Source organism: Peromyscus leucopus, chromosome 6, assembly GCF_004664715.2.
Source record: "Peromyscus leucopus breed LL Stock chromosome 6, UCI_PerLeu_2.1, whole genome shotgun sequence".
Lineage (NCBI taxonomy): Eukaryota > Metazoa > Chordata > Mammalia > Rodentia > Cricetidae > Peromyscus > Peromyscus leucopus.
The window spans coordinates 61,342,337-61,409,440 of record NC_051068.1 but is presented as its reverse complement, the minus strand read 5'-3'; the positions used below and the strand labels follow the sequence as shown (position 1 = coordinate 61,409,440).

The 67,104-nt window shown below is 49.3% G+C and overlaps 1 protein-coding gene across 1 annotated transcript; it reads left to right on the top strand.

Annotated features, from left to right (window-relative positions):
- The first annotated feature begins 12,562 nt into the window (after window positions 1-12,562).
- Window positions 12,563-51,047, top strand: Fhdc1 (FH2 domain containing 1). Its single transcript, XM_028894280.2, is given in 15 exon segments — window positions 12,563-12,607; window positions 18,072-18,703; window positions 27,934-27,970; window positions 27,973-27,994; window positions 28,843-28,945; window positions 36,238-36,323; window positions 36,422-36,522; window positions 38,612-38,682; window positions 38,775-38,882; window positions 40,154-40,224; window positions 42,571-42,688; window positions 46,032-46,196; window positions 48,551-49,025; window positions 49,028-49,894; window positions 49,897-51,047. Coding segments are annotated over 14 exon segments (3,441 nt in total). The 5' UTR covers window positions 12,563-12,607; window positions 18,072-18,208; the 3' UTR covers window positions 50,619-51,047.
- Window positions 51,048-67,104: the final 16,057 nt, after the last annotated feature.

Genomic DNA, 67,104 nt, shown 5'->3' with positions numbered 1-67,104 from the left:
GGCTGGGAATTTGGGCAACAGTTGTGAAACTGGCCACGAAAACTGAAAGCGCTTGAAACTTCTGGTTGGTCCCAAACATGCTTTTCAGGAAACAAGTCTTCTGTTAAAGACTTGAGCTTAGGTCTGTTCAAACTACCTTTGTGCAACTATGAATTGTTGAATCTCAAGAAAGGTATAAAAGGAGTAAGATACCCTTTAGGGGACTGTGAAGATGCTCAGTCAGAAAGTGCTCTGTGCAAGCATGAGGTCCCGGGTTTGGATCCCCAGCTCCCAAGTAAAAGCTAAGCCTGGAACCATGTGTCTGTAACACCAGTGTTGGGGGGGGGGCGTGTTACAGACACATGGAGACAGGAAGGTCACTGGAGCTTGCTGGCCAGCCAGTCTAGGTGACTCAGTGAGCTCCAGGTTCAGTGAAAGAACCTCTCAAAGGCTTAGCTGGGTACTAGTGAGGAAATTTTCAGACATCCATCTCTGCCACACACACAGTTAAAAACTAACATGTAACAGAGATGGAATGGGAGAGCAATGAAAGAGATACCATGATAAAGGGAGACATCATGGGGATAGGGAGAATTCGGGTGCTAGGGAAGTTCCCAGGAATCCACAAGGATGACCCCAGCTTAGACTACTAGCAATAGTGGAGAGGGTGCCTGAACTGACTTACCCCAGTAATCACATCTGTGAATACCCTAACTGTTAATCATAGAGCCTTTCTCCAGTAACTGATGGAAACAGATGCAGAGATCCCCAGCCAAACACCAGGCCAAAATTGAGGAGTCCAGTTAAAGAGAGAGAAGAGGGATTCTATGAGCGAGGGCATCAAGATCATGATGGAGAAACCTACAGAGACAACCAGACCAAACTAGTGGGAACTCTTAAAATTTAGATCAACAACTGTGGAGCCTGCATGGGACTGGACTAGGCCCTCTGCATAGGGAAACAATTGTGTAGCTTGATTTGCTCAAGGGCCCCCCTGGCAGTAGGATCAGAATCCATCCTTGGTGCATGAGCAGGCCTTTTGGAACCCACTTCTATGATGAGACATCTTGCACAGCCTTGAGGCACGGGGAGGGCTTGGGCCTGCCTCTATTAAATGTACCTCCCCATGGGAGGCCTTACCTTCTTGTAGGAGGGAATGGGGGGGGTTGGAAGGGGGAGGCTGGAGGGCATCTTTGGTATGTAAAATGAATAAATTTTTCTTAATAAATAACTTGCTGGTTTTAAAGTTGACTTTCCTGTAACAGATGTATTGCTCTGCTTCTGGCTTGGTGTGCACATGTTTGTATAAATCACATCAGAGTGAAATGTGGGCCTAGCCAATGTAGACAGAAACAGAAAAGTAAGCCCTGTCATCTTCATGCTGTCTTGGAGCTCTGGTGTCTGCAGTGACCACCAAAGGAACTACAGACTCACTGTGGGGGCAAAAAAAGAAAAGAAAAGAAAAAAGGAAAGGAAAGAGAGAGAGAGAGAGAGAGAGAGAGAGAGAAGGAAGGAAGGAAGGAAGAAAGGAAGGAAGGAAGGAAGAAAAAGAAAGAAAAGAAAAAGAAAGCCGCTTTGCTGTTTTCATACAGGGGTCAGCATGCAGTGAGATGGGGAAAGGAAGCAAATGGTCCAGTTGAGCTTCCTAAAAAAGATGTGAAAGAGTCAAGTTTTGGGAACCAGGAGTAAAGTAAGAGAAATTGTATATACTACCTCACCTTTTTTTATTGTCTTATTTTTGTGTGTGGACACATGAGTGCCACAGCATGTGTGGAGGGCAGCAGACAACTTACAGGGGTCAGTTCTCTCCTTCCATCAGGTAGGTTCCAGTTCAAGTCATCAGGCTTGGCAGCAAATGCTTTTACCTGCTGAGCTATCTAGACAGCCCACTACTCTACGTTTATTCTCTCTCTAAATGACTTCTGACTCTACATTAGAAAGCTTTTTATGAAAAAAAGTACCTAGAGTTTGGGACGGGTAATTATAACTTTCCTTGAGAAATATGTACTTACTATGGCTAGACACTGAACTCCCGAGAAAGGCACGCATGTTTTGTTTGCCTTGTATTTGTAGTCCACAGTGTGAAGACACAGCTGTATGAAACATTGGGAGGTCAGCTGATACATTGAATGTGTTTGGTGCTGTGAGAGGTTTTGCATTGAACATTTAGCTCCGCCACTGTAGGGGATAACATTTTCAGGAGGTGTGTGCCCATGCAGTGTGCTTTTGAAGGAAACTGGAGCACACTGGTGCACAGCTGTATGTGGGAGAAAGGAAGGAAAAGGTTCTTTTACTTTTTCCTTAGCGTTTTGAGACAGACCTCACTATGTATTCCTGGCTGGCCTGGAACTCAAGAGATCACCTGTGTCTGCCTCCTGAGTGCTGCATTTAATGCCATGCACACCCATGCATGGCAGAAAAGGGTTTTTTAAATATGCCAAAATGCAACTGGTAAGACAGATGGCTATGTATGTGGTTCAATAATACTAATCAACTTTAAGATTCCCACAATAACAATTTTTAAGTGGTGATTTGGTTCAGAAAGGCAATAAGATTGTGCCAAGTGTTCCTTCTCCACTACAGTGGCAATGAGCTTTTTTTTTTTTTTTTAAATATAGTCAGTGACACTCCTTGCTCCAAACATAAAGATTCTAGAATCCACACCACCCAGCCCAGCATGTATAAAGATTGGAGATGGCAGACAACAGCATCAGGCGAACGCGCAGGGTGCGTCCAGGATGAGACTGAGGAACGGAAAGACGCAGTCCCTAAGTTAGGTATTTCTCCTTGGCTCCTCTCTAACCAGCTATTGGAAAGTTCAAGGGAGTTAGGCCCCAAACCAAACTAACTTTAGCTCAGTTAGGATGATGCCTCCTGTCTCGTTTTGCGCTCTCTGCTCACGAACAAGCATGCAGTATGGAGCTTTTCTACACTAACATGCTAGTTGCTTGAAATTCAACTATGCTAATTTGACTGCTTAAAACCGATTTTCCATCTAAAAGCGTGTTTTTTGAGGTAGCCAGATTTTTACCCCATTCACACTAAAACTAATAAAGCAGCCTCACTCTATAAAGGTAAACCCTGGAAGTGTGCTTTCTCATGGGTCTCCTCTTCTGTCAGTCCTCTCCCGGCTAAGACTGGGAACATGCTCCGGATCCAAATGTCTCCTAGCTGGCTCATAGTCCCGAGTGGAGCCGCGGAAGCCCAGGCAGTGTTTGAGCACAGAGATCTAACCATGGCAATGGTTACTATAGAACCACTGCCTGTCTCGGGAGCGCTAAGTGTGAGCTTAAACAGTCATGAGTATTTGCTGAATGACCACTGGTATGACCTCCATCACCTGACCCCACTAACACCCTGAAGAGGACTACATGATTCCTGAGTCGGATGCCAGCCAGCTCTTCTTGGAGGACAGGCTCTCATTCATTGTTTAGCCTTCCTGTGTATGGGTCTTAGAAAAAAGAAAAAAAAAAAACAAGGGTCTGGTAGTATGATTTGGTGGCATTGCCTGTCTGGGTTTGACCCCAGAACAGAATCACCACCAGCATCATCTAAATGCCCCCCCCAAAAAAAAGACCGGATTTTTCTCATGACTTTTAGCATTTTCCTCCTGTTAAGCCAGCTGTAAGATGATAAGAGAAAGGAGTTAGAAATTGTAAATGAACACCTACTAATGTGACGGAAGAGAAAACAACCCTGGTGTGCTGAGACAGACAGGGCCTACACTCACAAGGAGAGGGAAGAGCAGCATTAACGCTGCTCCGCGCGGCAGGCTCCCGTCCTAACTTGCCTCTTTGTCCTTTTAAAACAAAACCGCAGTGACATAACAGGAGGCTATTGTGCTGCGTTGGGGTTTCAGGACTCCAGAGTCACTGTGTGCCCATGAGCAGAGCGATGAAAACAAGCCTTCTTTCCCCTTCAGCGCAAGTCACTGTAATCCAGGCCGCTTCGGACTTCCTTGCCGGTGACCTCCATAATGACCTTGGTTTATTCCAGGAAGAACTCTGCCCGTTTAGTTCTCTGTGTTCATTTCTTACTGTGAACTCCTGCTCAATGGTAGTGAATTGGGTTCACCCAACTGCAGAAGCATTCACGATTATTAATTTGCTGACATTTCATTATTACATTTTCCTCCTAGGTTGTCCTCTTTGCAGTCTTACACAGGGCTTGTGGAAGAAGCAGTTTAGCTCCAGACTGTGGAGAGCCAGACTCCTGTCTTCCAGGGCATATTTCACCTCCCTTCAGTTCAAGTCAGGAGTCCTGTGTAACTTTAAAACAGTAGATATTCCACATGGAATATCTTTGGTCCTCTTTGCCTATGGTTTTCTTGAGTTCCACCTAAAAAAACAAACAAACAAACAAAACTGTCTCCATCACTCTCCTTCCCAAGTTCTGTGAGAGAGCTCCAGAGTTGTTTTTCAGTCCACCTGTGGGCTGCCTGCTCAGGATCGAGCACCAGCATGTCTTCTGAAATGTTAACCGGCCTGTGCAAGCCTACGTGTCTTCACCATAAAATGTTATAATGCCTGGCTGTTGCCTTCATGTTTTTATATCCTGCTTCAAAGAGCTCGCATCTCTCAGACGGTTCCCTCCGCACTGTCGAGGCCCGTGGAAGACGAGAACTGATGTGAACATTTGTAGCTTTCTCTGTGGCTTCCGTGTCAAAACAGGGTTCTGCGGAGGAAGGATCCCATTCCTGGGCCTCTGGCCTTGAGTGACTGAAGTGCCATTGGGTGGCCACGGGGAAAAGGGAGAGAAAGACTGATACGGAGAACATATTGTTTGTGACTGAATATGGAAGCGGCTAGCTAACCCGGTAGGAAGTCTTGGTTCCGTACTTGAGGATGTTGAGGGGAGGGGTGGATTTTGCTCTTAACAGCATGATCTGTGAGCACAATCCCATCCATGCCGCTCAACTAAACCTTACATCAGTCAGTCTTGGAGCACAATCTTCTCTTTGTAGGCTTTCAGGCTTAGCACCCACCCCCCACACCCTAGTCAACCCCATATAGAATGCTTGCAGGCTTGACTCCTTTTTATTCAGTGGTACTGTCACAAGCAGATGATGGCTGGGGAACTCTCGGGAACAAAGCAGACTATATCCAGGTTCTTATCATAGAAGGAGTGCGGAAGTGAGACCAGGCAAAAATATGGGTAAATTTACTACAGAGTGTAAGTATACAGAAAAGAGAGCGTGGGCTTCTCGGGAGAGTCGCCCTCGTCCCTGGGAATTTGGGTAGCTCACTTCGGGGGCAAACTGTAAGAGAGGGGAGGGTTCTGGATGTTTTGTGGTGAGGTATCCAGGAATAGATGGGGATTTTCCTGGAATAGGGTTTACTCCCCTTTCTGACCGTTAACAGGAGTTCCATGTGGCACAGTGTCAGATGCATGATGACAGCAGGCAACAGGAATATGGAAACGTCATTAGAATGGTGTGTAGACCAGTTAGCGGTTGTCTCGGGCCATGTTGGCCCACTGGTTTGGGGTGGTCTTGTGTCTGCTGTGTGAGTGGACATATAACCCTGTTGTAGCAGCTCTCTGGAGTAGCAGCCTCCAGCCATGATGCAGACTGCCTCTTTTCTGCCTTTACCTGCCGGGCTCCCCTCAGCACTAGGGTATGTATAGTTGGTAGGTGAAGTGGCAGAACCATCTGAGCCTTGAAGGTTCAGAGGGAGATGGTACTAGAAGATTGAGCTTTCATCTAGAGGCTAGCCTGGGTGCTGCCATCTTGTAGAAGGAAAAGACCCATAGCCACCCAGTTGTTGAAGTATGAATTACAAATACAGGTACAAATTACAAATACATCCCCGGGTCCCTGTTTCCCATGGAGCTCCTTTAGGTTAGACCTAGTTATGCCCAGTAAAAAAAATATAGACTGGGTTGATGAGTGTTTTGAGATCACCCAGGAAGACCTTGCCCTCTACAAACGGCTTTCTAAAACCTGAAAGTTCTGAAAGAGAAGTCCTTTATTGCAGCACAATGCAGAAGAAACCAGCTTTTCATGACAGAAGACATATCCAAAAACACCTAGTGTTTTTAATTGAAGTCCTTATTGATCTCCTCAACAACTTTAGCAAAAAGTGTGTGTCTTTTATTAAAAGTCTAAAGTCTAGACTCTAGATGCTAGTAAAAACAGTGAGGTGAATCAGAATCTCCTCAGCTCCATTCTCCCTGGAAGCCCAAAAATCTGCTCGGGCTGTCCATTTGTTCAGATGCATCCACCCCACCGCTACATACAACAAAGGTCCCTGAGCCATCAGGCCATTCTGTAGACCCTGGACTACGAGCATGGAGATCCCCAGGTCCCTGTTTCCCATGGAGCTCCTTTAGGTTAGACCTAGTTATGCCCAGTAAAACAAACAGCCACCTCAGAAACTGATGTCCTTACAGGCCGAAGCCGTGGTGCTTCAAAAACAAAGAAGGGTTAAGTTTGAAACTGCAAATCTTTGTGGTGGGGAACGTGGGGCAGGGATGGAGGTGTGTGGACACCTACCATTGTCCTCTGCTGTCTTTACACTCTTCAAAGTGTAAATGTTTGTGATCCCAAATTTTGGCTAAATAGAATTCACAGTAGCTTGCAATTTTCCTGGAGAGAGAGAGAGAGAGAGAGAGAGAGAGAGAGAGAGAGAGAGAGAGAGAGAGAGAGATGAGACTCTTTCCAGCATAAATATAAAACTAATTCCATGTCATAGTGTTGAATGTGTCATGTAGGTATGTTTGCCCTGAGTCCGCTGCCCTCTCTCTCTTGGAAAGGTGTCCATCAGTCACCCTACAGAAAGCCTGGCCATTCATCTACCTGTGCCTCCTACAGAGGGCTGCAGTGTGTTGGGGGTCTAGGGATCTAAGTATAGAAACTTTAACATTTTAAGAAAATAAAATAATAAATGTGGCATTTTGCACTCTTCTCTGTAGCCTAGGCCCAAGAAATCACCAGCAGAGTCCATTGTACAAATGCCTTTTACTCTATTATCTAATATACAGTTTAATGGCAAGCGCATAGAAATCAGTTGTATGCACAAACTCTACACAGTAAAGAGATTTGGGAGTGTAAGGAAATGTTTTCCATCCATTCTAAGATACCAGTTGTCAAGTATTTAGGACCCCCTTTCTTCAGAAGGAAGCCAGCAGGTTAGAAAGGATGAAAGGTAACGCTGGGTTTAACTCCAACAAATCCAGCTCCCTTTCCAACCTCAGCTTGACCTGGCCTGCAGAACTATGTAAACATGAGCTAATTACAATGCCGAGCATTTCATATGATTTCTCTCTCTCTCTCTCTCTCTCTCTCTCTCTCTCTCTCTCTCTCTCTCTCTCTCTCTCTCTCTTGACCCAATGTCAGGCTAAACTTGACCAGCAGTATCAGCAACAGAACACCTTCCTTGCTTGCTTAAGAAAATGGTTACAGGTATTTCTCTAAGTCCATTTGAGAAGCATTAGGATTCTGGTTAGTGCCTAGGCTGCGTGGAGCCTTGGGGTCCATTCCGAACTCTGCCAAAAACAAGCTAAAACAAAACATGGATTATTATGAGCTGGCCTTATTATTTGCTGTCGTAGCCTAAGTATGATTATTAAACATGCTTATTAAAAACAGAGACTTGCTGCAAGAGCATTTGTCTCCAAGCTGTTTCACCAAACGAAGTGCACACTTGATTCCCGGGGCACAAAGGGGCTAAGTCAACAGCTGGTCCTTTCTCGTACGTTCGTATCTCCTACAAAGTCTCCACATAGCATTCCCACAGGGACACACACACACACACACACACACACACACACACACACACACACACACAGACCCGTTCTATTGCTGACTCCTTGGTTTGTTTGGGAACTGCTTATCCTGAGAGTTGTGGCTTCAAATTCTCTATTTGTTCTTCTAGCTTCTTGGAAGGGTAAACAGTTTGAAAAGTTAAAGCCAGTAGCAAAATAAACCAGCAGCTAACCACTCGAACTTCACTCTTAGCCAGGCCTGCTCGACTGTTGGGAGAGGGTGGGTAAGAAAAGAAGTGCTGTGAGGTGTGGTACCGTGCGGCCGTGCGGGTGCAGTAGGACACGTTTTGACTCCACGTTTTCTGCTCCAGGTTGGAACGTTGTCGCAGCCGGCATGTTGTAAACGCTGAACCGGGGGTACACTAACAGTAGGTGTGGGTGAAGGCTTCCTGGGGAAACTCAGTGTGTAATACCGTCACTTTTTCTGTGGTCTCTTCCTCTGTCCTCACCTTCCCGAACTCTCGCACACACCCGAGGGGAGAAAAGGGACAGTTTGCTCTACAAGCAGGCAGGGACAAGGGTCCTCACATATCTTCTTACCTCATTCCTCTGTTGGGTAAGAGTTGTTGTCGATCTCTTGACCCTTATCTCACACAAACCGCCGCTGTTCTTGACAGGGAGATGTCGTTGGTGCTGCCATGGATATCAACACAGGAGAAAGCACTCTCCGTGTTAACACATTAGTAAATCGTTACTTAGCATCTGACACGAAAGTTCTACCCACTTAAGGATCGCCACCCAGTCAATGTTTGCTAAATTTAGAAGCAACTTGCTATTTAAATTCTGTAGCCTGGGGAAATAAAATGGCATTTTGCCAGTTCAAAAAAAAATTGTTAGAGTGAGTGGAGCATGGCCCAGTGGCCAAAGACACTTGTGACTCAGTGTTCTAGCCCTAGAACCCATGTAGTGGAAGGAGAAGACCGACTCCTCTGACCATCACAGACACACCGTGGCACGTGCACACCCACACACACATGCAAAATAAATAAGCAGAACAAAGATGGGGGAACCTCACAAAAGTTGTTTGCAAGATTACAGGGATGTGACATTTGCATGTTGTCGATCAGGTGTTGAAGGCAAGCTTGCACTCTGGCTGACAGTCACAATCTGCAGGTGTCCTTGTGAGACTCCCACCCTCCCGAGGAAACCGTGTGCCAGCCTTTCTTAGCAGTGGCCGCTGCTAGGTAGGTTTGTGAGCCTTTCATCTAGCTGTCGGTCTGTTTAACGACAGGATTGGCCATTTCTTTCTTTCAGCAATTTTCGGCTCCTAAGAGGCAGAGCTACGACCCGTAATCTAAACAAGCGACCCTGTCAGGTGTATCTTGTCAGAAGAATAAAGACAAAAAGCTTGAGCTAAGCAAACCTCAGTCTGTAGCATAAAAAAATGGGAGAAGCCATGTGGGAGGGAAAGGAAAAGAGATGAAATCAGTGTGTTGCTTCCGACGTGTGCCTGAGGGGACTGACTTCAGAGGATCCAAGGACCTACAGAGTCAGCACATGGGCTAAAGCTACTCCTTTAGCAAATAATTGTGCTTTATGATGATGGATATGCTTTAGAATGGATGCCGAAATTGAGTCATGCCGATGGGAAGTTTTTGTCAGTCAGTGGTTCCCAATGACAGATTAAACACGCTCTATTTCTTATTGGGGGGTGGGGGGACTGAGAGCATCTCAGAAGTCAAAGCCAGAAGAAAGAAAACGCATTCAGTGACAGGAATGGAACTTTAGAACTTTCTGGAAAGGCCTTTGTGGAAGAGAGCAGAGCAAGCTCCACAGAGAACAAGGAAAGCAGGTATGTCCCAGAGACATTCTGCTAGCTCTGGGGGATGTAACTAACGCACTCTGAGTGTCTTGCTCAGGAAGAGACGGCCACACTACCCTCCATTCAATGTCAAGGGGCAGTAGCAACAGCCACCTCCCAGCCGTGAACCTGGTGGCTTCAGGCACCCTGCTGTCAGGAGCCTTCCGCGCTTTCCCCACAGGCTGGTTGGTACATCTTCCTAATATATAGATGGAGTTCTCTGCTGGTCACAGCAAGCCTAGGCTGTGCATGTATGGGTGTGGTGGGCAGCACAGGAACATGTTGCCTCCTACACTGGAGAGCTGTGCGCTCCTTCCTTCCAGCTCTGTCAGACCGTCTACTGCGCAAAAGGAAAACAAGTCGACATAAGCAAGACCCATCTAGGCAGGGGTCCCACACCAAGCTGCTGGCAGGAAAGGGAAGCCCAAATGGCAGGAGATGATGCAGGATGCCACCCCCTTCTCAGACTGAAGGCCACATCTGCATACACGTGACTCTACTACAGAAGGTTAGAGACAGATGTGGAAAGTTGTGAGATTGACCTGTAAATACAGTAACCCGGCAGCAGTTTCTGGGTGAGTGAGTGGATGTGGTGAGGAGGAGAATTCTAAGCTTCAGGACATAGATGTCCAGTTACACTTCTCTACGGTGAAAAACCAAATGGAAGGTTGGTGGGTGATAGGGACTTAGGGTGTCCCACACATGGTGGACAGCCGATGAACAGCCAGATCATCTTACTCTAGTTGGAGTTTGTATGGTGGTAGTGAGCCTAAAGCAAACCACCAAAGCCAGGGCTTCAACTTCCACAGCCCGCTGTACAGCGGGAAAGGACCGAGGGGAAAAGTGCTGGTTTAAGGGGAAGGTGAGTTGACTTCCAGGCATTGAATCTGGACTGGTGTCACCACCAGGCGGATGTGGATTTGAGTCCCTGGCATAACTGAAGACAATCGGCTCTCATTTTCCTGGGCCCTTTCCAAGGATGGGAACCTAAGGCCATGTTTATTCATTTTTATTGCTTTTCTTTCAAAAAAGGCATCCAGATTAAAGTCAGAAACGATTCCCATGGGATTATAATGGACAATAGGAGATCAAGGGTTCTAAGAGCCTTGTGACTGTACTTAGAGGAAAAGAAGGGTCACTAGGGAGGCTACAGAGGCAGAGGGAAGGCCCCTGGGCCAGAACCAAGCTACAGATCAAAGGCAGAAGGGAGGAGGATGGGCCACCGGGCTTGACTCCTCTCAAGCGGCTCTTTTCTTGTGTTCGGAGAGCCCACCATGTTGCACAGGCTGGTTTCAAATTCGTAGGCTCAAGCCATGCCCTTGCCTCAGCTTCTGGAGTAGCGGGACCACAGGCAGGAGCGGAAAGGGGCTGGTCTTAGAACACATGCTCCCTACAGTGTGAGGTCACACAGGCCCGCAGGGCTTGGAGCAACAGGGAAGAGAGCAGCCTGGCCTCGGAGGGGAAAGGGGGCTGGCCTGGTGAGCCCTGCAGAATCTCTGTGAGTTGGAGGGCAGCCTGGTCTACAGAGCGAGTTCAAGGTCAGCCAGGGCTACATATAGAGACTCTGTTTCAAAAAAAAAAAGTCAAATAAAAAGGGAAAAGGACATCATCTCGCAGCTCACACTTAACACTTGTTACTCTTTTACCTGGGTAGCAATCAATATTCATTTTGACTGACATGGGTTCCTAGCCCGAGACCAGCCTGGATATTCTCAGTGTTTGTGAATCATGAAATATATATATAAAATCAATGGCCAAAGAACCATCAAGAAATGGGCAGGCACTGTTTTGGAGTCTAGATAGTTGGCTGATTGGAACTAGCACTTTCTCTTCTCCTAGGCAAGGCTCGCGTTAGGAGGTGAGGAATTATGTTGCGGAGTTCAGGAGCTGAGGACCAGGCGGAGTAGCTCCGACCCTAGAGCTTGGGAAAGTTCTGTTCGGTTATCTGGGCGCACCCAGAAAGGGTAGGATGACTTCATTCCCGCAGAGGGCGCTTCCCGCCCGGGCAGCTGAGGTGCCAGCAGCCGGTTTGTCCAGGATAAGTTTTCTTTGACTACTCCTTCTCTGCCTGGCGTCGTCGCAAGTCACTTTGAAAAAAAAAAAAAAAAATGCGATTAGACTGACTTCCCTGTTTCCTTCAATGAGTGGGCGGGCTCTTCCCAGTTCCCAGACAGAGCTCCTTCATTCAGTCAGATCTGTCATTCTTTTTTTTTCTTTTTTTCTTTTTCCTTTAATAAAGCTGAAAAGTTTGTTACCATCATTGAGAAAAAGGAACATAAAGGAGAGGGAATGGAAAGGAGGGGGGAGGGAACGGAGGGGAGGGGAAGGAAGAGAAGAGTTGGGGAAGGGAGGGGTAAGAAGGGGGGGGGAGGGAGAAGAAACAATTTGGCCTGCGGCACAGAGGACCTGATCTCCAGATTGCTCTGGACCGCCAGGGAACTCGACTATCGCTGCCCAAAGCTCGGGGAAGAAGCTATGGTGGAGCGGAGCGTGCTCCGCGCGGAGGTGTGTGAATGTGTGCGAAGGTGCGTGCGTGCCTACGAATGTGTGTGGGGTGTCCATGCGTGTGCGCAGGGGAGGGTGTCCAGCAGACGGCTGCAGAGGTTCCTTTGTGGAAGGCGGTGACCTGCTCGGTAGCGAACGTGGCGCCTCCCCCTCCGCTCCCTCGTTCCACTAGGACACCAGGACTCATCTTCGCCCTGCGGCAATTTCCATCTCCCTCTGAGGTTGCCCGCCCAGCCCCGCGCCGGGCTTCAGGTGCCAGGAGCAGCGTGCTGGGCGGCGGCTTTCGAGTCTCGGGAGCCCGGAGCTGGCTAGGGCGAGCACGGTGGCGGTGCCGTTCGGGTGGAAGGGGGAGCGAGGGAGGCAGCCGAGCAGGAAAGGGCGTGCTGCCCTTTGCGGCCGGCTCGAGGAGCAGCCGGGTAGGCAGCATTGTTACCTGCAGCGGCCCCGCCCCTCCGCACCGCCCTGCCCCCTCGCCGTCCCTGGCCTGCAGTCCTGCGGAGAGACGGCGGCGCCGGGACAGCGGGCGGAGGCTGCGCGGGCGCCGGGAGCGCGGGCGCGGTGAGTGCGGGACTGGAGAGGGAGCCGGGGCTGCGAGGCTGGCTTAGGGGATGCCGGAGCGAGCGGCGGCGCGGGGAGGATGCGGGGAAGCGCGAGCTCCGCACCCCACTCCGGGGACCTGGTCTGTGAGCTCGGGCCCTGTGCCCCGAGGCGCACACGCGCCGGGCTGGCCCCGCATTGGACCCCGGAGCTCGGTTGCGGCGCTACCGGTGGGTGGGACTTCGGGGGTTCGGTTAGCTTTCTTGGCACCGACGCGGGTCGCGCAGGTCGCAGGAGCCCCTCTTAGCGAGGACTCGCCCCGGCCACAGTGGTGTGGGGCTTCCCACGCCTGCACAACCTCCCTGGAAGTTGACGTCCGAAGTGGCGCCCGCGCTTGTGGAAGAGTAGGGACGCAGCAGCAGCCCGGGCTGGCGGTCATCCCCGGTCCCTGCGTGTGCCGGATCTCCACCTCCAGCCCGAGACTCCTTTTTGCGTTTCTGTCGCGGGCTGATCCCCTCTCCCATGGTGTAGAGCCGCAGTGCGGCCGTGAGCCCTTCTCCTCGGAGCCCGCGGCTGGGGACCACACGGGGTCGCCGCAGCGGTAGTCCAAGCGGCTGGCGACCACCGATCCTAGAAACACGGGCTCCGCAGTGAACCGGGCGCCCGAAGTCGGCTGGGACACTGGGACAGGGCGAACCACTCCGGGTCGGGTCGGCACTGGGGGAACCCCTAGGGGTAGAGCAGCTGGCGCGGACACTCCGATGGCCTCTGAGCTGATCGGGGACTGGGATGTCCCGGGCCTCCTGGCAGCGTAGGGTCGAACCCTTCTCAAGAAGGCTGTTCTTACTGTCCCAGCCGGGGAGCCTGCGCGGCGCGTGTGGGCGTCTCTCCGCCGCGACGCGCGCCTTCCCGGCCCAGATAAGGCGGCCTGTGGGCGAGCGCGGCCCAGGGACCGCCCACTCGGAGCCCGCCTGCTGTCCTGGGATCCTAGGCTGCGCGGCTGCTGGACACTGGTGGCCTTCGGGGACTCGGGCTCAGCGCAGCCGGAGCCGGCGGAGCCGGGGGCCCCTTTGGTGAGTGGATCCGTCCGAGCGCTGTACTAGAGACCAAAGGAGGTGGTGAGCAAAGACTTGGGAGGTAACTGTTCATCTTGCCTGGAAAGATATCGTGTCCTGGCTGCTCCCTCCCTGCCCTGGTCGGGGCGGCTTTCATAAAGACCTGGAGCTAGTGTGTAAAGAAATTCTGCCTTGAGTTGGGCCCTCCGAGGACACTCTATCTGGTTCCCAGTTGCCTTTCTGGAGCGTCTGTCCCTCCAGGAGCATCCTTTGGCACTCCCGGGCCTATTCTTCCCTGGCTTGGGGCCTGGGAGAGAAGGAACTGAAAATGTGCGTTCAGAAGCAGGCGTTCTCTCGCAGCTGTGAATGTTTGTTTATGTGATGTGACAGATTAAACCTGCCGTCATGGATTCTCGCTGCCGGCTGAAGTGCCAAGTCGCAAACTGGTTGTCTATTTCTTAATCTAGAAAGGGTTTGAAAAGGCAGGTCGAGGTGGAGGAATGTTCCTTAAGGAGTGAGTAGAAAGAAGGGAATAATATTTTAGAAAGGCGGAACTTGCCCCGGCCCCGGCCCTCTTTTCCCAACTAAGAATACTGTGTAGCGCAGTCTTTTCCTCAGTTCATCAGGTGTACCGTCCGGCCTGCACTTCCAACCCAGGCCTCATCTGTGACACATGTCGAGATGGAAGAGGAAAGTCATCTGGCTCTGGGTCACTTTTTATTATTGTTGAGCAGAGCGGTCTAGAGGAAGACCCTGGTTAGCAGTTAGGCAGAAGCCAGACCGCTCTTCTAGGAACTCTTAGGAACATTCTTATTCTAACCCTGTGTGCTGGCTGATCCTACGCTTAGGTGAAATCCGAAATACTGAAATCCGAGTTAAAAGGTGCTCAACTGAGCAGCATCCCCTCCAGAGAGAGGGGCAGCACCCCCACCTCTGATGGACCATGGTTATCACTCCGAGGGCTTGGAGATGGGTTCTGCCTTCAGAGAGCCTATTCGTGACAGTCCTGCATTTAACAGCTTCCTCCCTGCTGCTGAGGTCCCCCGTTGGGGAGATGTTAAATACAAGCCTGCCTCTGTTTGTCTTGGGGAGATTGATGGGATCCTTGATGATTCCCAGACAGAACCAGGGCCGACCCCATTGTCCCTGCCACCGACTGTGAGAAACAGGCAAGGGGTATCATCTGTCAGGGTGTTTGCATCACCCTCGTTTCTCCTAGCGTCCTTGAGAGTGGGCAGTGTCATCTCTGCTGTGGACAGTATGATGGACTGTTTGTTGTGCATCCTCTATTTTAATACCACATGATACCACATGTGACTGGAAGGAGTCGGAACGCTATCTGTGCCCTCTTGTTCCTGTCACCTCTGTAGCATTGGAGACCCTGCCCAGGGTCGGTAGTAGGGACGCACAATGAAGTAATGGTATAAAAGCATGAGCATGTAGCTAATCATCACCAGTGAACTGACTCAGTTGATGCTGTTGGGAGCTAAGATCTTTGAGTGTTGTGTGTGTGTGTGTGGGGGGGGGGTTGCCAGATAAAGGGACCAGGGACTGTATGGTACATTTCCCTTTGTCCCTCTAACGTCTTAAAATGACGTTCTTCTCTCAGGGTGGGAAGTAGTTATAGAGTTGTATCAACACACAGTTTATGTGTGGCACTTTTTAACTATTGCAAGTGTTTATCCGGTACTTGGGCTGTGTGCAGCACAGTCCTCAAAAAGTCTTCGTCCTTTGGGCTGTAGATGTCAGAAGACAGTGACTGATGATGTCACACTGCCTTTGAGTATTCAACCTTGTCACTTCAGAGTTTCTACCTATGCACTGAGGGGGTTAATACTACACCTTTAAGTATACTTAACTGATACAGAATGAATTATCACTTCCTAGATCAGTGTTTTAACTTACCCCCTCCCCTAGCCCCTCAGTGCTGGGGATCCAATTCAGGGCCTTGGGGGTAGAGGACGTGCCTGCGTGCATGAAGCTTCTGTGTTCAGTCCCCAGCACTGGGTGGAGGTGGGGTGAGATGATATATAAGTATATCAGTGTATGTGGGCCTGGAAGTGAGTTGGAGAATTAGCAGCTTTTTAAGGGTTATTTTATGCATAGAAAGTATATAAAATATGTAAGAATAAACTGCCAGGATGACCTGTACAGTCTTGAAAAAAAAGAGGAGTTCAAATGTAACTATAAACTGTAATTGACAATGAGTCATGATCGCTTTAGGGGTGCCAAGTATGAAGACAGCCTAGTTATGCCCCTAATGGTAATTATGAAAACTCCTTCTAAAAGCCAGTTCCATCTCTAGTGAACCAGAAATCAGCTTAGATACATAGGTCTGGATAACTTTACTTAGGTGCTACCCAGTGGTTACCGCTGAATACACCGATACCATTGAAATCATGGAAGTGATTTTTTATCAAATTGTTAATTGGGAATGTCGTTTTCTATTCAATACTTAAATTGTCCGGGACTGAACTTAGTGGTAGAACCCCAGCTTAGTGGTAGAACACATCCTTAGCAGGTGGGTTGAATGCCCAGCTCCAAAGTGAGAAAGAAAGGGCTATCAGCTCAGCAGCTAAGGGAGGGCTGCCTGGTTGGCATGCAAAAAGGCTGGGCTCAATCCCCAGCTCACAAATAATAAACAAATAAACAAACCTCAGACAGTTAAATCTTTCATAAATGCATTTGTCCCATAACAGAGACAACAGCTTAGCATGTGGCCACTGAGTATTAAAAGAGAGGGGGGCAAAAATCTCACTATTTTCGAACTCTGGTAGCAAAGTGAAGATATTACACATATTTCTAAGCAGCCAGGACTTTTGGCATCTCACCTCTAGACCCAAGACATGTTTTCTCAGATTTATTATTATTATTTTTAACTGTGTGTATGTACATATTAGTGCACATATGTGCATGAGTATGTGTACTTGAGTGCAGGTAGCCTTTGGAGGCCCAAGTGTCAGATCCCCTGGAGCTGGAGTTACAGGTGGTTGGGAGCCACCTGACATGGATGCTGAGTACTTGCAAGTCATTTTAAGCAAATGAATTATCTGTGAGGATAAATGAAAACAGTGCACACGAACAATTATTATTAGAAATAGTTAACTACATTCCTGAATTAGCGCATTTTTCTTACACTAGCCAGTGGGAAAGGTATTCTCCGATTTCATAGATGAAAAATGCTGAAATGTAGGTGAGGTCATCCACCTCTGCTCAGATTGCGGCTCGAGGAAGTTGCAGAGCTGGGCTCTGAAGGGACAGTGTTTCTAGACTACACTCTCGCTCCCCAGGAAGTCCCGCCTATTATATGTGGTTGTATGTACAAGGTTTCATACTGTCTGAATTAGTGACATCCTTTGACGGTTTATCCTGTGTAACCCAGTGTTGTGTGAACCACTTGTGTCTGCAAGTCGAGGCTCTTCTCACGGTGATGACATAAGCTGATAATTATAGCCAGAAAAGTCATGTAAAAAGCTCCCTCTTCACCTCTTCACCCCTCTCTCACCTGCCTCCTTGTGAGAAATGTAGTTATTTTGACCCTCTTTCTAATTCAGTATAAAGCCAAAACCAAACATCTGTAGGTCCATAAAAATACAGATAAGTGAGTTGTATTGATAAGGGCCAGACATGTGGCGAAGCTGATAGGGCAGTGTGCCCTTGTGCATCTCCTCTTTGTCATAGTGTCACAGCAGCAGAAAAGGCAGGCGACAAGTTTAGGGTCTCTGAAGAGTGGTTTTTCCAGAATCTAAGATCACAGCATTCGAAGGGGTGATAGGAGTTATTTAATGTACTGTAACTTTAGAGAGGAGAAAATGGAAGTCTAGTGAGATGATGTAATATGCCTGGCACACTTTTCTCCAGTTGGGGGATCCACATCACCCCGTGGAACAGGAACATGGTGACCCTGGCTCCAGAGAAACGAGCTGGGCCATTATTGTCTCGAGTGCCCCACCTGCTCCCTTCAACATGGAAAATGCCTTTTGACCCAGTGACTGGAGAGAACATGTCCAGACTGGAAAAAGGCAGGGTCACTAAGTAAGCACCAAGCGCCTAACACTTGAGCAATTTGGGCAGTTTCCCCAAGGGCTGGGATACATCGTCCAGGAGAGGAAGGAACCTCTTGGTACACAAGGAGTTTATTCATAAAGGAAAGGCTCCCGGTCTTAGAGCAGGCGCTGGTTACGTACGTGCTTCATTGATTAATGGGAGGTTTCCAAATTGGTTTTATTGCTGATTCTTTGGCAGTTTTTCCCAGTAGCAAAGTGTGGTTTGGATTTAGAAAACTATGTGTTCATTCCAGGGTGCCTTGAGATATCCTCTTGACCTCAATATCTACCCATTGTGGGCCAGCCTACCCTGGCCTCCGAAAGGGACAAGCTAGAGGGAAACCCTTTTCCAGCACTGACTTTCAATTTGCTCCGTCTTCACAGGTCAGAAAGCTGACATGAGGCACAATTGCCTTCTCTTCTGGCAGCAGACTCGTGGGCCAAGAAGTACGACTAGAGTTTGATGTTTGTGTCTGCTTCTCCAAGGTCAAGGAATTAGCTCCTTAGAAGGCAACAGTACTATGCATGTTATGAATTGTGTCTCCCTGGCCAGCGATAAAGAAAATGGGACTCTTGCCACGGCAGCTGCATTCATGGCTGGGCAGACGTCACCCTCTGCATCTCCTCCTCCTCCTCCACCGCCTCCACCTCCACCTTGTCCACATTCAGGAGAGGGCTTCCTCCCCTCCCCACCTCCTCCTCTGCCACCCCCACTTCCTGGGGGACCTCCTATCCCCCCTCCTCCCCCCGGACTCCCCCCAGTTTCTCACGTGAATGGCTACAGCTCCCTGGGTAAAAAGAAACGGCTGCGAAGCTTTTTCTGGAAAACCATTCCAGAGGAGCAAGTTCGTGGCAAGACCAACATCTGGACCTTAGCAGCCAAGCAGCAGCACCACTACCAGATCGACAAGAAGACCATTGAGGAGCTTTTTGGGCAGCAAGAAGACACCTCCAAGGCTTCTCTTCCCAGGAGAGGAGGAGCTTTGAACTCATCCTTCAGGGATGCCCGGGAAGAGGTGAGAAGGGAACCTGAGGGTGGGGAGGGGGCAGAGGCCGGTGGTCGTCGCTCTGTATTGGAGTTGCGTGTTTCAGATGATTTGGGAGATTTCACTGAGAAGTGAGAGCATGCAAGCTAGATGTGCTGTGAAAACCACAGGAAGGGCTCTCACACGCCGAGCTGGAGCTGAGCAACAGAAGTGTAGGGAGCGCGTGCGTGCGTGCGTGCGCAGGATCCTCCCAGGCATCCCCACGGATTATGACCTCATACAGAGAACACATGAGTTGGGGCTGCTGGGCTCTGGCCTCTCAGCACCACCCTGTTGCTCGCAAACGTGCTGTCGTTTTCTCAGGGAGAGAAGTTCAGCTGGAAGCTAGAGTTTGTAGCCCGGCCTGGGATGGAAGGCTGGGCTCTGGAGTTCAGCTGTCTGGGATGAGCTGGGGCCATCTGGGATCAAATGCCTTGTGTTAAGTGGCGTAACTACTACTAGACTGCCTTGGGCTTCCTTCCCCTCATCGTGCCCTCAGCATGTGTTTTGAGATGGCCTCCATCCCGCCCATCTCTGAATTAAGTTACGGCCTTTGTGGAGACGGATTACTAAAGAGCCAAAGTATCAGGCTATTTTGAGACAGTTTTTATAAGAAGCGTGTTTCCAGTTAGCACCAATGTGTTTCTTTGAAGGAGGAAGCAGCAGTTAAATTACCAAACACAAAATACAACTCAATATAAATCCTTTGCTTTAAATCTGTTGTAAAGGATCGGAGAAAATAGGTCATCGATGGGGCTGCCTAGATAAGAAAGTGGGCGGGGCCCTGGGGTGAAGCATTCGCTCCATGCATTATTGAATTCTTGAGCCAACAGTGTTGACCTCTTTTCTCTTCATGGCTTAGGAACACGTTAACTCCTTCCGCCAGGCCCCGAGGTCCTTTAAGATGGTTGTATGACCCCCCTGAAATCGCTGAGAGGATTCTTATAAAATACAGGGAGGGAGCAGGGTTGTTGTGTCTAATAAACTGCAGTGAGTTGGGAAAGTCGGTCATCAGAGGCTGTGGTGTCGTCAGCACTGATCACAGGCTTTTCTGTCTGCCCTTCATTTGGTCACCTGCCCTTTCAGTATTGGAAGGGACTCAGGGTTCATTTCCTTAGTGCCCTGGTCTTGGCCCAGCTCCCAACAGAAGGGCCTGATTGCACAGCTGGTCACGTCTCACCCTTGTCTCCTGGTTCTCCCTGCTGAGGTGACTGGACAGGTGTGTGTGGACCTGGGGCACCTGTCCCACAGAAGCCCCTGGAACAGAAGGGGTTCGGCTTAGTGTGCCCCTGGGGAGGCAGTCCTCAGTTAAGAGAAGACGCTTCCGCTAGGAACTTGGGAAATGTCAAGGTGTTAAGGGCGACTTACTGCTTTCCACTCGAGAGGCAAAGAGCAGGGTAGAGCCCCTGAGAGAGGAAGCACGAAGCAGTGTTGTGAGCCGTTCTCAGTCACGACAGGAACAGAAGAGTCCATTTCCAAGCCAGATCCAAAGCTCAGGAGCAAATGTCTTTCTGTCCACCTTCTTCTGTCCCTGCGGCCTACATCATAGACATTTATGCTTTTTTTCTTTAACTTCCTTTTTCAAAGAGTTATTTTTAAATTGTGTGTGTGTGTGCCTGTTCATTTGAATTGAAGGGCGCTCTCATGCCCTAGTGCGTGGGTGGAGATCAGACTTCTCTGTTGGTCCTTACCTTTCATCTCCTCTGGTTGTTCGCCACAACTCAATACCAGGACAGCTGGCCCCAGAAGCTTCCAGAGATTTTCCTGCCTCTGCATCCCGCCTTCGCGCAGGAGTGCTGGGATTGGGAACTTGTGCTACGGCGGTCCGGTTTTTGGGTGGGTTCTGAGGAACCGATCCAAATAATGGATATCGGGAGGTCATCAGGCTTATTTGGCAAACACTTTACCCACTTGAAAGAATTATGTTTAATTTTGTAGGAGATTTATTCATTTGATTTTCATGTGTATGAGGGTTTTGCTTACATATGTGTCTGTGTACATACATGTGTATGTAGTGCCCTTGGAAGAAGCCATTGGAATAAACTGGAGTTAACAGATGGTTGTGAGCCGCTGTGTGCTCCCCAAACCCAGGTCCTCTATATAAACGCTTAACCACTGAGCTCTCTCTCCAGCCCCTGAATTTGTTGTTAGTGTTTAAATGCTGTGAATGGGATCCAGAGCGTTGCGTTTGTGAGGCAATTATTCTAATACTGAGCTGAACCCTGAGCCCTAAAAGTATATATTTCATTGTAAATTACATATAAAATTTATTGCCTTAACTGTTAGTTGAATGGTATCGCGTGCATCCATAGTGTGGTGCTGACACCATGGTTCATCTCCAGAGCCCTCCCCCATTACAAACCTGAGCTGCATACCCATTAAACAAGGACTTCTTATCCCCCGCCCCTGTCTCTTAACCTGGTGTCCTCCAGGTCCATCTAAGCTAGAGCATGAGTGTGTCAGAATCAAGTCCATGGAGTATTTATTCCATTGTATACTTATACCGCACCTTGTTATAAATCCCTCCATCCCTGGATAACTGTGTTACTTCTACTGCTGGCGAATGATGAACATGGGGTGCAGAGACAGTGCTCTTGAGTCTCATGGGTCTGACTCTTAAGAGACAGCATGTTAAAGTTAACATGGGTCCATGCCAAGAGATGATCCGACCCCCTCAGCTCCTCACTATGCAGGAATGGGGAGTTTAGATTGGTCCTTCTAAGTTCATGCTCGTTGACGTCGTCACCTGAGAGATCACTGGGGATCATTTTCAGCTTCTCGCATTACCTTCAACATGACTGGAGATAAGCCGGTGTGTGCCATTTTCTTTCCTGACTGGTTGAGCAGGGCCACTCTCTGACAAAGATCAGCTATAAATCTCCCAGCTCACCCTGCAGTGCGTGGAGTCCAGGGTCAAAGCAATAGTCCTCACCCTCCGTCCGGGTGCCCTGGAGAAAAAGCTGAGCAGTGTGGTCCTCGGAGGGCCTGCTCCCGAGCCCAGACACGGGACACTAGCACGTCACAACAGGCCATAATTCTGGAGGTTCGGACGTGCGGAGGAGGAGCAGGTTGGGTCCCTTGTCATATAATAACCTCACATGGAAATAGCCTGATATTACATGATTGGCTTTCATTTTAAAGGGCTTATAGAGCATTACTAGAAAGTTCCATTGTGCTCCAGAGGAGGAATTTGCTGGAGGGTAGGGAAGATGTTGGTTTGGGAATGGCAGGCATAGAAAGAGCAGCACTTAAAATAGTAAATTGGGGGGAGGAGGTTATGAAACGCTACCATCCTTGTATGCTTGTTACTAAAAATTAACTTGGGAGATCACAGATGTGATGGTGTCATAGTAATTAAGCTGTAATAAAGCAATTGGAGATACACTGATATATACTGGGCTCCTAATAAAAGGTTCGGCTCAGATTTCACTTCACGGTTCACTGATGCCGTCCCTGAGGAGCTGCCGAGTTCCTGTCCATCCATTACAGATGTGCTGAGTTCTCAACACTGCTGTCAGCTGAGTCTCTGTCTCCCAATGCTGGTGGGAGTTGGCTTTTTGTCTCCCTTTATAATTTGAGCCATTCTTTAAAAAACAAAAAACAACTTTATTTTTAATGTTTAATTTATTGGTATGTGTTTGCTTGTCTGGATGTGCACCACATATGTGCAGGAGCACTCAGAGGCCAGAAGAGGGATTCAGATCTCTAGAACTGGAGTTACAGGTGGTTGTGAGCTACCATGTGGGTGCTGGGAATGGAACCTGGAGCCTCGGTTAGAGCAGTATGTTCTCTTAACCACTGAGCCAGCTCTTTAGCCCCCTTGAGTGACTTTTGGGGGGGGGGTAGGGGGAGGTTTCGAGGCAGGGTTTCTCTGTGTAGTTTTGGTGCCTGTCCTGGAACTCGCTCTGTAGACCAGGTTGGCCTCGAGAGATCCGCCTGGCTCTGCCTCCCGAGGGCTGGGATTAAAGGCGTGCGCCACCACTGCCTGGCCTTGAGTGACTCTTAGGGATGAGAACATGGTTTACCAAGTTGGTGAACTCCAAAGAAAACAAATGGAGAACTAAAACAGAATGGCCCAGTGCAGAGGGTCCATGGTCTCAGGCAAGGACAGATCAGAACTGGGGCTCACCAACTATCGTTCACCGTGGTGTGACGGTAAGTGAATGTTGGCACGGTGTAGACAGTGAGCTGGGAGAAGAGGAAGGGAGTGAGAGAAGAGGGAAGAGGAGGAGTCAGGAGCAGGGAGGGAGGCCACAAGAATGATGGCTCTTTCTAGATGCGTGAGCTGTGCTGCTTCAGCCTCCCACGCCCTCATTTGAGAACCAGTCCTTCCCCTCTAGTCATGATTGCATTCCCAGTACGTTCTGAGATCCTGGGAACTGCTCACACTCAACAGCTGTAGACTGAGATAGAGTTTATAGATGAAAACAGTATGTATAGTTCAGGTTTCTCGCTTTCTTTTTTTTTTCCCCCTCTCATACAATAAGAGGTTCCAATAGATAGCCAACCAAAACTGAAACGGTGAAAAGCTGTCAGAGACCAGAGTGAAGTGAGCCTGTCCTGGAAGGAGGAAGATTTAAAATAGTTTTGCTTTTCGGTTTTGAGTGGGGTGGAAACCGTCACCGTGTCAGGTGACCGGCACATGTAAGGATGTCCCAAGTGAAAGGGGTTTGAAGGGCTGAGACTTGGCTCCATGCTAGAGAGCGTTGCTTAGCAACGCTAAGGCCAAGCTGCACCACTGGCACCAGGAAACCGAGAGCCCAAACCGCAAAACCTGAAACACACCACCAAGGAAAACACACCAAGTGACTGAAAGTTTTTTTTTCCTTCCATCTTGAAAACATGCTAAATGAAATAAGCCCACCACACAGGGGAATTCCAATTCTGCCTAGATAGAGGTACCCAAAGGGCTAGAGAGAGGTCAGTCAGCAAAGTGCTTGCCTCAAAAGCATGAGGGCCTGAGTTCGATCCCTGGGACTCCCAGGAAAATGCTGAGAGTGGCGGTGCACGCTTGTAACCCTAACACGTGGGCGGCGGCGGCGGCGGCGGCGGCGGCGGCGGCGGAGACAGTTGGATCCCCGGGGCTCACTGGCCTGCCCATCTAGCCTAACTGGTGAGCACTAGGCCAGCGACAGGCCCTGTCTCAAAGGAGAGATGCACAGTGTTCCTAAGGATGATTCAGGCAGTTGTCTTCTGGCCTACACATACATGTGTGTAAACCAATGTACATAAACACACACACACACACACACACACACACACACACACACACACAAAAAAAAAAACAGAAAATGAGGATGGAAAAACTCATGGCAATAGAAAGTGCCAGCCAGGGTCATTGGCTAGGGCAAGGTATGGTAACAGGCAGCTACTTTTTAATGGGTTCGGGGCTTTGGTCTTGCAAGATGTGAACACTTTGGAGCTGGATGGCATCATAGGTACCATGTGGGTCCACATAGTGCTATTGAGCTGTACACCTAGAAAGGGTCACGATGCTAAACATTATACACGGTTTCCTACAACTTAAACAAGTTTCTTCTTCCTGGAAAGGATGTGGAAGGTGGGGCTTTATAAAAGACTGATGCTAAGGAGAGGCGTAAGAATTGTGGGCTGGGGCTTTAGCGTCGTGGTAGGGCCCTTGTCATGCATGACACGCTGGACTTTGGGTTCTAGGCCTATCTGAGAGAAGGGGGCTGAGGGGGGGGACCTGACGTATCGCATGCAGGGGGGACGGAGCTGGAGGGAGAGGTGGCAGGGCCTCCATGGCTGGATTGGCACATCCCTAGCTTCTAGTAGCTTGTCTCCTCTGACTTAGCTTTTACAGCCCACTGGGATCTCTTTCGAGTGCCTCTGTGTGTGTGTGTGTGTGTGTGTGTGTGTGTGTCTGTCTGTCTGTCTGTCTGTCTGCAGCACACCACCGGCCAGTCCTAAAGGGCTCTGCAGCTGAAACACTAGCTCTGTGGAAGCCCGAGTTTGGGAAGTGAGATAAGCTCCTTACATGGGCGGTGATAACCCTCTTTGAAGGGCTTTAACAAACACCTTTATAACTGTTCTAAGGATCCCGTTTGATAAGGCAGCAGAATCGGGCACTGGGTAAGCCCAGGGTGCCCGAGAGCAGGCGCTGTCCTCAAGTGTTATCTTTTGTCCCTTGTTCCTTGTTTGGGTGAAGGGCTGGCCTTTGTTTTCTTGGTAAGCTGATCAGTCATGACCAGCCCAGGCTTTTCCTTAGAGACCGGCTGACTGTGACCAATTCCAGAAACTGCTTGGGCTGTGGGCACATCTCCTCCAGGCTAGAGCTGCCCTTGAATGGAGCATGTTGGCTGCCTCTCTGGGGTGGCTTAGGCTCCTGGAGGCTGGACTGCCTGGTGAGAACATGATGTCACCAGGCATCCCACACTAACAACTCCAGGGGTGCCCCTAGACTTGGCCAGACACTGTGATTGGCTGCTTTTCACAGACCTGTCCACATTTCTGGAGGAGCCTCCCCACCTTGGTGTATGGGGGAGGGGGCCTACATTTATTGATTCCATGGGAGACCCACCAGTACTAAGCTCACAGGAACCCGAGGGGAGAGGAATCAGAGAGAACCAGGCTGACATTCTGTTCCAGCACTGCTTTGGGAAAGCCACAAAATGACATCTCTGAGGTGCAGTTTCCTTATCTGTCAAATAGGGATAATAAGAGTAATTTCTCCCCTTGCTTTTCCAGCAGTGGTGGCTATGGACCTGTGCCAAGTATTCAGAGCCCCAGAGGGTGGAGGGGTGAACAGGATGAGGGTGGGGTTGGAAGTGTAGAGGGAGGAAGGATGCTGCAGCCCAGGCTGAAACACGGCAAGAGGTGGCAATTTCGTGAGAGAATTATCCAACAGGTTTGTTTCCATTCTAGGTAGACACGGACACCACTGCATCAGGGTACGTGTTCGTACTTGTGGCCTTTTAATTTACAAGTTTTAATGAGCAGTTTTCTGCCTTAATAAATTGAGATTCCTCATTCCAGTAGGAGCTTTCCTCCTTAGAGTGATAGGGTTCACAGGCTTAATTCCCACTTTCTTTCCCTTCCTTCCCACTGAACTTGAACCGCAGCCCCTGGGTAGGATTCCAGTTAAGGAGGGTGCCCGCTCTCTCAGCTTGGAAGCTTATTTTATGGCTGGCAGGTGATTGTGTTAACATCAAATAAACCCATGGGTTAGTAAATAATGAGATTGTTTGAGATTAGCCTTCAAAAGGAGGCAACCATACCTTGTAAAAATTTAACCTTATAGCCAGGAAGTGACATTAACGGTCTTGCTTGTTGCTTACAAACTTGAAGCGACCCTGAGATGCAGAATTTGGTCTGAGACCTGAGTCTCTTTTGTTCTCAGTGAATCCCTGTCTCTATTTCACCCAGCCTCCCTTTACCAAAAGACAAATGGGAAAGGTGACAGTGATTTTAGCTTACCTTCTATCCTCCACCGTGGATATTTACTTCCAGAGGTAAAGATCACTTCTCAGCAAGGCCCCAGAAGTTGTAATTTATAGTTTAATAAGATCTCAAATTATTGCTTTTGAACATTTAAAACTTGTTACAGTTCAATCTGGGTTTGGATGGCACAATAGAATAGTTCTGTCAGCGTTTGCTAAGCCAAAAGGTGCTATACCATGCCAGGCATGGTGGTGCACATACTTAATCCCAGCAGGCAGATCTCTGGGATTTTGTGAGTAGCCTGGTCTACACAGTAAAACTGTATTATTACGTGGACCTTTTAACTCAGAGTCAGAAAAGTGAGGAAATAAATGTATGGATCTGAGACTTCCTGGTGAAAGACAATTTTTAAACTTCTGAGCGAACAAAATGTAGAATCTTTTTCTTTTTCTTTTTTTTTTTTTTTTTTTTTTGAGACAGTCTTTGACTGGCCTTGAACTTCTGATAATCCTCCTGCCTCAACCTTTTGAGTGTTAGGATCACAGATGTCCGCCACCCGCGGCTGTGGTACTTCCTTCCTTTCTCCTAAATGGATGATTTATGTCTACGACTGATAACTGGGACCCAACCTTGGCAGAGCCATGGTTTTGTTTGGCCATTTTAACTCTCCTAGGATGCCTGCGATGCTGGTGTATTCACTTAGGCCTCTAAGTATGGGCTATATGGAAAAGAAAATTTTCTTTAAAAACATTATCTATTTGAATGTCTATACTGGTATGATAAACCTATGTCTTGTGTGTTGTTCTGGGACTAGAACCCAGGGCCTTGTGCATGCTGGATAAATGCTCTACTACTGAACTACCAAGTCTAAACATGAATTCTCTTAAAATTTTTATTATTTACTTATTTTTGGTCCTGTGGGAGGAGGATTGAGACAGACTGTCTTGTAACCTAGGCTTGTCTCCAAGTCAACGATGTAGCTTAGGCTAGCCTTGAACCCTCCTCTTACCTCCGTCCTCTAAGTGCTAGGATTAGGGGTGTGTGCCACCACACCCAGTGACATGTGTCATTCTTTCTGCTCAGGAAATAAATACAGTAAGATATTCATAAAACTATACTAAGGACATGTGTTAATTACCAGATTTACATATTGGAAATCGTTCCCATTGTACATTGGTATTGTACTTTAACAGGTCTGTAACGAGTCTTTCTCTGTCCTGCCAGCCAGCTCCCAAATAATGACATGGAGATGTCTTATTAATTATGAAAGCTCGGCCTATAGCTTCGGCTTGTTCCTAACTAACTCTTAAAACTTAAATTAATGCATGTTTTTGTTAATCTATGTTCTACCACGTAGCTTTTACCTCTGTCCCGTTCTGTGTGTTCCACTCCTTCTGCGTCTGGCTGGCTTCTCCTCTGTGCTTCGATTATTTCCTCCAACTTCCTCTCTCTGGCCAGAAGTCCCACCTACACCTCCTGCCTAGCCATTGGGTGTTCAGCTCTTTATTAAACCAATCACAGCACTGTATCTTCGCACAGTGTACAAATATCCCACACAGCACAGGTTTTTAACTCTCTTGTTTCTTCCAACTGTTTTTATTTTATTTTATGTAGTTATTTTGGTGTTTTGATACAGGGTCTCTCTCTACAGAGCATTGGCTGTCCTGGAACTCACTCTATAAACCAGGCTGGCTTGGAACTCACAGAGATCCCCCTGCCTCTGCCTCCAGGTGCTGGGATTAAAGGCATGTGCCACCACGCTTCAGCTCAGCTGTTTTTATTTATATTTAAAAACGTCTTATGCATCTGTTTCTTTCCAGGTTACCGTCCTGGATGCAAAACGAAGTATGAACATTGGATATTTCTTAAGCAGTTTAAAAAGTAAGATTTTTTTTTTTTTTTTTTTTTTTTTGCGCTTGTCTGGAATTTTAGGCATATCCGTGCTGTGAGGGTGTGACTGAGCTGAAGTTCAGACTGTAATCTGAGCTAGGGGCACTCCATACTCCTCCAAGTCCATCCTAGACGGGTGGCTCCATGGGTCTACACGTGTCTGTCTTTGCTGTGAGCTTACAATCTTGAAGTGAGGGAGAAATACCCTGCAGTGTCCACGGAGGGACTGTATGTCAAGAAAGTGTGTGTGTGTGTGTGTGTGTGTGTGTGTGTGTGTATGTTTTAAATTCTTTGACAATTTCATATACACATGTACAGAATTTAGGGCATTTCTTCCCCGTTACCCTCTCTCGTCACCTCCTCCATCCCCAAAACTACTCTCCTCAGCAAGTCCTGTTTGACTTTGATGTCTTTTTTTTTTTTTTAGCCTACTGAATTTAATTATGGTTGTTTACATGAGTGCGGGGTTATTTACAGGAACAGGGGTGGCTTATCAGTAGCTCTGCCACTGAGGAAAATGCCCCCCACCCCAGTACCCATTAATTGTCCATAGTGCCTCAGTGAGGGTGGGACCTCATGAATCCCTGATGAGGCAAAGGTTTCATTCCTCGTCCCCGAAAGATCTTGTGGTGGGTGCTGCTGTCAACCATCCTGGGATTCCTGGGGGTGTTTCCTGGAAAAGGGAGCCTTAGAGGAGTGCTTTCCTGTAGGGGAGCTGGTGGGGCCCTGGACCAGGAAGAAGCGTGTGGAAGAGAGGGCAGAGAGATGAGCTTGCTTTAACTGCCATAGGCCGTGTCCCTGTTGGCACAGCAGCAAATGCAGTTCCTTATCTTCTCAAGGTCTCCTCAGTCCATCGTAGAAGATATCCACCAAGGAAAGAGTGAGCATTACGGAGCAGAGACGCTTCGAGAGATCCTTAAGCTTTTGCCAGAGTCAGAAGAGGTAAGGAGCTTGCCGCGTTGACTTACGGGTGTTTGGAGTGGTGAGAGAATCTACAGGTTCTTCTGAGTGTGAGAGGCCTCCACACGCAGAACACTTCCTTCCAGGGTCAGGGGAGTCACACCTAACAGCCAAAGGTGACCAGTCCAATAGCACGAGCCAGGAGTCCCGTAACTGAGACGCTCGGGCACGGTTCTGGATGCCCGTGAACTTTAGATTCCTCACCTGTAAAATGAGGACAATGACCCTTACCTCATCGGTTCCCAAGATGAGTAAGCCCTGATTATGCAGCCAGCATGGTAGTTGGCATACGGGAGCTCAATAAATTTTAGTTTTCTTTTCCATCATCTTAACATTTGACCTTTGCTTAGAGTGAACCCGGGTTATAATACCTACACCTTGTCTTTTTTTGAAAAAGGAAAAGAAAAGCTGTTTTGGATAAAGATACTGTAAATGTAGGTGAGTATTAACATAGGGGGCATGTGTAATGGACTAACAGGAGGAAGTTGCTGTGGTCACAGAAAGTACCGGGACAGCAAGGTATTAATTTTGTTTGGACAAGATGAGTTAGTTATTGGGTAGTTAGGAGCTTCGTAAGAGAAAGAGAATCATCATTTAAGACTTTAAAAAGCGTACTTCTTGCTGCTGTGTCTGTTGGGGGGTGAGTGAGTGGCCGGGTACTCCAGGGGAGGTCACGGGACAGCTCTGAGGAGGTGGTTTTTCCCCTTTCCCCTTCCTATGGGTCCCAAGGATCAGGGTCAGCTCTACACACCAGACTAAAGAGCCCTTACTCACCGAGCCAAGTCCCTGGCCCTAGACCCTAGGAGAGCGACTTTATAAAGCCATCCAGCAATGTGATGATACCAGCCTTTATTGACTGTTTCAATAAAGGAATAAGAAAGTTTCAATGAGAAATTACACACATTCACGTGCTTATGAACACTGAACTAAAACAGCAAAGAATTTTATAAAAGACTTTACTTCTGTAAATAAAAGTAAATGGGGACATTTTATAAGTAACAAGGAAGGATGGAATGAAGTGTGGCTCAAATGTACGAGGCACTAGCCTGATTCTTATCACTGTAAGAAAATAAGTAAGTCAAGAGGATAAGTTGTTTTTTTTTTTTAATAAATCATCTCTTCCAAAAGTACTGTTGACTCCTCCTACGACCTGCCCCCATACATCATTTATGAAAGGTGATTTTAATGCCATTAATAACAGGAGAGAGAGTTGTGGTTTTCCTTTTATGTTGACGGGTTCTAAATTCATAGTGGATATCAGCGGGTAGCTGGAGGCTCTAGTTATATTCACGTGTATCTGATAAGGGGATGCACTCTCTCTGCCTCCGATTTTGTTTACAAATGTCACTTACTTAAGCCCAGATGAATTAATGACCTTTATTAATGTAATCTAAGGGTCTTAAAGTCTCTTAAAGACCGACGGGTGGTCCTTCATTTTTTTTTCCTATGTAAGGAATGGGGTTTGAGAATCTTTGCTAGCATGAGTAGGGCCGATTTCATTTGAGTTTTAAAAGGATAATTTGCTTTCAGCTAGGGCTGCAGCTCAGAATGCCTCCCGAGCATGCGTGTAGCCCTGGGTTTGAGCTCCAGCGCGGAGGGGGACGGGGGAAAGACTGATGTGCTTTTGAAATTGTACCCCTGCGTGGCTTCTTTCCTCGCCCTCCTTAGGATTTCTCTTGAGTGCTCACTGACTGACCTCATCGGTTTTGTTTTGTTTTTTTTTAAGGGAATATCAAATTTGACAGTGCATGTGGAAGTTCTCAGAAGGCTCCTCATGGTCAAAGGGAGTCAGGCGTGAGCCTGAGGGAGGCTGCCAGCTCCGTGCCGTGACGAGCTGGGAGAACTGAGAACTCTTTTCTTAATATCTGCATTTTTCATGTTCAGTTCAAAAATGATTAGAAAACGCAGAGGAGTTTTTCGAAAGAGTAAAGAGCTGTCAAAGGGCCTCTAGTTTAAAGATCTTTTTATGTTGTTTGAGTTTTGTGGGGTGTCACCGGAACAGGATTGTGCAGGGCCAAGTGACGGAGAGGCACCTGAGAGCCATCCAGGTCACCCAGGTGCTCTGGCCCCAGGTAGTGAGCTAATCGCAAAGAAGCCTGGAGTAGGCCCCCTGAGACGTCTTTGAACTCCCTGACACAGGCCAGAGCACACAGTCTCCAGTACAGGGTCATCCTCAGTGTAAACGTGGTGTGACAGCCCGGTCACACTTCTTGTTTACATTACCGTCTCTGGGCTGCCACTCACCATACCTCCACCCTCCACTTCAGCAGACACACCCTGCTGGGTCATCCCTCCTGGAACTGCCAGGGGTCTGTGCGGTCCAAAGGGTCTGTAGGAGAAGCAGAGATGCCTTAAGGATGTTTTGTGGCCTGGGGTACTACCTAGACTGGTGAAGACCCTGGAAGATCTTGGTCTCTGATGGAGGTGAATGATGAGAGTGAGGTCAGGGAGGAAGCTGGGCCAAGGGAGAGGGATTTGGAACCGTGGCAGAAATACACTAGTAAGTGTTTGTGTGTGCACAACGACCCCTAGCCTGGGGTGTAGCACAGTACCTGTTGTTAGCACAGGAAAAAACATCACGTCTACTGAAGCTCTCTTTGGCCAAGCACTAGATGGGACAGACGGAAATTCGGTGGTGCTGTATTTACAGAGCTTCGTCCAGTGATGGACCCAGAGATGATTATTCTGTAGCTTTTCCTCACTTGCTCATCGCAGGAACAGTATAAGATACCCCCGATTTGCAAATTGCCTCGGCTCTCACAGGTTACAAGGTGTCTCAGGATTGCTAGGTGATACAAGAGGGGTGGACTTGAACCCTAATTTCTCTGACCCCGAGCAGTTTTTCCTGTTGCCCTCTGCTACCTTTCTTGGAGGAAGGGCAAAGGTTGTCAAAACCGTGTGCCTCGCTCGCACCACGTGGTCTCTCAGGCTTTTCATCAGGCTGCTATCACCGCTGGTGTGAGCAAGTGTCATCCGAATCCTCCTGTAACCTTATCAGCGGGCTGAAAACCATGAGCGGAAACAGCCGTTTTCTCTCCCGTCCCGCCTTCCCAGCTGACAGGCCAGCCAAAGCCAAGGTTAATTCGTCATCAGGAATTTCTCTGCCCTTCACCACTTATCTTTTATCTGGCATGTTTGCTCATCTTTCTTCCAGTATGTGGTTTGCCCTTGCAGAGGAAGAGGCGGGGCCCAAATAAAAGTTCTGGGTGTGCTCTTGTCTGCCGGTGGTTCCCATACCAGGGATGAGGGTGAGGAGGGGCCAGGGCCACCGCCCAGCCTGGCCAGCCCTGCTCCTGCTGTGGGCTGCTGCTGCTGCTCCACTGACCATCTCAGTGTCCTGGGATCAGAGCTAGAAGGTGCTGGTGGAGCCGCCTGCTCTGGGGGTCGCTCCCGCCACTCCACCCGGGGCTTTCTGAATGCTGGAGCAGCTTTTTTGTCTCCCCAGCTGCTTCCCTCCTGGGCCAGTGACCATTCTGTAGGCGGCAGGTTTGTGGGCAGTCCTGCCTCTCTGAGGCTGTCTGTGCGAGTGGATTGGGGCAGGATGAGGAGAGCACCCTTTCTTTGGCCTTTCGAATCTCAGGAGCAGGTTCTGGCTCTTACGACAGAAACTGGGCACAGCAGGGGTCATAATGAGAGGCCCTTGGCTCAGCCAGCCAAATTATGCCTAACTGTTTACGGCGTGATCTTTGATAATGACGATGAGAATGCATAATAATTACAGTTTGCTCACCTCGCCTCTTGCTTTCCCTGCCACTGGGAAGGCACGGTAATCCCTCCTAATGAATACAAGGCTGGCTGGGAACCAGAATGAAGAACTGTGTACATGGCGCTTCAATTTCTGTCTTCCCTCTCCGTTCCCTTAAGATCGATAAACATTGTTGGCCCTCTGCGTAAGTGAAGGAGATTAATCCTTGCGCAGTCACCCTTGAGCATATGTTTAACAGAAGCACTGAAAGTTTAGCTGGAATGACCCGTTCTTGTGCTTCAGCCTGAAATCCGTGCTGCTCTTTTCCCAGGCTTTGCACATAGAGAGCAAGCATGGGGTCTCTTAAAAGGCCCCGCCTCACTCTGCCCCTGCCCATATATAGTGAACTGTTAAACTCTGCTCCAGGAGCAATCAGAATGCAGCCTAGGGCTGTCTCAGTTCACAAGGGAGGCACTAACTGGAGCTGAGCTAAACCGGAAGTGTCCTGAGTCCTTAGGTGTGTGTCGCAAGGCTAAAAATGGTAAATTCCCTCTATGGCTCTCTGCAAGTGGGTCAAATGTAGCTTTACAAATGTCTGTTTTCCGCCCCAACCGACAACCAACCAACCAACCAGCCAGCCAACCAACCAACCAACCAACCAGCCAGCCAACCAACAACCCCCACTCCCAAAAAAAAGGCCAGTCTGGGTGTTGTTCAGTAGCAAAGCATTTGCTTTATCAAGCGTGAGACCCCGGGTTCCATCCTAACACCACAAAATGAAAATGAAGTGGAGAGAGCAGCTTTGAGAGAGATCTAACTCTAGAGAGTGAATTTGTACTGTTAGATTTTATATTTTCACGTAATTGATATAAATATGTCAATTAGTAGTTTTTTTAAAAAATAAAGCTCGGAGCAGAGCAGGTGGATCTCTGTGAGTTCAAGCAGCCTGGGCTACCAGTGAGCTCCAGGAAAGGCGCAAAGCTACACAGAGAAACGTTCGAAAAAAAAAAAAAAAAAAAAAAAAAAATAAAGCCTTCATGTTTTTTAATTATAATTTTCTGTTTTTATTTCTCCATTATTTATCTTTTTGTTTTTTGTTTGATTTTTCTAGGCAGGGTCTTGCTATGCAGCCTAAGCTGGCCTTGAACTCATCCTCAGCCTGCTGGGTTCCTGGGTACCACCAGGACAGGCTGCAGTTTCCATGGCTTCAAAGGGCTTGAACTCAATCAGGATGGGGAGGGTGGAAGAGAGCGAACTTGTAGAGAGCAAGCTTTGTGACAAACGATGTGGTCCAGAGTGTGGCGCCTGGGAGATCTTTTATTTAGCATTTCAAGACCCTGGGTTGAATATCCAGGAAAGGATATTCCTTTCCATGCAGGAAAATGTAAAATTGGTCTATACTCTTTGTCAACAGTTAGCTGCAGGTATGGGTTGTGCCTGACAGTAATGGGACTAAGGTACCACTTACATAGAGACTCTTAAGAGTATCTTTAGAAGTGATGTGCTCTTACCTTGGTCCAGTTTTCTGTGTGGAGAGGGCAGGATTTTTCTGTCTGACGCAGTTTGAGAGTTTTGTCTCTGCCTCTACCTCTGCCTGCCAATTGTTTGGCTGTATACCTACGTCAGAACTCCTTACTACAGGAGGGGAACACGTGTGTGTTTCAAAACCTTCATTTAGCTTGATTTTTTTTTTATAGCAGCAGTCTGTTCATTGTAGATAAGTAAAAGTAGCTAGAATTGAAGAACAAGTAAAAAGAACAGTGACTGGAAGCACTGTGGGGGGGTAGACATCTTTTCTTCTTGATTTATGGAAATGTGATCGACTGCATAGACTATTTATTTACCTGCTTTTCATAAGAAAAATAATTTTTAGGTATTTTGCTTTTGATTAAGTGCATTACTTGTATGTACTGATGGAGTTCCGTATTTTACTTTTGATTAAGTGCATTACTTGTATGTACTGATGGGGTTCCATATCATGTGCACAACAGCGTGTGCTGATCAAATCCAGCGCTCCTTTGCCCATGCTCTCCCTTCCCCTGGACAACCTTACTAATCACTATTCTACAGTCAAGCCATTTCTTAGCTTCGACATAGGTCAGAGAATTCTCAGTTCTTGTCTTTCAGCAGCTGTCTTATTTCACTTACCATGATGCCATGTGGTGCCATCCATTTTGTTACAAAAGACAGACTCTCACTCTTTTCAATAGCTGAGTGATACTCCATTGACTGTGATTCCATATTTTCTTTATCTGTGTACCTGTGATTGGCATCTAGGCCAGTTCTATACCTTAGATATATCATAGGCAGATATCTCAACAGTCATCGTTCATTTGAAGCCTTTTTCCTTCTTATTGCCTACTGAAGAGCCAACCTGGTCTCACTCCAATAGGCTAGGCTAGGGTAGCCCAGTGGTACAGCATGTGCTTCTCACGCCCAGGCTCCAGCCTCTATCCCAACACTGGGGGGCGGGGAAGCAGTAGCCAGGTGAGATAACACACATCTGCAATCCTAGCGTTCGGAAGGCTGAGGCAAGAGGATCAAAACTCTGAGATTAGTTTAAATAGCAAAACACTAAACAAAAAGAACAAACAATGGTTATTGTCACTAAGATCTACAACCTGCTGCCTCAATTCTGAAATAAGTTAGTAAAGAAAAGAATGAGTTAGTTTAGTTCAGCCACCAAGAGAGAAAGTGTAGGTGGACTTTTCTGTGTCCTGACAGCCAGCTCCCAAATAACCACACTGAGACTTATTATTAATTATAAATGCTTGGCCAATAGCTCAGGCTTGTTACTAGCTAACTCTTACATTTTAAATAAACTCATATTTCTTATCTATGCTCTGCCACATGGATTGGTACCTTTTCTCAGGACATCAAGTTCCTCTTCTTCTCTCTGTGTCTCCTCACAATTCTTTTACTCCACCCTTTTTCTTCCTAGCATTCTCTCTGCCCTGAAAATCCTGACTAGCTATTGTCTAGTCAATTGTTTATTAACGATGAGAGCAATACGTATTTACAGTGTACAAAAAGATTATTCCACAGCAAGAAAGACCCTAGTTTTTCTCCCCACTGGTGCCCAAGGCTCTCTTAGACTTTATAGAAAGCCAGGAGGCAAAGGGCAGAAAACATGTGGGGTTAGCTGGGAATTTTACCTGCCCTTTCCTCGGGACCCAGGTCACCTTGTTGTTCTCTCAGACTGTGTCCATTCTCTTGGTGGAGAGGTCACTAGTGTGCCTTTAGAATTTAGGAAATCTCCTCCATCTCTCCATCGGGTTCTCTATCAGCATGAGTCCTGGCCATAGCATCTACCCATCCAGCAGTAGACCTGGGACTCAGTGGTGGAATGTTAGGCTAGGATGCTCAGGGTCCTGGGCTCATCCCCAGATATGAAGACGGATAAGCAAGCAAGCAAACAAAAAATAACACAGTAGTAGGTGTGGATTCCTTTTTCTTAGAGCTACATTGTAATTTGAATTTAGCACCGAAACATTATTTTCTTCGAATGATCCTAAAATGAAATTTATTCTTAAATTTTAATCAGTTTTTATTTATTTTTTGTCTTCTCCCCTTCTCTTTTGTCTTTTAGGTAAAGAAGTTAAAGACATTTAACGGCGATGTGTCCAAGCTCTCTCTGGCAGATTCCTTTCTGCATTACCTGATTCAGGTGCCAAAGTAAGGCTGCCGTCCCTGGCCGCTGTCCTCTGTGGAGCGGGGTTGTTGCTGATGCCTGGTCCGGCTTTACTTAGTTTTATTTTCTTACTGTTTTTTAGCTATTCACTTCGGATTGAAGCCATGGTGCTAAAAAAGGAATTCTTGCCATCCTGCTCTTCTCTGTACAACGACATAACAGTTCTAAGAACTGCTACAAAAGGTAATTGAATATGTCTTTCCACATAGTTTGTTTTCATCAGTTTTGGTAGCTGTTTATCTTTTTTTAAAAAAAATTCAGATGAAATTGGAAATGGAAAAAAAATCTCATTTTTGCATCACCTAAAAAGGGAAAAGTGTGTAAGGAGGGATGCAGTTCAAGTAATGAACATCCATTTGCATATTATCTTTCCATGGAAGAAAGATTCTTTCATCTCAGGCTTCAGAGTCAACCTTGCAAGTAGCAGCCTGTCTTGCTTCTCAATGTGGCTAGCTTTCCATGTTCTCTCTCTGTGTGTGTGTGTGTGTGTGTGTGTGTGTGTGTGTAATGTCTGTGGTAGTGTGTGTCGTGTATATGATACAAAATGTGTTTGCATTATGTTTATGTGTGATGCTGTGGCATTTGTGGTATTTAGTGTGTATTGTGCGTACTATATATTGTGTTTGTGTGTGGAGTTTGATATCTAGTGTGAGGGGTGTGATGCTGGTGAGTATGGTACTGTATATAGTGTGTACGTTTTGGGGGTACATGCAAGCACAATGCCTGTGTCCTGGACCGTCTACATCTTCCTTTCTCGGTTGACCGGGGCTACTCTTCCAAAAGCAGGCAGGCCTCCCTTCCAGGCTGCAGCGTGTGCCTTTTCCTGCCAGGGCTCCTGAGGTTTCTGTTCTGTGGCTTCTCCCACCTCCCACCCCTCTAGACTCCAGCATGGGAAGGTCTGTTAAGTCTGAGATGGATCAGCTGATCCTTTCTTCACATCTTAAAGCAGCTAGCTAAGTTTTTCCTGCCCAGTCTCCTCTCGGGGTCTGCCTGCTCGGGCTGGGGCCTTTGTCTCTGGCTTTTTGTGTATCTTGAGAGTGTAGGCTGGCAGCCCTACAGCTCCCTGGCACTCACCGCCCTGGCACAAGGCAGGTCCACCCACCTTCCCATCTTCAGCCCTCCAGCCTGGTTTTCTCCCAGCCACTTCGATGGTTGTTTTTCTGGAACTGTCTATTCCTGTTTGGTCTTCCTGTGCCGTTGCTCTTGCCTGTGGTGAGAGGGGATGCTCCCCCTTCAAGCCTGCCGCGTTTTCTTCATGCTGGAGCAGCACTGAGCGTGAAAAGGAATTTTTCTTCTTCCAATATGGAGACCTCTTCCAGTTCTTCCCATTCCGAGGCTGTTTGTTGCAGCCATGGTGAAAAAATGGAGCTTCCTGTTCAAACAGCATTGGGAGCGCTTGTTTTCGTATTGAGCAATATAAATTTGTGGGCACGGAGGAAACGTTTCTTATCTGTGTAACCTTCCCAAACTGGCCTTCTTAGATAACGAAATACAGGCACTGGTCCAAATGTAATGTTTTGAAAGTAATGCCAGACTTAGTGGAGAAAAGTGACCTACAAAGCATCAGAGGTGACGTTTTATTACCTGCCCTGTCATTTTAATAACCAGGCTGTTTGTTTTAGCTTTCCAAATATATCCTTTTAATTGCGTGTCTTTATAGGCACGTATAAGAGATTTTGTGTTAATAAAGAATTAGTTTACCAATATGTTACCGAAAGTTCCCTTTTATAGCCTTCAGCCAATCCAAATGAAATGTGTTTTGAATAAAATGGAAAGATGTTTTGAGTACCAGGGGCTTGAGGGCTGGTGGTTTGCAAGTTATTTACATGACATCCCCGCTTGTTTATTTTTTTATCTTTTCATAACTCATTGGCTAAGCAAAATGTCGATGGCTATTGTTTTTCATGTCTCATAAATATAGTCTTAAAGGATAGTGAGGAAGGGGGAAAAAATGAAAGCATTAACCGCTGAAGAGGAGGAAGTCAGTCTCCACATCACCACGGTGTTTCCTTGGGCTCCTGTGTTTTCTGGGACTTGAAAATTGTCAGTGAATGACTTCTGCGGTGTTTGACTGCCCTACATGTTTGAGCCCCGGCTAAACACCAAGGCCTAGATCATACTGTGTTTCTCTTATCATCAGAGACATGACGACAGTAAAGAGTGCTTAGTTTGGGGTCAGAGCTTGCTCCAGACACACTTGAACTTGGGTGTGAAGCTGTCTTTCGTGCATGTGGGGTCTTCCTAAGGCGCAGTGGTGTGTTCCTTTTGACAGAGTTGATGTCCTGTGAGGAGCTACATTCAATATTGCACTTGGTGCTCCAAGCGGGGAATATCATGAATGCAGTAAGTAGAACCCCAAACGAGACACACGTCGGCCACGTCATTGTCTGTCTGAAGGCTCAACACATTTCTCTCTCTTGCCTTGCCTTCTTTAGGGAGGGTATGCTGGCAATGCCGTAGGATTTAAACTGTCTTCTCTACTCAAATTGGCGGACACAAAAGCAAATAAACCTGGGATGAATCTTCTGCATTTTGTCGCCCAGGTAAGTAGAGAGAGGGAGAACGTCTGTGAATGCCCAGTGGAGACAGTGTGGTTTTTTTCCTGGGCAAGATATGATTTCTCACTTAGGAAAAGGACAAGGAGTATACCAAGAAGGTTCTGTTTTGGAAGCTTTGTGGATTCCCAGTTTGAGCTACTGGAGGGAACTGGACAAGGGAGGCAACGAGGCTGGGTTCAGAAAGTAGGAAAGGATTCAAACGTCAGAGGTGCCAATTCAGAGGTCGTGGTTTTAGCCATGGGAAGGAAGCAGACGGAAATTTGTGTACAGTAATAGCATGACCAGGATTTTTATTTTAAGAAAATAAGACACAATGAAGGCTGGGTTGGAGAAGAGCAAGAACAAAGAGACATCCTGGCCATAGCTGTCTAATTGTTCAGTGCAAGCTAGATGGGGTAACCATTGTAGGGACAGCGTGTAGAAAGCTAGGTGTGGGAACCGCCGATGTGAGATGAATGGGATTAGTAACCAGTCTCTTGGGACCTGTGCATCACAGCGCTGTCTGCTACTGTAGGGCTTAGAGTCTGGCTCTATCCATGGCTTCTTGTCTTTGGAATCTGGGGATGGAAACCAGGGTCTACCAAGACTGTCCCCACCCCAGCCTCTAGTCCTCACTACTTGATTGAAAAGTCAGTGTTCAAAGCACCGATGTGAGAAACTGTTTCCTTATCCAGCCTGAAATGCTTGCTGTCTGGTGGGGCTCTTTTGGACAGATGTGGACGTTGGCTCTGCGTGGCCTGGGCCCCGCTCCTGTAGGAAGGAATCCCCTAAATGGTTCCTTCCCACTTACCCTTCCCAAATCAGCCTCCAAACAGCTGAAGAATCCAGACACCTCCTTGGCTTCTATGCCTCTTATTAAAGTTGTTTTGCAAACTGGTTTAACCGTCCGCGGCATCTCATACCTTCCTCCAGGAGCACGCTCACTGAGATGCCTGCCATTTAGGCAGGGTATATTGGGTTCTCCTGGAAACAATGGACACTAAGCTGCTGCTGCCTCATTCCATTGAGTTTCAATGCACATGAGTTGAGTTTCATGCGGGAATTGTTTGTCTTGGGAAGGTTAAAGGTATCTGAACAGTGGGGGGCAGTTCTGGTAAATCTTAGGAAGAATATCAAAGTTCATGTCTCAGGGAATTGCTTTCAATGTAGCAAGCTGAAAACTAAGTGTGGTTTCCAAGGCTCCCTGCAGCTCTAAGGGAATGAGGCTTCCCTCCCAGTTTTATTCATCCAGTAAGACAAGTTTGTTTCTGTTCCAGGAAGCCCAGAAGCAAGATGCCATCCTTCTACACTTTTCTGAGAAGCTGCAGCATGTGCAGGAGACATCGAGGTGAGCACGGGGACAAAGGGCGCCTTGGTTTCCTTGACCGCCTTCCCGTGAAAATGGCGGAGTCCTCTCTGATTCCAGTCTGAACTCTTGAAATGTGCTCTCTTGTTGAAATGTTTTCTCCTGTTCTTGCTTTGCATGTATTTGTGCAAGTGTGTGTGTGTGTGTGCATCTTTGAAATTTAGGGATTTTGAACAACTAATTGTTATTTTTTAAACTGAAAGAAACCATTTTAGTCTATTCTAAAGAGCACCATCCAGTATAAGGAACATAGGGATCAAGAGCTTCAATCCCCTCCTGGTCAAAAGGGCACAGCTTGTTACCTTGGGAGTTGGTTTAGATCAAACTCGTAGGGCCATACCTCACTGTTTCCTCGTGGACTTGAAAATGGTACATTTATTTTCTATTGCATTAAAAGAGCTTGGAACCACACCAAGGCCCATGAAAGGACTTGATTCTAAATTAGTCACTCAGCTTTACAGAGAAAGTGTCTACCAAGCATGAAGCCCTAATTCCATTACTCTAATTGCTTCTAAACCTAATATAGATGCATGCTTTAATGCAACAATGATCTGTGTGTGTATTATCTCCATTCTGTTATTTAACTTAGAATAGGCCCATGCATCCTCCGGTAAACACTGCAGTTAATCAGTTCTTCAAGAAAAAAGTCTTGATTCTTCATGTGATTTTTGCTGATGTCTGTGCCTTAAACACTGCTAGCCTGGCTGGTTTTCGGCTGCCAGCACAGAACTACTTAATGCAGAGTTGGGAAGAAATGCACACAATAGACTCTGATGACCTGGCTCAGCTCACCACTGCTGTCAACCAAATTAATATCACATACTTTTTTTTTTTTAAATGATATCTTACTATGTTGCCCAGACTGGCCTGGGATTCCTGGGCTGAAATGATCCTCCTGCCTCGGCTTCTTGAGTATCTGGGACTCCAGGCAAATGACACCATGTCTGGCTATGTAATATCCTTATTATTTGAGTGACTATCGCCAGCCATGACAGCATGAACTATCTGCATAGAAAGAAATAAACCACAGCTCACAGTCCTGTCATTAGACAGTATCTAACTGTTATTGACATCTAGCCACAGATAATATGTCTTTCAGACAGGAGGATTACCAGTGCAAAGACTAAACACTTCGTAATTCATGTTTACAGATCACTAGATTATGTTCCAAGAAAAAAACAGATGTAAGATACACAGTTTTTTAATTCCTAGAAGAGATTAATACGCACATGTTTTACAGTATTAATACTATAGAAATATTACACATGTATATATAAAGAGAATTAGTGTTATGCTTTTGAGTTAGCATTTCCTGGTGGTACTGGGTTGCCTTAGCAACCCACCGTTGTCTTAGACAAACCTCTCCCAGTCAGGCTTGTTTGTTTGAATGGAAGGTGAGTGACGTACAAAGTGAACTACAACTCATCCTTCAATTAGGAACTGTGTACCACCAAAGACCAGGAGGAGTGGGAAGCTGTTTGCACAGCAGAAAAACTAAAATTCATAATAGCAACATGAATGCATCCAAATGTACTAAATTCCCCTGGATTTTGGATTTCACCTGCTCCCCTCCCTGGCGACAAAACAGTCTTGGTGTTCTGCTGATTTTTTTGTTTTTTTGTTTGTTTGTTTTGCTTTTTGTTTTTTCGAGACAGGGCTTCTCTGTGTAGTTTTGGCGCCTTTCCTGGAACTCACTCTGTAGCCCAGGCTGGCCTCGAACTCACAGAGATCCGCCTGCCTCTGCTTCCCGAGTGCTGGGATTAAAGGCGTGCGCCACCGCCGCTGCCGCCGCCTGGCATCTGCTGATCTTAATTTGATGGCTAGAACACACACACACAGCAGTCGATCCAGCTGCTCATTTGCGGCGCCGTTGGCCATGTTTAGTTCTCTGTAACATACGGGGAGAGGTGGAATCTGGCTCCATGTGACCCACAAGAGGAACTCTGAATGTCAGTCTCCATTGCCTGCCTGTTTGTGAGCGAGAGTGTCCCAGCACAAGGGAAGCAGCTGCTCCCAGTCTCGCTGGGTTTTCGTTGTGATGCTTGTTACACAGGGGTGCTGAGACTGCCTGTCTGAAAAGCTCCCTCAGTCCTGTGGTCTGGGTGGGCTGGCAGCCCGCTTTCCTTAAGTCTTGCGTGTGAAGGAAGCACTCGCCTCTTAAAAAAAAAAAGACGGGTGGCGATTCACTCAAGATCTAAATACAGGAGTGGGTAGTCAGATCCCAGAAGCTCCCTGTCCCAGGCTTGGCCAAAGATGGGTCTTGTTTGCAATAGCCACATGCTGCATGGCGTCTTGGTGCCAGCTTCCACTCTCCCCTTCCTTCTTCAGATTGTCTCTGGATGTCACTGAGGCGGAGCTGCGCTCGCTCTTTGTCCGAACCAAATCGCTGCAGGAAAACATCCGGCGGGACCAGGAGCTGTCTCAGCAGATGGAAGATTTCCTCCAGGTCAGTCCGTCTCATCGTCCAGTGGTCTCAGCAGGCCGGCCTGTGTGATTGGTGGAGGCAGCAAGAGCCCACTCAGGCTTTTCTCCCAAGTGAATACAGGGATCCTTGTGCCCCACTGTCTCATGGCAGAGGATAGCGATGATGAGCTGCACAGAATTTGCTTCCAGAAAGGGCTTCTGCTGAAATGGCGGCAGTCCAGGCCTCTCACCCTGGGGCTCTGACCTGGCACCTTAAGGTTTGGCTCTGTAGCCTTCATATTTTTGGGCAAGGGGAGAGAGTTCCACAGAACATCCTGACACTGGAGGGTTTGGGCTGATGCTCCTTCATGTGTTTCTGTAGAAGAGACAGGCCGATTGTGCCTGTCCTGATTTCTACTGCCAGCAGCAGGCAGGGCACACAGAGCTCCGGTGCCCATCGGCACCCGAATCCATCCGCCCACAGGGTGTGTCAGGAACCACTCGAAACAACATCAACAAGAACCAGTAGAGTGGATCCGTGTGTGACAGCTCAGTGTGACTCACTAATCACATAGTCTGACGTACTTCTTTTTATCTTCCTCATTTAAAACAACAAAGTGATACCTCCCTTCCCTTGCATCCAGCCTTCTGTGAGACCCTTGAGCCATGGCTGGGCTGCCGAGGCAGGCGGCAAGAGCAGGATGCGTGGCCATCAACGTCCCCACTGGTTTGGAACCCAAGGCCTTGCACCTAGCAGTATGGTATGCCCGGTCTCACCCACAGTGTGCAACAGCAGCACAGAGGCCGTCTCCTTCTCTGATTACAGAGCAGTCCTACGTGTGGTCAGGTGCAGAAAACAAAGCAGAAACCCAGGAAAGAGAACTGTCCCATCAGAATTTAGATTCCGGTGGTTTCTTAGCCTGGTTCTTACTTTTAAGTACTAAGATCGTATACTAAACCTTTTTGTCCTGGAGGTGCTGGGGATTGAACCTATCTATGCCTTTGTACATGCTAAGCACACACCCTCAACTATAAGCTACACCTCCAGAGGTAATCTTGTACCGGATCTTAACAGAAGTCTTCAATATAAAGACCCAGCTGCCTCCTCCTCACCTCTGGGCTGCTTTTCAGAGCCAACTTGCTTTAGCGCTTTAAACATTTAATTTTAATTTATTTTTGGTAGTGTTTGTTTAGCAGTGTGGAGACTGGAATTTTGTTCCTGCTGGACCAGGACAGGACCTTTAAGTGACAGCTCCCGCCTCAGTGTCCTTTATAACCTCTATAGACAGAGGTGCCACACAGATGGGCATTTTCCAGGTAGTGAGATGAGGTTCCTGGGAGCAGGCTGGGTTCAGGCCACGGGCCCTCGGACAGTAGTGTAAAGATGACACATGTCTTGCTATGAGCAGCACCGAGCTGTTCAAGGCTTGTGGCTTTTCTGTTTGTTTGGCGATTGGGTTTGTTTGTTTGTGTATGTGCAAGGATTGGAACCCAGGGCCTCATACGTGCTAGGTAAGTCCTTCCAGCCCTTATGCAAGGTTTTTGAGCAGAAAGGTGCTGAGACACATCTTTTTTTTTTTTTTTTCCAGCTTTATTTCATTATTTTGATCTGACTTTGGGTGAGATTATATAGGCCTTAGGCTTTGACTCCCAGCAGGACAGCAAGCTAGGGATGAATGCAAGTTCACCTCACAGCTGCTAAACTGTGTCTCCTTGGCTGGCACAGCTCCGTTCTGGGTTTGTGCGGAGTGCTGTGGAATTTATGGCGTCAGACTCCACGGTGGCTGTTTTCAGGGTGCCGTTCAGAGTGTTTGGTTGTCCCAGGGGCTGAGGGCAACTTGGGTTTTGTTAGGCTTTACCTAACATCCATCCATCCATCCATCCATCCATCCATCCCCATGGGGTCTGCAGATCAGACATAGGAGGTCCAGATTCTGGTCAGGAGGCCCCTCTCTCCCACAGTCAGCTGGTCTTGCCTTGAGTCTTTTTTTTTTTTTTTATGCAGAAAAATGACAAACAAATAGTTGTCTATCTGTGAATACCCTCTTCTCTGTGGAAAAAAAAATACATCGGGAAGACTCTCACCGCCTTGGGCCTCTGACTCAGACGGTTACTGTCTCTGGTATTCACTTTCCTACATAGCTTTTGTTCCCCACCACCCCTAGAATGTGTCTGGTTTAAGCAAAGGCTTACTAAGGGGAAAGTGGTTGGGCTGGTAGGAGGGGCCGCGTCTGACAGGAATTTCCATTTCTGCTCCCCAGCGGGCTGAGTATTCACAGAGAGCAGCTCCCCTCCTCCAAGGTGGGAACCCTGTTTCTTTCCCACACCTTAGGCCCAGCCCCTCACTCCAGAAGAACTTGTTCACGGGTAGACTTCCTTAAACTAGGACTGTAGGAGTCCTCTCACGAAGTCATGTGCTTCCTGCATCCCTTCTTCATATAAGCCTGGTCAATGAGGAGACAATGAAAGACTTCCGTGCAGTAGTTCAAATCTCCGGTCCCCTTCCTCTCCCCACACTGCTACCTCATGATGGCTCGGACGCTGTCACTAACCCGTGACCCTTGGACATCACAGACCCCATTCTAGATGGCTCGGAAACGTGCTGGGGACGTGCAACCTTCTGTACACACACACACACAACACACACACACACTACTTGTTGACGTAGCACTGAAATCTGTCGTGGCCTGGGAAACTGACCCATCCCAGAGGAGTCAGTCAGTAGAGTAGGGATTGGAATGGGGCCCACCAGTCAGAACCGGGGAGTTCTGATACACCCCAAACCTACTACACGTGGGACACAGCTGTCTCCGGTAGCACCCCGGGCTTCCATCCTGGGCAGTGGGGACAGTGACCCAATAGAGTTTATTTGGGATCAAGTGTAGATCCCCTGTCAGCCGGACAAGGAGGGCAGCTTGTCAGGACAAGTTAGCTTCTGAGACCTTGGCCCGAAAAAAGGTGTTTTAAGGAGAGGAAAAACAAACACAGCAGAATTTCTTAATGACGACAGGCTGTTTTCCTTGGCAACTCCGCCAGGGGTCTTAAAGGTGAAGTTTGGTCAGTGACGCTCTATGGGTTCAGACTCTCCTATTTACTTAACGACAGGGTCTTGCGATGTAACCCGGCTGGCTTTGAACTCCTCACCCCCAGTCCCTATCTCCCAAACGCTGGGATTACAGGTGTGCACTCCCACTCCCGGCTTCTTCGGTCTCAGGGAGGAGGTTACCTTGTCCCCTTGAGGCTTGCTTTGGGGTGACTCATTTTCCTCTTGGCTCTGAGTGGCCTCCGTGGCCTCCCCTTTCCAGAGGCCTGCCATCGAACCCCGACGGCGCGTCCACCTCGTCTGACCCTGCTTACCGCGTCTGTCCCTGTTTGTTTTTCTGTAGTTTGCCGTGGAAAAGTTGTCGGAGCTGGAACTCTGGAAACGGGAGCTGCAGGACGAGGCTCACACCCTCATAGACTTTTTCTGCGAAGACAGAGAAACGATGAGACTGGATGAATGCTTCCAGATATTCCGAGACTTCTGTATCCGATTCAACAAAGCCGTTAAGGTATGGTGGCTGTCGGCGCTGCCCTGTTTCCAGGGTCCTTGGGATTTCTGTTTTTCTGCTCACTGACCCAGTCCTCTGCCCATGACAGAAAGATGGTCATTGGTTCTTTGGTTTCAGGACCATCTGGCTAGGCCAGGCTCTTGGCAGGAAGAGTGGGAGGCGGCCCTGCTGCAGCCTCAGGAGTCTGTCACCGTGGCCTCTGGCCGTGGCTGATCATACAGTGTGCAGAACACCCTAGAAGCATTTTGCTAGCTTATGTTGATGAGACTTGGAAGCTTCCTGCACATCGGACTGTTTTTTCTCAACCCCTCCCTAGGAGGAAGTGTCAGCCTCCAGGGAGGCTTGAGTCACCTAGAAGAGAGGCCTTCCTCTTGCCCGTTTCCAGAACCACACACCATTGGGGTGTCAGTACCATGGGTGCCGTCATTAGTTAGCAAGACCTTGAAGGTCTCCCAGGTTGAGGGGGTCTGCTGCCTTAACCGTTCAGGCAGTGGTCTCTTGGTTGAATTCAGAAACCAGAAAAACTTCCCAGGTTGCTGGGCCTTGGTAAATGAAGCATTTCTCTGTTGACAAAAACATAAAAGAACCTCAGATCCCATTATTTCAGGTGACATTGAGGAACCAGCTACCCCTAACTCCTATTTTATTTACTTACCAGCCTATTCATTTATCTATGGTGTAGGATTCACCCTGAGGCTGGCACTGTTGCTGTTTTGAATGCAGACCATAGATGGATTTAGTAGAGGAACTGGTCACATTGCTTCCAAGTCCAGAATTCCTTTGGGTTCCTCTCCACGCCTTTCTCCTCCATCTAGCTGAGTGAAGGGAGCTGAGCCTGCAGCCACGTTAACATGCTTCTGTCCAAGCAGTGAGCTCAGCTGTGGGAGGCTGTGGGGGTTGGCCGGAGTCTAACTGACTGCCTCTGAGGCTCTCACTCTCCATCTGGATACTGCAGGCCTGTGAGGCCACTGTGGGAATCTCTCAGCCCAGTCATCATGAGAGTCGGGGCCTGGGCCACCCCCAACTATGTGAAGGCTTAAAATGAGAAGACCGAGAAACTTGGGGACCCTAGGGAGGCTGTGGCCAGAGTTGCAGAAGGAGCCAAGACTCCCCAGGCAGAGCTCCACAGGAACTTGGAAAGGAAAGCCCACTGGAAGAGGAAACGTATTGTCAAATAAAAACTGCTAACAATAACAGAACTGAGGTGTCCACGTAATTACATGATTACGTGGGCCTCAGAACCCAAAAGAAACTTACCAATTATAACACAAATACAGCTGTTTCTGCATATCCACGCCTGCAGATGCAGCCAACTACAAATTGAAAATAGTGTTTAAAAGTTATGTCTGTGCTAAATGTCTATAGATTTCTTGTTATGCCTAAACAATACATTGTAACTCTTATGCTGCATCAGCTATAAGTAATTTAGACTTGGCTTAAGGTAGATATGAGGATATGCATAGACCACATGTAAATCCTGTTCCATTTTGCATAAGGGACTTGAGTATCTTCAGATTTGGTATCTAAGGAGGAACCAGGACTAAATCCCCTGGATATGTTGAGGGACAACAGCAATATGAGATTACTCAGAGAGGTGAAGGACACTTTGGTGTCTCCACGTGGGTTCTGCGTCGTTAGGGAAGGTTGATTCCTTTCCAGCAGGGTAGATGGCTGAAGGATTTGTAAAGCACACCCGTTTATCTTGTCTGATTATGGGACTGGGCTTGGGGGACAGAGCAGTCACCTCTGCTTCAGCCTGTGGTTGGCAGACCCACCAGGGCATTTTTGGTATTTGTTCCTTTATTTTTATCCAGGGAGGCACTCCAAGAACAAGATGAAAGGTGTCTCCCACTGTCTTTGGCCTATGTTAACATACCCTAATCAATGTTAACTACAATGTCCTGCTTAGGAGTATAGGTGCATTGACTTATAGAGGGGTATGGATAGAGCTGGGCAACTGGGTTGTACAATTTTGTGTGCACTCTTTCAGCATCTATGGTATTTTATTCACCTCTCTACAATTGCTTAGGCAGCTTTGCTGGAGTTGAGACTGTGTGCATACATGGAATCATAGCCCATCCTGGAAGCTGGGCATTGGGCCGAGGGATCAAATGAGACCTATAGACAGATTGTTGGGGCCAAGCCTAGCATGACCCCTTGTCACATTCCCTCAGTTGCTTTGGGAAGCCTTCCCGCCCTGCACACATACACATGTGCAGAAGAAGGCAGAGCCTGTGTCGGGAGGGACCCGGGGCTGTCCGTGAAAGCACCTCTCAGTAAATCTAACGGCGAGTGGGCTTAGTCCTGCACACAGGATCTCGGCATCTCATGCTGGCTTCTCTCCACTCCATTAGGACAACCGTGACCGGGAGGAACAAGAGCGGAAACAGATACAGAGGCTGAAGGAGCTGGAACAGAAGCGACATTCTTGGACAACTGGAGAGCTGGGAGGCTTTGGCCGAAGCAGCAGTGAGAATGATGTCCAGATGCTAGGGAAGAAGGGCACAGAAGACCTGCAGTCCTTCCTGAAGCCCAGGCCCGCCAGCCCCTCCTACCGGCCCCCCAACACCCGTCGCTCGCGCCTCTCCCTGGGCATCTCTGCTGATCGAGAGCTTTTGACCTTCTTGGAGAGTACCACCAGCAGCAGCAGTCCAGAGGAACCCAACAAATTCAACAGCTTACCCCGGAGCAGTCCCAGACAGCCCCGGCCCACCATCGCCTGGATGGAGCCCAGAGAACAGCAGCACTGTGACCCTAGCTTGGTGCATGAACCTCAGGCCACCAAGAACCAGGAGAAAGCCCCTCGCTTTGCTTGGCAGAGTCAGCTTCCACACCCCAGCCGGAGGAACCTGCCTCTCCTTCCCCGCTGACTGGACGGGGCAGGGCGAGCATCCTCCGGAAAAGGAACAGTGAACCCGTGGGTTTGTGTCCCATACAAAGCCCTCCTCTCCTACCATTGGATCTGGGCATCAGGGAGCATGAGCTGGTCACAGGGCTGACCCAGTTTGACCTCCAGAGTCCCAGGAGCCTGGAGGAGGCATCCCCACTGACTCTAAATGACTTTTGTCCCCCAAAGCTGCAGTCTCCAGGGGATCAGAGCTCACAGTCCTTTGATGCTGGCGGGGAGAGCCTCACACCCAAGGTCACAGGTCCCCAGAAGGTTCTCAGCCCAGCTGGGGAGGATGACAGGGCTGTCTCTGGTGAACCCAGCAGTGAGGCTCTTGTGTCTGTGGTTGTCACTGACACTGAAGATAAGGACCCTGGGCCTCTGTTATATGTCTCGGATACCACAGACTGCTCGCTGACTCTGGACTGCTCAGAGGGAACCGACTCCAGACCAGGAGGAGAAGAGCTGGAGGAAGAGAGAGCAGGGGATGACTCAGTATCCTCTGGGGCTGGAGAGGCAGGCAGCAGCCAGATCTCCAACCCTGCTTCCAGCCCCCCGGGGGAGGTGCCCGCTCCCGAATCCAGTAAGAGTGAGCCCAGCTGCCAGGGTGGCCTTCCGAAGGACAGACCCAGCAAAGGGAAGGATGCCACAGCACCAAAGAGAAATTCCCTCAAAGAGGCATCACCGGGGGCCTCAAAGCCGGTCAGTGCCCGGCGCAGCCAAGGGTTAGCCCCCAAGTCTGTGAGAACCTTGAACTCCTCTGAGAATGAGCACATGCGCAAGGTGGTGCCCATCTCCAAGTCCAGCAGGGGGCAGGGGCCTGGAAGCGTCCGGAGCCGACATCCAGGGCTTCCCCCCGGGAGACGCCCAGCAGCACAGACACACTGCTTTCCCGAAGGAGCTCAGTGCGGGGGACCTCCGACACTTCGCCCAGGAGGCCCCACGTGAGTGGGCCAGGGACAGAGGAGCCCAGGCTGCCCCGCTCGAGTGGAAGCATGAGTGGGCGGCCAGGGAAGGAGGCCGTGGTACAGCCCAGGGCCTCGTTTCGAAAGCCCAGCGCCAAGCCCCTCAGAAACATCCCCAGGCAGAAACCCGAAGAAAACAAGGTCAGCAGCCTCACCTCGCAAGATCCTGAAAGCCTCGTGGAAGAGCCCAAGGCACCTCAGACTCCGGGTGTCTCTCGAGCCCATCCCCACGTCCCAAACTTTGCTCGAAGTACGGTGGCCTCCTCATCTCGGTGCATGCGAACAGATGCTCCGCCTGTGTCCAGGGCTTCTGGCATCACCAGGACAGTCTCCCAGCGGCAGCTTAGGGTCAAAGGTGGCCCCGAGGATTCTGCCTCCAAGGACAGTGGCACTTTGAAGAGGGCCAGCAGCGCCAGGGCCTCCAAGAAGTGCCCTGAATCTTCCGGGGGTTCAAGTGCCAATGCAGAGACCCCCCTGAAGGGCAGAGGGACTGCGGAAAGATCCTCTCTCAGACTGAAGGACTCCGGGCAGGCTACCCTAGGGAGGCTCCTCCGTCCCCTGCAGAAGTGATGGGGCCTGTCTACATCTCTGCCTTGTGGGATTTTACCTACCAGGACTGGCTGCTGGGGTGAGGACAGGGGAAGCCGATCTTTAATGTCTTGTTACGTGTCAAGCAACTCTCAGGTGCCGCCTGTTAAAGGTCACGTCCCGAAAGGTACATGGAGATCTGTAGCCTGCTGTGCAGACTTCTGCTCTGAAATCAAGGCTGAGAATGCTCTGTTCTACACAGTGCTTTGCCAGGCCCCAGCACCTCCTGGCCTTCATACTCAGGACCCGAACCCTAACTCCTGCCCCGAGACAAAGATCCGGCAATAGTATGGACATGTAAGATGACAATTCTTATGTAACAAGTAAAAAACAATTTCTGGCCAGTTTTTATATATCAAAGACTTATTTTTTAATATTATGAAAATAAAATGATGTTTTAGTTGGTTCCTTTTTCAGAGTGAAATGCCTCCCTGGGGAGGGGGTATTATCCTTAATATGAAGATGTTTGTACCTTCTTGCCCCCAAGCCTCTGGGTGCCATCTGTGCATACACACACACACACACACACACACACACACACACACACACACTATCCCTGGCCAGCCATGGCCTCTCTCAAGCTCTTGGGTGTTTGTAGGATTGGGTCTGTCTCCTGGAGGACTTTATGCCTTCCTTGGGTTTTCTCCTCAAATGACTCCAGGTGAGGATTTTATGTGAACAGGAAGTCGAAGTCAGATTTGTGTGGGTAGATATCTGATGCTACTGTAAGTTCAGGGCGTCCCAAGGTTGTGAGGCTCATGGGGGAGCCCATGGATGTAGGGAAGTTTGCCCCAAAGACAGGGCCAACTGTGTAGGGAGCTGGGTTTTCCGCAGTCTGTGTCGTGTTTTAGTGGGAAGACAGAGGGTCTGCTCAGCTGAGCATATCTTTACCTCAGCTTCCCGTCCGTGCAATTGAGTGATGGTCACTCCCTTTTGTCCCTCTGTGTGGAGAAGAAAAGGACCCTTTCTGTGGGCCAGGCTTCCTTCTCTCCTGGAGCCTCAATGCCCCACCCCCACCTCCGTTATTTTATTTTATTTTGCTTTTTGAGACTGGGTCTCACTGTGTAGTCTAGGCTAGCCTCTTACTTAGAGTCCTCCTGCCTCAGCCTCCTGAGTGCTGGGTCAGGGGGTATAGCTCCAGTGATGGCTTCTTGTGGCAGCTTCTCTTCCAGGTATAGTGCTTTTTAAGTCCTGAAAAGCCAAACCAAGGTTGGTTGGTTCATTGTAAACAGATTCCCATCCCTAAGAAAACCTGATTTCAAAAACTTTGCCATCAGGGACATGTGTATGGAGATCAGGCGTCATGAATGGTGAGCCCAGTTATCGCCCAATGTTCATTTCACTACTTTTTTATTTTTTTTAACTTAAATTTGTATTTATATGTGCATTGGTGTTTTGCCTGCATGTATATCTGTATGAGGGTGTCAGATCCCCTGGAACTGGAGTTACAGACAGGTGTGAGCTGCCAATGTAGGTGCTGGGAATTGAACCCGGTCCTTTGGAAGAGCAGCCAGTGCTCTTAACTGCTGAGCCATCTCTCCAGCCCCCGCCCCCCAAACACACACACACACACACACACACACACACACACACACACACACGCACGCACACTTTTTTTTAAAAGTTTTATTTTTACACTACTTCGTTCAACCTGGGAAATATAAACCATGCTTGAAACTCTTGATGTTTTAAAGCCCTTCTCTTAGAGAGACCTCACTTTGGGTGGGGACTGGCCGTGTGGTGACTGTGGATGGTGCCGTGGTCGGTCTCCCTTTGGTGGATTGTTGCCTTTCTCCTTTGACTGGAAACTGAACTGCTGCACCTGAGCTGAGGTAATGAACAGAAGCAAGACCCAGTCACCATTTCTTGTAGAAAAAGAGTGTGGGGGGAGGCAAGGAGGGAGGGAGGGAGAGAAGGAAGGAAGGAAGGAAGGGAGAAAGGAAGGAAGGAAGGAAGGAAGGAATACAGCCCCAAGGATATGTGTCTGGGCTACTGAGAAAATCCTAGAACCTGGGTTATCAACCTGTGAGCCACAACCCCATGGGGGTCATATATCAGATATTTATATTATGATTCATAACAGTAACAAAATTATATAATTATAGTTGTGAAGTAGCACTGAAAAAATTTTAAGGTTGGGGGTCATCTCAACATGAGGGTCACAGCATTAGGAAGGTTGAGAACCACTGCTCTAGAACCAGGTAGATAAAACAGTCTCAAGTCTAAGACCTGTGGGTGGGAGGGAAATGGATGAAAGAAGACATATGCGTATGGGTTTGTGGACGGTGAATGGGGAGGGCCCACTGGAGAGCTCCCAGGGTCCGATCCTTGCTATATCCCAACGCCATGTTGCAAGCATCTCCTCTCCCCTAAGTGTCTGTCTCCTGGCCCACAGAAGTGAGACGTGGCGGCCTCCGTGATGGTCTCCATGTGACCTACCATCTCAGTGGCCCAGGACCAGGGTCTGTCCCTGAGCAGCTTCTTCAGGGTCCTGAGCAGAGGCTGAGTGGACTCCAGGGCTGCTCCAGAGACGCCTGTCGGCATGGTGCTTTCAGACCACAGGGGCTGGGAGCCCTGAGAAGCGGCATCCCCGGCCCTGTGCACATCTGTGTGAACAGGCGGTCACTCCCCTGCTCCCTTGTGTGTACAGTAAGTTTGGAAAAATAATCTGCAGCAGAAAAATGTAAATACGGTTCTACCCTTGTTGGTTGAGGGTGAGCTGAATGTCCTTAAAGGTCCGTTTCTATGTGCTTTACGGAACAGGTAGTTTAATAAAGTTATTTGTAGGAGTTATGTTTGGTCTCAGCTGCCTTTGTAGATGTATCTCAGCTTTCCTGCCAGGAGGGTGTTTAACTTCTGTCCCAGAAGGAAGGTGAGATGAAGGAAGAAGGGGGGCTGGGATATGGCAGTCTTGGCCTCCAAAGGTTGGAAGAGTCAGAATAAGGCCCAGTGGGGTGTCTTGGTATTGGCTCCATGCCATGCACACTTAACTGAGGGCTTGGGAGCAGGCTTTGCTACAGACCTCCAGGGATCCAGGTTTATCCCACAAGCCACCATTGGAACACTCGAGGCTTCTTAGGGCTTTCATTCCATGCAGAGCCAGGCTTTGTGTGATCTCCACGGGGCTGGCAAGTCCGGATCTGTCCCTATGTGTCCTCCTTGAATTGGGACACACATTGGGAAATCGCAGCTCATTTCTGTGTCTGGTTCAGGAATGAGCAGAGGGAGGGAGGTGTTGAATTTGAAATACGCTGTGGGTGCATATTTGGAAAAGAAAGGAGCATTGTGGGTAGGTGGCACCGCATACCTCGGGTTCACATCGCGCTCCAGTCCTAACTGCCCTGTCTGAGAGCAGGCTAGAGGAGTGTCCCCAGGTATAAGCATCCAGGATTAGCTCTATCCATGCGTTCAGGTGAGAGGCCCTGGGATACTTCAGTAGAACTCAGTACCCTTTCTGCGGTGTACAAATTCATGCACACCTGCTTTCAAATGTGCAGTGTGTCCTTCCCCTACGTCCCCTCCGTCCCCTCCTGCAAAGGCTCCACTTGAGAAAATTTGCCCTGAAACTTCATTCTTAGTTTTTCATTGTACTTTTACTTATGTTCGATTGCTGTTTAAAACAATAAGTTTTGTTTCGGCTTTTTGGTAAATGTCGCCACATATAAATATCAAACATAAAATTTGAGTAAGAGACATTGCATCATTCGGCAAATGCTTCTTAGAATGATTTGGGCTGTGAGTATAGGTGGTCTACCTACTTAAGTTACCATACTTAGCATCCACAGGGGAAGAATGTGTAGCTCAGACTAGCTACATGGCATGACTGAGCACATAATCCTGAAATACTGGGCTTCGCCATCCCCAGGTGTCTTCCGGTTAACAAATGCCATGCCTCACTGGGCCACCTAAATGAGGACAAGAGTAGCCAACGGCAACTTTTTTTGTCTTCCAGTCCAGAGTTCTGTAACGGAGTTTCTGTTTGATGGAAACTGACAGTACCCAAAGAGCATCATGGTCTTCATAGCCGGTCTGTGCATGCCCAGACCCGTCCGTGGCTGTGCCATCGAGGAATCTGGCATCATGGCCACCAGCCTGTGGGGTGAAGGTGCTAGACCTTTCAATGAGGAAATCTGCTTGAAGCCCCCGTTGTTGGATTCTTGTGGGGATTCTTGGTATCTGATCCTAGACTTTGACCCGGCCCCCTCAGGCACTTCCAAGGGCCAGTTCATGCAGACCGTGTCTAACCTGCAAGCAGACGGTATTCTCCGAGTTTATCTGGGTTTGATTTGGGGAACTGCGAATGTGCTTTTCCTCGGTAACCATGTCTCACCCCGGAAGCAGTTTCCCAGGACAGACCCTCTGCTATAGGTCTGGATGCCTCTGCCCCTACTCATCCCATCTGATGGAGTCTAAAAAGCCAAGATGGCAGTGTTAGGAGCTGAGGTCCCTGGGTAGTGCTTTGTGTGAGGGTGGAGCTTATGTGAACAGGGTTAGTGTCCTTATAAAAGAGGATCCAGCATACTGGTGAGAAGGCGCCATCGTGTACCAAGAATCAGGATTTTCTGGGTTCTTGATCTTGGGCTTTATGGCCTCTAGAACTATGAGAAATAAAAATATGAGAAATTCTGTTCTTTATGTTTTTTGGTGTACGGCACTTTGTTACAGCAACCTGTGTCGACTATGACACTATCAATAAGAGGGCTGTGGCTATGACCCCACCATAAAAAAGAACCTACTTATGGCTGCATTTTCTAGGGGCCAAGTGCAGTATTCCATGGGTGTCAGGAGTGTCCCCTGTTTCCTAACAGCAAGTAGAGGCGAAGGCGCTGTGACCTGAGGGAACCAGTAACCAGTGAACTAACGCAAGGGCAGGCAAAAGCATAGCTATCCTCTAGGCCAGGCCTGGGAAACATGGGCCGTTTCTCTGTCCATGACTTCCTCTTGCCTGTTCTTCATGAGGCACACACTGGCCCTATGGGAAGGAGATCGCTCCCTGTTTTCCATTTTCCAGAAAGAAGGCCGGATCTGGCCGTTTGCTGCCGAGATACCCTTGAGAAGGTGGTAAGCGTGATGGGAACGTAGCCAGTGCTGTCAGCTGGAGCTAGGCGAGTGATTGACAGGATGTTCCGTGCAGACAGTGAACTCCCCTTGGAGCCTTTCAAACCAAAGGCATCTGGGCACCCAGCCGTCATGCGGAGGCCTCCTGTGAATGACGGAATCATTAGGGGTCAGTGATTCCCGGTCCATGCCAGATCTACTGAGTCAGGATCTTCCCAAAGAGCTCCCAGTTTTGAATGTTAAGCAACTTCCTAGTGGTCACTACTCATCCTGCCTTTGAGGCAAGCCAGAGGGCTAACCGACCTCTCTGCTTTAGTCTGAAGGCTTGTGTTGTCCCTCTGGGGACATCACTTCCAAGAATTTAAAAAAGAAAAAGAAAAACGGTGAGGTGAGTTGATCCGTTGGTCCCTTCGGAAGCCTGCGTTGGACACTGTAGGTGCCTCACTCCTCAAGCAAATTGTGTGTACTTGACCTCTCCTTTGAATCCGGAGCTTCCCGTCATGTCGCATTGGAGCTTCCGTGAGGACAAGTCCAGGGAGCACAGGAAGGGACCCTTGACTCCATCTTGCCGCGGTAGGCCTTTAGAAAGGTCAGAGCTTCGTGAAGGGGACACAGCGGTGCCAACACACGATGGACCTTGCCGAGCATTGCCTGAGTGCTCACAGGAAGACAGTCAGCAAAGCTGCTCTTCATTGCTTGGCTTCCCGGGTGTTGGAGCATTTCACAGCCTTTGTGAGAGTCACTTCAACTGGACTCTGGGAATTTGGCTAGTGGCTGGAGTTTCCTCCCTCTTGCTCCATCCCTGGGGCCAGGCTGGCCAGCATCCTTGCTGACCTCACCTCACAGGACCGGGGTGGGCACAGCTCTCCAGGGTGCTGACTCTGCATCCTGGGCAGGCTCCGTACGCTCTCCGCAGCCAGTCAGTATGTGAGAAGACAGACACGGAGGGAGCCCTCGGCCCTGAACAGAAGCATGGACCCACTTCATCCCAAGCCTGTCACGTGTGATATTTCACCTGTCCTCACAACGGCTCCCCGCTGGTCTGAGAAGGCCACTGAGAGGACACAGGCAGTCTTCCCACTTTCAGGGACAGCCATTGTATGATTTGTGTGGGTAAGCACTAGAGGCGAGCTTGAGCGCTTTGGATGAAAATGATGATGGGACTGCTTTGGAAACGGCTCCAGCACAAAGAACAGTACCTCCATTCAGCTGGGGCTCACCGGCCAGGGCTAGCTCCTTGTTTCCCAAGGCCTAAGCGTTCCCCAGCCAGCTGATTCATCTCCGGGGAGGAGAGGAGAGCAGTGGGCTGCCTGCAGGGCAGGCTTCTTCACTCAGCTGAGAGACAGACAGCAGAAACGCCTTCCCACCCCCGCAGGACCTCCTACTCCCGAGTTCAAGACCGACTCCAATACAATAGAAGTTGGAGTTGCTAGGCAAGCGGCTGGCTATCAGGCCTGATTGCTCATAGCACTTTCCCAAGCCCCTGCGTTTCTCACTGGCTCGTAACATTGAACTTTGGCTGCAGCTTGTCCCCCCCCCCCCAGTGTATGGCTTTGCAAATACTCATCACACCCTCACTGTCCCAGCCACTCAGTGGGAAATCCCGCTTGTCAAGAGAGGAATTCTGTGAGCCAGGTGGCCACCAGAGCACTACCTAGGGTCACCTTCATGCAGTTATGGTACCAGAGTAGAGCCAACTGGTCTGTCGGGGCACTGTCTTCAGTCTGGGGACCCGCCTTCCAGGAAGGACACTCACGGGGTTGGGTGTGACAGAGAATATGACGGAGAGCCAGGTCCTGACCATCGTGTCTAAGGATACGCAGCTGAGGCCGCTGAGATCGTTTAAACGGAAGAGCTAGAAGAACTGGGTGGTCGAATCATCCTACCCTGTGTCATTCCAAAGATGACAACTCTTCGAGTTAACGCCAAAGCTACATGCCCCCCTCCCTAGGTGAGAGGTCTCTGTGTCGCTTCTACAGGAATGCTCCAGTCCTACGGAGAGACTGTCCCCGACTCAATAACTAACTGGATCTAGAAGTAGCTGGGGGCCATTTTTCCCGTGCAAGGGACATATCCTGGGAAGGACAGCTGCAGCGTCACATGTGTGGAGAAGACGCTCCTGATTGTCAGCGGCAGCACGGTACTTCATGGAGCTGCCTGCTCTGGCCAGCACTTGGCTCCTGTCAGCATTGCCACTTAGTAGCTCCATGACCTTGGCAAACTGTGCCGAGCTTCTCTGCCCGGGAACCACAGATGTCTGTCCTCGGAGCAGTTCCACAGCACGTGACTATCTTGATGCAGGACTGTCTGTCATCGGTACCAGGTCGGAGCCCTGATATGACAACCTCTCCATCAGGGCAGCAGCCCCACTGGGGGATGAGTGAGGCAGGCTGGCTTCAGCTACGCCTGCAGGATGGAAAGAGACCTCCCTGTGGCAGGCAGAGGGCCAGCGGGCTCCCTAAGTGCCCCCGTGACTGATCCTGGATGCCATTCCTATCTGGCTGAGACCTTGGGCAGGCCACTGACCTGAAATGCATTTTCTTTTTGCTTCCTCCTCTAGTGGAGAATTCAAGGCAGAGTATCACAACACCTGACACTACATAATAGCCGGGTTGTGTTGCGTTTATTGATCTATAAAATGCTCTTGCTTCTACAGCCCATGATCTCATCCCAGAGGTCAAAGTCTTCTTGAGATTTCCTCCTATCCAGATCTCCTGGAGTCCCTCTCTCCTGGGTAATGGTTGCCCAACATCTATAAGGAGCAAGGTGCCCTCTGTGTAGCAGTGAGCAGTGTGTTGGTGCCAGGCAAGGCCAAAGGAACAAAGTGTGTCCAGAGCTCACTCTCAAAGTTAACAAGTTCATCAGGATCATGAGGAGTGCAGAGGCCTCATCTCTGAGGTCCTGCCAGCCACTCCAGGGTCACCTGCTTTCTCATGGTTCTATTCTTGTGTGTCCCCTGTCTATATCAAACCTGCCTGCCCTGCTGCAAGGAAGTCAGGACAGAGGGAGAGAGACTTCAAGGCCACTGGCAAAGAGAAGACCTTAGGATACTGGGTGAGGACTCATGAGATGCCCCCCTCATTTTACACTGGTTAGTGCTGGGCCAGTTGTATATCCTCTTTAAATGGGTTTTCTCATTGCCCAAAGAAGGTAGGGCTCAGGGACCACCAAGGTCCCCCGGGGCTGTGGTTCTTGGGTGCTAATGGACAACACTCCTAAGAGTGTTAGGGATGTTGAGTCCGCCTTCTTTACTTCAGGTTTATGCCACCCTGAGGACTTTCACTAAGGTGCAAGGATCCCCCCACCTCAGCTCCCACCTTGTATCAGTCTTTCTGTTGGCCTTCTCTGTGGAGAACGTGGGCCTTGGGGCGTGTGCACCCGGTCAAATCCCAACATTGCTGTTTACTGGGTTACCTAAGTCTCTCAAGTGTCAAATAAAAAAGGCTGTGTCTACCTTTTGAGGCAGTTAATCAAATTGGAAACATTCTGGAGCCCAGAAGCTGCTGAGTAAATGGTGACTTGGCTATTAGGAAAGTCTGTCCTGTGACTATTTACTGAGTACTTTGTGACTGGCCATGGCCAGTCAGCACTCTGACGAGGACGTCCTTAAGAAAAGCAGAGGGAGTTAATAGCTCATGCCATTTCACAAATGAGAAACACTCCTAAGAGAAAAAGGACTCTGGCTTGTCGTTGGCTTCCAGAGAATTTCCAGAGTCAAAGGTCTAAGAGCAATTGGAGCACAGCAAGGCACTGCTTCTCATGCGTGGCTACCCACACATGATGCTTGTTTCCAGTAACTCATCTTTAAAGTTCAGAGGCCACATGACAGAGCACTTTCCTCCAGAGGCCTCAGTGGGGGGAGGGAGGGCAGTCTATGTCTCAAGCCTGTGTCATGTCTGTCTCATCCATGCGGACTCCCTCCCTCAGTGTGGCCAGGGTACTCAGCAAAGTGCCTCAACCACTGATTAGGGCTGAGTGTCCATGTCCAGGGTAAGCTGGGAACCAGCCTGGGTCCCCTGCTGATCATCTGGATTCCTGCCAACCCAGTGTGGGCCTTAGTGACCAGGCCAGTCGCTTATTTCCCTGTAAGCCTCAGCGGCCCCCAGGTTGGGACTGTCTCACATGGAGTCCTGTGGGGGCAAGGGACTCATTTCAAGGGGGCTTTGATCTTGAATGATACGTGCATATTAGAACTGAGTGGCGTTCTTCCCAAGAGCCGACTGGGAACGATGCTTTGCTATAGATCTAAGTTGGAGACAAACGAGATTGATTGCTCGCTTGCTTCCTCTCCGTCCGCTGGTTGCTACATTGACCTTCTCCAGAGGATTTTTTTTTTTTTCCATCTCTGGCTGGCCACAAAGAGAACTATCTCTCTCATCCATGTCACTGAAGGACTTAGAAAGGATGCACACTCAAGACTGTGCTGGTTGGCATTCCCAAACCCAGCAGGCGACAACTGAGTCAGCCGGTGCAGGTTTTCTTGACCCTGACGTTGATGAAGTCAAAACCGAGGGAAGGGGTGGCTGTGGAGATGGCTCACTGGATAAAGCGCTTGATGTAAAGCATGAGGACCTGAGTTCAGATCCCCGGCACCCATGAGACCATGCAGGCCTGTAATCTATATCAGTGCTGGGCAGACCAAGACAGGTAGATCCCTGAGCATACCGGCCAGTCAGTGTAACTAACTGATGAGCTCCAGATTCAGTGAGAGAGCCTGTCCCCAAGAATAAGATGGACAGGTTAGAGGGAGATATCTGATGTTGGCTTCTGACCTTCGTATGCACGCACACATCAACGTGCAGTACACACACACACACACACACACACACACACACTGTTCCCAACTGTGGTGTTCGAAGCATGGCAACCCTTTGGAGGGTAAGTAGTTACATGAAAGGGACAGGTATGAAGGGGCTCCTGTGGTCTGGGAATGTTCTGTGCTGGTTCTATGAGCACGTATAGGTTCTGAAGACTTGTTCTTTTGCTGTGTGCAATTTCCCCCTCTGTACACACACTGCGATTTAAAAACAACAACAACAACACAAGGTCAAACACATGGTTCATGAAGGATTTGGGAGGCACCATGGGTAGAAATCATTTTGAAAGCTGCTTCTCTGAGGACTTACTGTTCCACCTCATCTGCTAGAAAATGACAGCCATAAACCTTGACCGGGGCCCACGCTAATACCTGTGCAACGCTTCTCTCAGCAGCTCTATGGACCGGCGGGCCCAGCAAACTGTTGACATCAGCGTGCTGTGCCCACACGGGGCAAGGGTTCTAGATCCGCTGCGGTTAGAGCCAGGGAATACCGAACAGGCTGTGGGAAAGATGGTCCCTTCAATCCCTTCTCGTGCCTCCGTGCTGTGGTGACATCATATCCTCCAACCCGGATCCCTCCCACGGAAGCCTGGGTTTTGCTCTCACCTGTCCAGAGAGGGTGAGCTCATTCGAGCTCTGAGGCCGTTGTCCTGGAAAGGAAAAACACCCAACAACACTGATAGAGCAGGACAGAGCCTCCCCACTCGTCAGGAGGCCTCCCCCTTGACCTGCACACGAGCACAAAGCATTGCCTTCAGACCGGGTGCCCATGTGATAAGACACACACAGCCAAGCCCTCCAAACAAACGCGAGGGCATGCTGGCTTCCGCAGTTGGAAAACGGAGCCTGGCAGAGCCTGGGGCTAGAGCAAAGCCCCTGCGTCCTGTCCTCCCACGGCTGTGAAGTTGTGTGGCTGGAGCCGCTCCCCTGCTCTCCACGGGTCACGATTCTCAGCACTCATGCGGGGAATTGAGTGCAATCATTCCCAAGACCTCCAGACAAGAGTAAAATTCCCATGCCCCTGAGAAGCCCGGGCATTTCAGGTTGACTGGCTGGAATTGGGTGGCCTTGTTTTGTATGCTACCATGCCAGCAGAGGAAGAAACTGACTGTGGTGTACAATTATGACCAGGTTGTGCAAAGCCCTTTCAAGCAGGTGTTACTGCATTTTTACCCTTTACCTCTAATCTCCGCTCCCACCCTCACCCAGCAGGCACCAATTATAATGTATCTGATGCCTGTCCTTAGACACGCGTGTGTTTATAGAGTGTACATGCATCTCTATGTCTCTATAGATAATGGCCTTGAAAGAACCATAGCACAGTTTTGGGTGTTTTTAAATTTATGTAGGTGAGTCAGGCACAGTGGCACATTCCTATAATTCCAGCACTTGGGAGGCAGAGGCAGGAGGATCACAAGTTCAAGGCCAGCCTCGACAACCTAGAGAGTCTGTGCACAAAAAAGAACCCCGGGAGATTTCCATAAAATGGTCGGGCGCTACAAATCCCACGCTGCCCCTTCATTTTGCATGCGTCTATATTCTTTCTCCTTGCTGTGTGTACATCCGGCCTGTTGACTCTCACTGACACAGAGTCCCTTTGTATGTGACTATCCCATTGTTCTTCCCCTTCCTCTTACAACTAGACATCTTTGTTTCTTACAGACCACATCATGACACACAGGGCCTCAGTGAACATTCTACTCTTCTCCCAGTACCTGCAAGGGAGGTCCTCATTAAGCAGAGATATATTCATTGTCACTAAGTACTGCCAGATGCCCTGGGGTCAGAGGCAGCTGAAGCAGCTGAGCCATTGGGGTGGCAAAGGCTGGCAAAAGGCTGGCTGAACAAGAGCTATTGTGTGGCTGCTAATCTTTGTGAAGGGTACGTGTTTTAATTGGTTGGCCCTTATTTTAAGAGCTACAATCCCTTCGGGCCGGTCATGGGTTAATAAACAGATGTGATTCAGGCACATGGCCTGTCTCCCCTGCTAGACTTCGAGCCCTCCTAGGGTTTTCTGCACCCACAGCTGTGTTAGGCCATGCCTCAGACACAGCAGAGCAGCAGGTGGATTGGGGACTATACTTGAGCGGGGAGGAGCAGATCAGAAGTTGCAACAGGGAAACTGGGCGGTGGTGGTGCACGCCTTTAATCCCAGCAGTCGTGAAGCAGAGCCAGGCAGGTCTCTGTGAGTTCGAGGCCAGCCTGGTCTACAGAGTGAGTTCCAAGATAGGCACCAAAACTACACAGAGAAACCCTGTCTTGGGGGGTAAAAAAGAAAGAAAGAAAAAGAAGAAGTTGCAGCAGGGTCAGCAGGAACTAGCTCAGGGCAAGAACGTGTGGCACCCAGGGGCTCTCTCAGAGTGAGAATGGGGTGTCTCTAGCATTATCCCGGGTCTGCCTCTGACCTACAGGTAAAACTAAGAAAAGTTCTGACCTAGGTGCAGAGCCTTCCTCTTGCCCCATCTCTCATTCTCCTGCACTGAGCATCAGTGCCAGGCGGGGCCTGTGCTGACACCAGGCTGCAGGAGCCTTGCAGGAATCCCTGTGCTGCATGGGAGGGACGAGACAGCAGAGCTCAGTGCAAGGATAGGTGCTAAGAGGCAGAAACCAGCCAGGCGGGGGTGGCGCACGCCTTTAATCCCAGGAGGCAGAGGCAGGGGGATCTCTATGTCTGAGGCCAGCCTGGTCTACAGAGTGAGTTCCAGGATAGCCAGAGCTACACAGAGAAGCCCTGTCTCCAGAGAAAAGAGAGAGAGAGAGAGAGTGGTGTCTGCCTATGTGAGAGTCGAATCTGTCCAGAAGGCAACAGATGAAGGTGTTCCAAGCAGTGCAGCCTCAGATGCTTCTGGAATGTGAAGTGCAAAGCCATGACACAGGGTAGTAAGTGGGGGTGGGGGTGGGGAGTGAGGGGGTGAGGCTGCACACAGAAGGATGGAGGGGTTAGAAAAATCACATGGGCTGCACCCTGGGGCCGGAACTCGCTGAATAGAGGCAGGGGAGTGGCATCAAGTTGGCACATTTTGGGGTGTTCCGAAGCCATGATGAGCAGAGAGCTGGGCTAGCCTGGGGTTCTGTCTTAGTGGAGGGAGTGGGAAGTGACCTCTAGCCTGAGGCTACTGAGCTGGGTGCACAGGGGGCTCTAGAGTTCAGGTTTGAGTTGGGCGTGTGGAGAAGGGCTAGGACCCCAGGACTTCACACACACTCATGGAAGGGTATAGAAATGCATGTCCCAGCGCTGGCTGACCATTGACACATCTGAGGTGAGCCGATAGGCACTGCTGAGAGACAGAGCTCTGTGAATCAGAGAGATGCCTTTCGGACAGGGTAGGGGTCTCCAGTCCCTGGTAGAAAACATCTGTGGGCAATACTGTCCAGAAATGAGAGAAGGTCCCTGGACGGGTGTCCAGTCTTCCTGAGATGATGGAGGACATAGCCTCACCTCACCTAGACCCAGAGAAGGCCATCTGACTTCCCCCATACCCTCAGGACAGAAGCCATCACAGGTCTTAGACAGAACCCAGGCAAGGGCAGCTCTCTGAAAGCTGGTCTACAAACAGTGGGTGGATGGGCCCCTCTGTGACTCTGCACGCAGGTCCTGGGGAAGCACTTTCCTCTTGGGAGGCTGAAACTCTTCATTCAGCCTGGAAGAAAGGATCGGAAATGCGAAGGCCCATCTGGACATCACCGTGCAGAGCGAGCCTCAGCAATTACCTTCCTGTTGGCTTCAGCCTTCCCTCAGCTGAGGAGACATCTTTCTTCTCCACCCCTTCACCAAACTGGCCTTTCAGGCTCTGTGGCTTAGGTGAGAGTGGTGGAGGCTGTGGTGCCTGCAGGTCTCTCTCCCTCCCCCTTCCCTCAGCTGGCTTGGCTGGCTTCATTTGAATCTCTCCTCTGTCCCTTGACCAGCAGGTTCACGGCCAGGTGGCCGAGTTGCAAATCTGTGCAACTTCTGCTGGCCCTACTTCCGTGGCCCTCCACCCCCCCAGCCTCCCCCACCCCCCAGCCTCCCCCACCCCCCCACCCTCCCCCACCCCCCCACCCGCCACAGCAACCGGGAGCAGATTCCCCCTGAGGCTCCGTCATGAAAAGGCCCTGAAGTCTGTGACTCCAAAACCCGACCTGAGCAGGAAGCACAGACTCCAGCCAGCTTCCTGCCAGGAGAGCTCCCTCTGCTCAGCACTGGTGCCAAAGGGCTGGGAACCAGGCTTAGCTGGTAGAGTGGTGGCCAGGCAGGGACCGAGGCGAGTGTTTGACCCACCCCACCCCACCCCGCCCCCTCACCTCCCGCACCGCACCAGATAAACCAGGTGTGGCTGTGGCGATGCAGCCCTAGAATCCCAGAACTCAGGGGGTGGAGGGAGGAAGGTCAGAAGTCCAAGGTCATTCTTAGGTCCTCTGGGAGTTCAAGGGCAGCCTGGGCTACATGAACTGGTCAAAAGAAAGGGAAAAAAAGACAACGAGGGAGGGAGAGAGGAAGGAAGGGAGGGAGGGAGAGAGGGAGGGAGGGAGGGAGGAAGGAAGGGAGGGAGGTTCCAAAAGTTCGTCTACCCTTCCTTCAACACCGTGACATTAACCTTCTGCAGCTTCCTCCAGCACCTGGGGGCTTTCCTAAAGGAAGTCTAAGTAGGCCAGACACCTGTGGGAACAGGAATGGGAACATTTTCAGCCCAGCTTGGCTACTGGGATGCAAAAACCCGGAAGCTCCGTGTAGAGATGTCAAGACCATTGGGAGTTTACTGTTAAATAAAACTATGACAAATTCAGTTGGTTTCTTTCTAAAGCAGCTTTCTGTCTGGTCCTCTGTGGGCCTCACTTTCTCCTCCATCTCCTTCCTCTCTCAATTCCTACCTTCCCTGTGAAGGAGGGAGGCCTCCATAAGGAAGTCTCGGAGGGATGCAAATCAGCGGGAAAAGCGCCCCCAGGGAGACTGGGAAGCATCCTAAACTTCTGGGGGCTGCCTCCCTGAGTGTCAAGGCACTGTGTGCTGCCAGGGGACGGTCCAGCCATTTAGATGCTAAATGACCTGTGTCACTGAGGGTGCGGGCCTGGGAAAGGAGGTTATTAAAAAAGAGGTTGTTGGTTGGAGGGGCAATTTGTGTCCATGGAACCAGAAAGCTATTCGGTCCCTTGGCCGACAAAACCTTTGACCTCATTCCTTAGGGGTCCAATATCTGCAGCTCAGCTCGTCCTCGGCAGCACTGCATTTGAGACATTCTACTATGAGTAAGCCAGACTTCTGAACTGTCGGGTCTGCTAGCCACAGCCCAGTCAGGCTAGGAAGAGAGAAGGGAGACACACGGAGAAGCCGGGAGAGGAGGCGGGGCAGCAAAGCCGTTTTGAATTCTCAGGGAGACTTTATTTAAATACATGCGGATATTTCATTTGTATTTCCAACCGAGGCTAGAAGTAGTTCACACTGCACAAGATCATGTCACCTTCCCTGAAGAAGCACAGCTCCAAATCAGGCTGACCCCGCCGAGGGGCGCCACCATCACCCGCTCACCGGTGTGCGCATCTCTCAGGCTCTCGGCACAGAGCCGCAGAGCACACGTGCGGACCATTTTGCACAGTGGCACAGTGTTCGCCCATCTGGCTCGGGCACTGTCTTTGGTTTCTCAACAGGGTCTCATGGATGGTCGGGGAGAACTTGAAGCCCTACCGGGCTGGACAGCAAATGAGTAACTCAGCAATTCTTCCTGCCTGGAGGTGGGTGAGGTCACCTCTCTGTGTGCCAAAGGCAGGCGAGTGAGTCACAGCCCCTCTGTTTGTCTTCGTGGTGATTTGTCTACTTACTGACCCATTGCAGTAAGAGTCCAGAGGTTTGGCTATCGGCTCGAATTTGGCAAAGTCATAGAAAGGGCACTGAGTGGAGCTCATCAGTCAACCAACAGCTGACCTCTTTTGAGCTCCTTCTGTGTGTCAGGTACCACTCTGGCATAAGGACAGGACGGGGATGGGTAGTTTTCAAGTAGTTTTCGTGCTATGCCAGTGGGTGTGTGTGGGTAGGAGAGACGAATCATGTAGACATACATGTGCTTTGAGACTGAAATGGTCTGTCTAGCCAAGAACTAACCATGTGACATGATACAAAAGACATCTCTTTCCTCCCCTGTACAATGAGGGTGTTGGACCAGGTCACCTCAAGCCTCCTTCTATAGAGAGAGCACAGAAGGACTTCAAAGACTGTGTACTGTGGCTGTTTCTGCCCCGGAGCATTTTTCCCGTGGTTGCAGCCTCTAGTAAGAAGGATCTTTGATACTCTCCTTTATCCATTGATAGCAGGAGCTGTAGAGAAAGAGGCCCACAGAAGAGGAGCCCAAACCAACTCCTTGCATGGTCCAAGCGGTTGCATTCCCCACCCACCCACCCCCACTCCCACCCCCACCCCCACCTGGCTAGAAGCCTTGGTGGGAGGCAGAACCTATAACACAGAGCAGTGAAACACAAGATCGGGCAGAGCCTGGAGAACAGGGAGGAAGGCGATGGGAGCCCAGGAGGAAGGTGATGGGAGCCCATGTGGAAGGAGATGGCAGAAGCTTGGAGGACCCTGGAGACCCAGAGTCCCTCAGGCTGAAGAGGCTCCCAAGCCAC